We start from the raw sequence: 71,028 nt of genomic DNA, 5'->3' as shown, positions 1-71,028 counted from the left end.
TGCTATATATTTTACTTATAAAAATGATACTTCCACAGCCATAATCCAGTCGTGAAGTCATTTTGCATGCCCTTCTATATCAGCTTCTCAAAATACTCCCCCTCCCCACCAACTCTTACAATGGAGTGTTGTACGGGCAGCAAAGAGTACTAGCACTTTTTACAAAATACGTTTTTGAATGTATTTAGGATACTGTATATTAAAAGCATTCCGTCTGCTTTTTATTTTCCTTTTAATACAGTAAACTGTTTTCATCTCTTCTGGGGCTGTGCTGTATAATAGTTGTGTAACATACTTTATGATTGATAGCCATGATTTCCAAGCCAAAAATGTCCTTTCACATTTACTGCAGTGAAACCTCCTGCTTGCTGTGTACAGCTGAGTTTGCTTCAGTAAATATTGTGTCATTAAAGTCATTAATGTCCAGGGATGGTGTGTGCTGTCATGCCCAGAGACGTGAATGAAGTCTGGACTCATTCGACGTTAGCAAAAGTTGTTTTTCCTCTTTAGCAACATTTTGTCAATTAAGTCAAGCAATCACAACAATGTCCTTGCAAACTGCATTTGTGAAAATACAGAGTCAAAGTTCGGGAAAGAACGGTCATTCAATCCATGCCACTGTCTATCAGATTACATATTACCACTTCTGATATAAGACCACAAATACGTGATTAAAATATTCTCAACTGAACATTCTAATGGTGACAATCAACACTGGTAATCAAAGGCAATGGAGTTCGAACACTGAATTTTGATAGAAAAAACCTGTTCTTTAAAGGGTTAAGCATGGGGGGGGGAGGGGGTTGGGCGTCCTGCGGTGTTTATAGATGAGCATGGTGCTTATTACAAAGAGCGATGGATTTCCTGGTGTCCTGGAGAAATTCCCAGCATGTCTCTCTCAATCTGGCCATCTGTCAGTCTAACACAATATGGCTGCCGTGTAGTATCCAGGTGGACTATACGTGTTGCTGTTGGTGATCTCCTTCCCAGTAAAGCATTTTCAGATTCTCAGATGAAAATACATACTGTATATATATCTAAAAAGGAATTACAGCAAACACATGACTGTTCATTTGCACAGCTGCTGAATTTGATTTATTAATAATAATAAAAAAACACACACACGGGACCTTTATTCCTACACAGTGTATTGCCATTGAAATTCACCACGGCATTTCGCTTGTAAAGGTCTCTGTCGTGATTTGAATTGGTTTTTGCCAAGTGTCACACAAAGACAAAACGCTCCCCATAAAACAGCCTCATCTAATTCTCTGCATCCTCCTGAGAGGCTGAGAGTCTGCACAGCAGGAGGTGTCTGTGTGTGGGGTGTGTGTGTGTGTGTGTGTGTGTGGGTGGGTGTGTGTGTGTGGGGTAGGGGGATAGCTCCCACTGTGCACTGCTGTCCAGCCCTTCTATAAGAATGTCAGTCTTTAAGTCTTTGTTTTGGCTACAGCAAGGAATGGAGATAATGGGGGTGAGAGGGAGAAGCCATCTCCCCCTACCTGTGTTCAGCTCTGCCCCTCCACCCTGTCCATAACCAACTCTGATTAATATATTCCAGGGACTGTCAGATGTTGGCGGTGTGTGTTTGTGGGTCTGCAGGCATGTAGATGTGTATGTGTATGTGTATGCGTGTATGCATGTAGGCATGCAGGTGTGTGTGTGTGTGTGTGTTTGTGTGTGTTGCCATGCAAGTGTGTGTGTGTCTGTATGTATGCGTGTGGGCATGCAGGTGTGTGCAGGTATGTGTGTGTGGGCATGCAGGTGTGTGTGGGTGTGTGTGTGTGTGTTTGTGTGTGTTGACGTGCAGGTGTGTTTATGTGTGTCTGTGTGTATGCATGTGGGCATGCAAGTGTGTGCAGGTGTGTGTGGGCATGCAGGTGTGTGTGGGTGTTTGTGTGTGTGGGCGTGCTGGTGTGTGCAGGTATGTGTGTATGTGTGGGCATGCAGGTGTGTGCGGGTGTGTTTGATTAATATATTGCCGGGACTGGCAGATGCTGACTAAATTGATTGTGAATTCACTCGACCGTCAGCATTCTGTGGGCTGAATTATTTACTCTGTCTGCTGGGTAATGAATGTGCAGCCTGCTTCCTCCATCCTCCGCGCCTCCAGCCCAGTGCTGCCTCTCCTCGGCCCTCAGAGAGCCCAGGGCTGGGGCACTGGAGCAGGGTTCGGCAGGGCCCGGAATCCCCTGGACGGAGCACAAACCAGCCGGTGTGCAGAGGGGTATAAATAGCAGCTGGTGGGTGAGTGGGGCTTAGGGATGATGGCTGTATCACAGGGCGGGTGGCTGAGTGGGGCTTGCGGTTGGTGGCTGTATCACAGGGCGGGTGGATGAGTAAGGCTTGGGGATGATAGCTGTATCACAGGGTGGGTGGATGAGCAGGGCTTGCGGTTGGTGGCTGTATCACAGGGCGGGTGGCTGAGTGGGGCTTGCGGTTGGTGGCTGTATCACAGGGCGGGTGATGGGAAGGCACCTTTGCACCATCACAACACAACAGCACCATCCGCATTACCACAGTGCTCAAGCCGGCCTTACAGAGGCTGCTCTTAATTTGTATGATTAAATTAATCATAGAAGCCCCTCGGTTTTGCTGTGCATTAATATTTAAATACATGTGTCTTGTTTGTATGATGATTTTTCTCCCCATTTACTTTGTCCCCAAGAGAACTCTAAAGAGCATACACTGTATTTAAGTATAACTGACTCCATTAATTTCCTTCATAAGGAAAGGGTTCATATAATATTTCAACTGCAGTGGGACTGTAGCTTACCAAACACACACCAGATGGAAGGCAGAAAAAAAAATCTTTTCATTATTTTCTGTCCAAAGGATTGACCTTCTGCACTGATTGTTTGCTGATTGCTCAGTTCCTGGTATAATTACAGAGTCTGTTTCTCCAGCATACAGTAACTCAAAGAAAAATGCTTGCACTCTCCTATCTATATTGTTGTCTGTATTAAGAATATTAATATTCTGCATTACATTACATGTCATTTTTTATCCAAAGCAACTTACAGTTGACAATCCTCCCCTGGAGTAATGCAGGGCTAAGGGCCCAACTGCTGTGCAGATCTTATTGTGGCTACACGGGGGATTGAACCACCAACCTTGCGGTTCCCAGTCATGTACCTTATGAGAGGGGTGCGTGGGGGTTGGACCCAAAATGCACGACTCAGAAACAATAGTTAAATAAAGTCCCGTTAGGGCTTTATTCGGGACGAATCCCAGGAGCGTAGTCAACACAAGCAAAGTCCATACACGAAGATCCAGCCAAACAAATATAAAACAAACAAAAAGCACGGTGCCAAGGGAAGAGGCAATCTCGTAGTCGGTAGACGTGCAGGGAGGTCCGGTAGCAGGAGAGCAGTCAGCGGGGCAGATGAACAGGCGGACGGCAGGCAGAGGCGTAGTCGTGGGCGAAGCGGGAGTCGAAACCATGAAACAATCAGCGGGGCAAAAGTACAAAAACGGTAGGCGAGGACGTAGTCAAAAAAACAAACAGTGGTCAACAAAACAGAAATCAATGGACGATGGTCGATAACAGGCTTGGATCGTAACGTGTAAACAAACAGTAGTAATGCTCAAGAGTTGCGTAGTTAGACTAGAGGCAGACAATTTCGCAGTGAACAGTAGCGCGACTGGGCTATAAATGCGGGTGTAGACAGGTGCAGACAATTAGTTAGAGCGTAGCAAGGAAATGGAAAACAGGTGCGATGGATGACAAGTTTAACAAGGAGATTAGTAATCGTTAGTAATAAACCTATCCTGCCCTAGCATTAGTAAATTAGTAAATGACATGCACGAGAAACGTAAGGTAACATGAGCACATGCTTAGTTTGTTAGTCTCTACCCAATCCTGATCCAGCGTTAGTAGTTTTAGTAAATAGACAAATGGAAACACTTGTGAATGGGAGTGAATGACAGAAAGAGAGAGAGAGAGAGAGAGAAAAGGCGGAACGCAAGGTTTGCGGAAAAACATGTAAAAGTGTATGCATAACAACGACCAGTTAACGTAACAATAAACATGCATCAAAACATAACACAAAGCGAAACTAAGACGATAATCACTCAACATAACCAGGTAATATAATCGTACGAAAACCTAACTAGACGAAACAAGAAAATAAATCGTAACGAGACATAACTAAACATGACAAGAAAATAAATCGTAACGAAACATAACTAAACAACAAGACGAACCTAGACAACATAATACATGATAAGACACTACGTGACTAAGACAACATAAATAAACATAAATAAACATAAAACATGGCGAGACAGACCTGAAACGTGACACCTTAACCACTATGCTACACCCATATTTGGTGTGAAAGGCAGACTGGCAGTGCTCACTATGGAGGGGTGAGACACAGAGATCTGTCAGCTCAACCGTCTCTCGCCATGGATGATGGGTGGTACTGCCACAGATGATCCACCGCCCTGCAAGGCTGCCGATCACAAGCGGCACGGTCGGGATTCGATCACAGACCGTAGGGCTCATTCGTATACTGCAGTAGGAACGGTGCCTTAACTGGGTGAATCACCCAGCCCTGGTGGTCGGATGTAAACTATTATTGTAATATGCATCTTGAAAATCTTAGAATATCTTAAAATTAGAAAGAAGAATTTAAAATGAAAGATTGAACATTTTTCTTTTGAAATATGCAGTGTTTTCCCATAAGAAAGAGTAGGTTCAAACTGCATTCATTTCGGGTTTAAACTTTGGTGACATCATCTACACTCGGTGAGCACTTTTTTATTTTTTTATTTTTACTTTTTAGGTATTCTGCTGCTGTAGCCATCCACTTAGAGTTATGATGCATTGTGTGTTCACATATGCTCTTCTGCATACCACTTTTGTACTGTGTGGTTATTTGCGGTACTGTCACCCTCCTGTCAGCTTTGACCAGTCTGGCCCTTCTCCTCTGGCCTCTCTCATTAACAACGCAGACATGCTGCTCACTGGATGTTTTTTGCACCATTATCTGCAAACTCTTGAGACTGTTGTGAGATCAGCAGTTTCTGAAATACTCTAACCAGACATTTGGTCTGAAACACAGCTGAACCTTTTGACCATGCCTGCATGCTTTCATGCATTTAATTGCTGGAACATGATTGGCAATAGCAAGCAGGTACAGGTCTATCTAATAAACTGCTCACTGAGTGTACGTATATACAGACATCAGAACCTGGGGCAGAACTTGCATCCTCTCCATCAGTCCAGCACTGGACATTTGTTTAAAAAAAGCATACTTGTAAATTGCACTGTGATGTCTTCCAACAATGTCCTAAGCTCCTCTAATGCTTCGATGGTGGGTGTAATATCTATCTTAATCTCGAATGTTGAACAAAAGCAGATTTACTTTAATGGTAAAATGATACTCAGCAGCTGAATATCAAGTTTCCTCATCGTTCTGCATCACTCAAGCAGCCCTCCTATACAAATGCGTCTCAGGTGTGCTGCTCCCCTTGTTTTCCTGCTTGGACAATGTTTCACAAAGCTTCCAGAACAATGTACATTGTTTTAGGTCATCCATTTAAAAAATGTTCAGTGAGAGTATTGGCTTTGACGAATGCCTCCAGTAATTCATGACTTCATAACATTCATTCATAATTCATAAATTCATGCCAACTACCACTGCTCCTTCATTTCTCTCGTGCTCTTTGTCAGCTGTTGTCACCTTGACTGTGTCCATCTCAGGCTGCAATTACTGGCCCATTACCGGTCTAAACATAGGTTACAAGATTTCATTGGGATCCAATGTACCGGAATGATTTCTCTTCAACTGACACCGGTCCTGATGTGTGGCTGGTCGTGTTTAACTTCTTCCACTTATCTGTAACAGTGTCATATTATTTTATTGATGAAGGCCTCATAATTAGCGCCTAATTGCATAATTAGCTAAATGTCTGCACTGCTTGCCAAACGGCTGCCAAACGCGCAGTGTTGACAGGGACATCTGAAGGACACCTGCTGAAATTTAGGCAGACTGTCCAGATGTTGTTGTGCTAAGTTATTTCTACAGGCGTAACAGCACTTCACACACCATTGCCCATAAAGTGACAAAGGAGGCTGTATATTTAACCACGTGGCATACATTTTACTCTATTCAGCCTCTATGTCATTTTTTCACAGTTCCTTCACATCTAGTATTTGGTGTTATTGATCTTTATTTATTTTTAAGCACAAAATAAACTGTTGTCTGATACAATGTGTGAGCCAAATACTGAAAGCCTGAAGTAAAGTGATTACAATCCAATTTTAGGAAAGCTAGGCACAGGACACGCTTACTTATAATGAAGTGCTAGAATACTGTTATTAATATTATTCTGAAAGGCAAACTCTGAGAACTGCACAAATGTGTTTTTTTGTGGAAATCAATGTTGCTTATCTTGGCAGTTCTTTCTTGCAAAATGAATTTTAATCTCAATTAAAACCCAGTTAGATGAAGGTTAAATGGAAAGAAATATTGTGTTGGTGCTGTGCATCTGTTGTGGCAATATTTGATGTGCTCTCAACCACTCAAGTTTATTGTGTGCTTTATGAATTTGTGACTCTTGCCATGTGGTTCAATGAGATAAGCTTGTGTACTTAAATATGCCAGTTGTTCTGACTGAATAGTTCTGCTTCTTTCTTTTATCTGCTAAAGCAGATAACATTCTGTTTCCTCATCAGAGAGGAGTAATGTGCTTGTTATGAAGATGTGCTGAGATGTTCTCATTTTAAGCTCTTATACTCAAACATTTCCTAACCAGCGTTTCTCTCTCATTTCTTGTTTAATTGCCGCAGAACATAGAAATGCAATGGTGGAAATGAGACACATAAAAATGTATTTAACGCTTACGGATAGTCACGTAAGGAACATTTCCTTCTGCAGCGGAAAGATATTACAGTAAAGGAATTACAAGGAATTTGTGGCCTCTTATGTGATGTTCTTCAAACATCCTCGCTTTGCTTTGATCCCCCTTCTCCCTTGCTTTGAAATGATAAATTATTAATGATTCACAAAGCACACACAGACCTTGATTGGCAGTTTTATTAATTCAGTTGTTCAACACTAAAACAACAAGCAGATTCTTAGCCTTTACTTTTAGTTGTACCAGGTGGCTGTGAGCAAATATGAATCAGTCAGGAGGACACAAGGATGCAGTTTCCATTTCCAGAGAAAAAGAACAATGCCTAGGAAGTATTACACATCACTAGTTTCAGCTTTGATTCACCAATCTGATAATGTCTGCAGTATTCTGGCCCGCTGACTAAGAGCTATCAACAGTCACAATATCAGGACAGGTTTCCTGCTGTCAATGGCCACAGGAAGAAGGAAATCTCAACATTCCAAAACACAGTTTTCCAAAAACACAGGCTTATCTTTTTATTTAATTTTTTACTGTATGTTAGCCTTGCACATTTGGGAAAGTACTTAACTTGCAAGTATTCGAAAAATATGGGGCTAAACTATTATATTTCTAGCCTGTAAATCTCCATTTGTCTTTTCACTGTAAATCCAAATGCCAATCTTACTAAAGAAATGGAGTAATCTCAACCTTAAATCACAAACATCACTGCAGATTACTGCATCTCTTTCAGATCACTGAGAAGAGGGAGAGAGAGATAGATAGAGATAGACAGAATGAACATTAAGCAGTCATTGTTTTTTCAATATTGCTGTGGTCAGAACAAATAAATTACAAGGAACTATAAATCTTAGCTACATGTAAAACTAATCTTAATAATGTGTCATGCAACGGTAAATTCTCAAGGCTCGTGGCTATCCAATTTCCCATGGTGTTAATGCTAGCACTCTGCCTCAGTGTTACAGGGCTTTATAAATGGTCCAGACACACCATATATTGCCTGTAAAAAGCTGTAAGGGAAAGTATAGCTCTTGTTGCCATGGAAATTAGAATACTGAAAGCTTGCCTGAGGCTTTTATTTTATCAAATGTAGGAAAACATTTGGGGGAAGGGTGGTTTTGAGGGGGGAGGACAGGGGGGTGGGGGGAGTGTGAAAATTATGAAGACGCTTGTCAGTTTATTTTCTATGAAGACTAAATAATGGTTGCTAGGCATCTCTTTATAACTGGGACAAATGGCTATAGTAAAAGCTGGATAGTTTCATAGCTCTTCATATGATTTTAACACCCTTTAATGTTCTGCTCCACTGTTTGGGAGAACATATCCACTGCCGTTTTCTTGGTGAAGACATTAGAGTTAAATACCACTGTTGAATTACCCAAAACTGAAATCAATGCCTGATACAGGTGCACATTTAGTCGAGTGTCTAGTGTCTTGTTCCATTGGCATTTATTTGGGGCAGCATGTAGCCTAGTGGCTAAGGTGCATGACTGGGACCCGGAAGGTTGGAGGTCCAAGTCCTGGAGTAGCCACAATAAGATATGATATGTGCAGCTATTGGGCCCCTGAGCACAGCCCTGAATCCCACATTGCTCCTAGGGGCATTGTCCCCAGCTTAATCAACTGTAAGTCACTTTGGATAAAAGCGTCCGCTAAATTGTTACTATTTAAAATGTTGCCTCCCGACACTGTTCCTGTTTATTTTCTGCAATAGTCACATGTCCAATGACTGTTCTGCTTTACGTATCTATGACGATATCCATAGAAACGGCTCCGTTGACCCTCGTTCACCATGCAGTCTGCGCTGTAACAAGGGTTGCCAGATTTTGAATTATTTTGTTAAAACCGAACAGCAGACCTGGTTTCAAATACTATTTGTTTTGGATTCAAATACTGTTCTGTGCTTTACTGATCTTTACTGGTGCATCTGAGCCTGCGAGGAGGAGCAGATGGGCGGAGTTTACACTTTTGGGGTAATTTGTTCCAAGTGCAGTAAAATGCAGAAAAGTATTTAAAACCAAACCAAATACTATTTGAGCCTGATACAGGCCCCAGGTCTGCTTGGTTTGGAGCAGTGTGAAAGTGGCCTGGACCAATGAAAGTAAAAGCACAAAAAAAAGTTTAAAAATCACACAAAAAAAGAGAAAAGAATTTACATATCAATATGATGCAGGACAGGTTTGGACCCAGGCTAAGCCTCATCCCAGTACAGTAATGCAGCATGCTGTAATGTTAATGTGCTCTCTCAGTACAGTAATGCAGTATGCTGTAATGTTAATGTGTTCCAGTAGAGTAATGCAGCATGCTGTAATGTTAATGTGCTCTCAGTGCAGTAATGCAGCATGCTGTAATGTTAATGTGCTCCCAGTAGAGTAATGCAGCATGCTGTAATGTTAATGTGCTCCCAGTAGAGTAATGCAGCATGCTGTAATGTTAATGTGTTCCAGTGCAGTAATGCAGCATGCTGTAATGTTAATGTGCTCTCAGTGCAGTAATGCAGCATGCTGTAATGTTAATGTGCTCCCAGTAGAGTAATGCAGCATGCTGTAATGTTAATGTGCTCCCAGTAGAGTAATGCAGCATGCTGTTATGTTAATGTGTTCCAGTGCAGTAATGCAGCATGCTGTAATGTTAATGTGCTCCCAGTAGAGTAATGCAGCATGCTGTAATGTTAATGTGCTCCCAGTAGAGTAATGCAGCATGCTGTAATGTTAATGTGCTCCCAGTAGAGTAATGCAGCATGCTGTAATGTTAATGTGCTCCCAGTAGAGTAATGCAGCATGCTGTAATGTTAATGTGTTCCAGTGCAGTAATGCAGCATGCTGTAATGTTAATGTGCTCCCAGTAGAGTAATGCAGCATGCTGTAATGTTAATGTGCTCCCAGTAGAGTAATGCAGCATGCTGTAATGTTAATGTGTTCCAGCACAGTAATGCAGCATGCTGTAATGTTTATGTGCTCCTTCAGGCTGGAGTACTGTGGTTATGACTCACTCCATGCTGCTCTGAATCACGTCATTAGATCTTGAATGATAGTTGAAGGCTGTGCTCATGTCTGTATATAGCACGTTGGTTCACACTTTACTATAAGGTCATATGAATTGGCATTAACTAATGTAATTGTTAACATGAATCAATGATGTACAAATATATGAATTAAGCATGAAAGTAACATTTAGTTGAATGCATTTGTTAACAACTAACTACCTATACATGATATTTATACATTTGCAAACCATAGGATGAACTTCTAATTAGTTAACCATCAACAAATATATTAACTGATTTTTTCATTCCAATATGATTTGGCACTAACTGATGTGGTTGTTAACATGAATTAATGATGTACAAATACACGAACAGAGCTGCACAGATTAACTAACCACTACTCAGTAGTAGCTACTTAACAACAACATTAGTTAATGCCTTAGTTCATACATTAGTTATCATAAAGTGTTACCACATGTTGTTTTGCGGTGGTCTAATCCATGAAAGCAATGGCCTTGGTGTTTCCTGATTATTACTGTAGGTAATTAATCCTAAGTACAGTAAAAGGTGTAGAAACCCAGCACGAGGCAGCCCTCTGAGAGCAGAGTTTGCCATCGCCTGTTTTATTGCGCATATTATTAAAATGAACCACCAGAGAATGTTACGGCTTTGAACTGGAGTCCCGCCAACACGAGATGGTGATTCATCAAAAGCAGTAACTTTCCATTGTTTTCTTAGCGAAGGTAGGTAGGTGCCATTTTAGTTACGCCGCGAGGGATTGTATATTATGAGCCTGACAATGGGGCTTGCCAGGCTCATAATGTACTAAGGGTGCCAACAAACACAAAGACATGAATGGGACTCACAAAAACTGCGCAAACCCTTGTGGGCAAACAAATCAACTTAGACACAACATTATTTCAGTAATTCATAAAACCTTTTCATGTTCTTAATTTATGATTATTTAAACACCTCTATTAAATCTGGGCTATGCATACAATTTTGGTTAAATATTAAGTATATGGTGCATAGTTTCACATTTAGGCATTTTCTATATATAATTTTTTACTGTAATTACTGTTGACAGTGTCCTGCATTCACCAAAGCACCAAAACCTACACCTTTAGGTATTTCAGATTACAATGCAGATACACCCCTGTCACTTTTGCTGTCTTTGAACTGATGAAAGTAATTATTCATAATAATACATTCATATGTGAGAGAAGAACAATCTGCATCGTGAATGCGGTAATGATATAATGCTCATCTTTGCTTTTCATTTTCAATGTTTATCAATCATTGTTATTGAAGCTCTTTTTGCGTATAATGTCTCCAGCTCTTAATGAAACCAGCTTGCTCAAGCCTGATATGAAACTACTACAAAAGCGTGCCACACCAAACGGCACTCGCCTCTCTATTAACAAGAATGAGACACATTAATGATACTCATATAAATGATTATTGATCTTCCATTAAATTAAGTATTAGCTCCTTCATTTGATGGTCCCACACGTTGCAATTGCAAATAAAGCCATGGATTTTTGTGCTGAGATGAGAAATTTGGACAAACGGTAGTACAGAGCAATATGGAACAATACACGACTCATTTAACTTTTAAAGAGTTAAGATGCTGAACATAATCACAAAAAAATAATAAAATACACAGCTGTTCCTGTTTCAGACCAGCTCAAAACAGTTTTGGTTAGAATCCGGTCCTCAAGCACCTCTCATGTTGCTTTGAGATTCTCCAATGAAATGTGACCTTTGTTCTGCGTATGCAACAATCTCATCAGCTTACACGCCTCCATGTTGGAATTAGAGCTATCAAATCAGGATGAACCTTATGAATGAATAGACGTGGTAAGTCTGACGCGGGGGAGGAAGAGTTTGGGCCAATGTAAAGGTTGGTAATGGTGTTCTTGGCCAGAGTACAAACAGCTCTCGAGGGGAACAATGTGGTGTGTGGATTTCTGTTACTTCCACTTAAGTTAAAAAAACAACAACTCTCAAGTAATGGTGAGGAACACAAGTGACTTCTGTGCTTAGCTACAATCGTTTTAACAGTTACCGCATGCAATAATCACTGTTTCTTTTTCCTCATATAAATAAATATGTCTACTGTATTTCTCCTCCTTAAATGATGGATGATCCTTATATAACCTTTATATCAGTTTTCCTAAGGTTTGCCTTATTTTGACAGTGCCGTGGTGACCCACCCTACTGCTGTTTCCTCCCCCCCTCCCCAAATATACTTGTCTGCCAAAATTTCACACTTGTAACCTCTGGGGAGGGCGGAGACCATCTTTGTACTTTCCTTCTTATTCATAGTAACAATAGTGACCCAATTTTGCCCCGGTGTTCCTGGCAAAGATAGCCACCTCTTCATTTTCGAACACCACCCCCAGCAAAATGGACGCCCCCGCCCTAACCATCCACAACCCAACCAGCCCCCCCTCACTCTCCCCATGGCTCTGTGCCAAATGCCCTTCAACCTGCAGTTGGAGGTGTCGCAGCTGGATGCTTTGAAATAGAATAATAGCTTATCCCAACTGTCTGCTGAGAGAGATGTTATTACCCACAATGCCGCGCGGTGAAAGAGCAGAGACTCTGCAATGAGTCACAGTGGAGGCTAGCTGATTCTATAGAACTGCCCCTTTCCCACCGATATAAGGTCTCAGGCACTAACAGAGGGGTTCTGTACAGGGGTATCAGGTGTCCCAAAAGAATGAGAGGGCAAACTGTGGGTGGTGGTGGAGAGGGGAGGAGGTATGTACCCCCCCCACCCCCCCGCCCCCGTGATCCTCCTCATCGGTGATATAAACTGCATGTTAGACTTAAGGTGGTTTTGAGAGAAGGTAAAAAGCCAGAGGAAAACACTTGTTTGGAAAGTGCCACGCATTCTGTATACTAGCCAGCCTTGCAGAAGTAAACCAATGTGTGTGTGCTCGTCTGGTTAAACTAAACGCTGTCCCACATTCATTGTCAAATGTGTACTGAAACACGACACCTGTAAGGTGAACTGCCAGCCCATTTTAAGAGCGCGTCACTGCAGAGGGCGCACTTAAGGGATGGTAATTGTAACCAATCTGCACTTGAATCCTTATGGTTACTGTAGGCCTAGCCTCATTACTCATTTCTTTAAAGCCATACTAGATTACAGAATAAGTGATTGCCTGCGCCCTGTATTTGCGCAGTGTCTGAACACGCGAGACATACTGTGTATACTACCAGATGGGCCTCCTCTATAAAACAATAGCCTTAGAGGAAAAATGTGTTCTTGATACAACATTCAACAAACGAGAACAAAGAAAAAATGCAGTCGTGCCCTTGGAAGAAAAGCCCTGTTGTGTTTTCACTCTCATAACAAATGTAAATAGGTCCTGGAAGTCACTATCGTTAGCAATTTAAGAAATAATGAAAACATAAATATTTAGTATAACTTTCAGGATGACATTGTGTTCAAGGCTCTTTTTTTTAAATCATAAAATTGAGTTTTCCAATTCTAAAATATCAATATACATTTTAATATGAATGAGTACAGTGGGTTTCAAAGGGGTCATGACTTCCTGCAGAATTATTTCATCGATTTGACACCGAGGTCAAAATTGAGATTAGAAATCTGAAATAATTTGAAAACAAATGAATAGCAATTAAAACCAGGCTAATATGTATTGACTTAATACCACCAAAATCTTTAAAACATTTTTGTGAAAATCTTTCTCACTTTTCTTTCCAAATTGAGGGCTATCCTTCATTTCCTCTGCTGATTCTACACAAAAAAGGTTTTTTTGCTGAGATACTGTCAGTGAGCACTTTATTTGTAATTTCTTAGACTTATTTTTTAGACTTATAAAAGTCTGCTGCTGCTTTAGCCTATTCACTTAGAGGTTTGCTGTGTTGTGTGTTCAGAGATGCTCTTCTGCATACCACTGTTGTAATGTGTGGTTATTTGTGTTACTGTCACCTTCCTGTCAACTTTGACCAATCTGGCCATTCTCCTCAGATCTCTCTAATTAACAAGGTGTTTCTGTCTGCAGAGCTGCTGCTCGCTAGATGTTTTCACACCATTCTGCAAACTCTAGAGACTGTTGTGTATGAAAATAGCAGGATTAGCAGTTTCTGAGATACTTAAACTACTCTGCCTGGCACCAGCAATCATTCCATGGTCAACGTCACTTAGATCACATTTCTTCCCCATTCTGATGGTTGATGTGAACATTAACTGAAGCTCCTGACCCTTATCTGCATGATTTTATGCATTGCACTGCTGCCACAGGATTGGCTGATTAGATAATTGTGTGAATAATTTGGTGTACAGGTGTTCCTAAATAAGTGCTCTGTGAGTGTAAACAAACACATTTGTCCAGTACATATTTTCAGAAAGAGAGAAATTGGGGTCAGTGGAATGAACCATTTAAATCTGTATGGGCAGTGGCAGAGGGAACTCCTGTCATACAGTGAGGTCTGTAAGTATTTAGACAGTGACACAGAGCTGTAGGACTCACAGCTTTTAAAGAGCTGTAGTTCCTACACACTCTGGATGGATGAAATTAAAATGAGGGCCGTCAGCTTTAATCTGAGGGTATGTACATCCATATTGAGTGCATTGTGTAGGAATTACAGCCCTTTTGAGAATATGTCACTTCAAACACTTACAGACCTCACTGTATGTGGGTAAAAGCATTATGTGTGCGTATTAAAACAAATGTAGCTGAGCCGTATGCGCCACAGTATTCCAGAAGGGCTAATACGTGCCTTTTTGTGCCAGGATTGAGACAGTTATTGGCGGTAAAGTTTTACTGTGTAATTTTGGGATCAGTGTGTCTGCTGTCCAGGGCCGGCCCTAGCGTTAGATTTGCCCCCCAACCACCCCCTCTGATATGATAAACTGCATATGTAAGAATAATTATGGGGCCCTCTGGTGGTCATAGGGCTTATTGGGTTAGGCTCTACTGCTGTCAGATAACATCTGCACCATCACCGCTGCATAATTATTTCTGAAGTGACGCATCATATTTATGTGAATGATTATTCAGTATATCATAGTCACAGGGTAACATAAATGTTGATTTGTTTTTTTTACTCCATATGTTCTTTGAAAATCTATCATGCCTTATGGTTCAGGCTTGAATTAATCACAGAACTAATGGCTCTCTCGTTCTTTTGGAAAACCACATTTGAAAAATATTCCCAGAATGTGTCATTATGCAGTAGGTCAGAGTATGCCATTTTAATAAACAGCATCTGAATTTGAAATCTCGTTTTTGTTTTAAATTGTTACATTGTCTGGGTATGACATCTGTTTAAGTTTTAACAGGTTAAAATAATGAACTAAGAATCCAGGAGGGACCCCATGACTCTGGATACAGGACCAAAAGAAAAGCTCAGAGGCATGAACTCATATTTAAAGCTGTTAGGAATGAACATTTAACAATTAACCATTAACATTTAGCTGTGGCCTATTTCTCCATATTTCCCATATTCAGTATCGCTTCATTTTAGACTTTGAACCCTGAGGTATGGAGAGCTTTCTCCAAGAGAGATTGTAACTCTGAAGTCAAAAAGAAGGTCCCAAATGACATATGAGGTCCCCAACCTCAAGCATAAATTAGAATGCAAGAAAAGCTAAAAACATAGGGAAATACGTCCTGGGGGCTGCAGATGAATTTAATCATAAGAGCATTTCTGATGTGATGGTGATTGCATGCCGCTTCTCTTCAAGCAGGAGAGAAAACTGGATTTAGTTCCTTCCCTTAGCTATACAAAATCTTATTAAAAAACATTGCACAAATCTCCAATTAGCCATTACATGTACACAGTCTCACATTATTGCAGCTTTTATATGCGATTTATTATCTCAATTAATATATTATTTCACAGCAACTACTGCAGTTATCGAACCAGCACAGAAAAAGTGCCTCAAAGTGGTTTACACAATGCCTCTGACTGAGAATTGAACAGCACATTATCGAATTATGAACTGAAACATAATTACAACAGAGCATTATGCAAAGCTGAATTAATTGTTAATTATAAACAAGTCCTTGAGATTTCAGTTTTGGAATGTCTCTCCTCCAATATTTGATTATGCAAAATAAGTTAATATGGTTAATAAGAACTTAATATTCTCATTCTACCCAAATGAGAGGTGTAAAATTCCTTACTAAAAATTCACAAGCTCTATCCACAAGAAAGCTCATTCTTAGAATCCACATGTAAGAATGTTATCCAAGCAGAACAAAAAGAAAGTCCTATATTATAGCAGAATATATTAATTGTAAAATCTTTATCCTGGTGTACCCAATTTATAGTAAAATTTAAATACAGACGCCTGAATACATAATCAAGCACATTGTTACTTTGTTGTAAGTCGCTCTGGATAAGAGCGTCTGCCAAATGCCAATAATGTAATGTAATGTAACATGAACTGTATAACTATTTAAGACAGCCATTGATAGCTCATATTTATATAGACTGGGAATAAAATGCTGTTCAAAACCTTCTGTGAGAAATCAGATCCAGTTCGGATAAACAACTTCTTGGCCCTCAAGCAACGCATTTATGGTTTATTTATTAATAATAGTCACAGACCCAAGGGGCTGTAAGATGAAGTGATTTGTTCTAGCATATCCTATCCCTTGTAGCAATGGAATATATTATCTTAGATTCCCCCACCTCATAATTTAACCCCTATAGGTATAGTTACACATCCCAATTTAACCTCTATGTACACCAATTGAGCACTTTATTAGGTAGACCTGTACACCAGCTTGTTAATGCAAATATTTAATCAGCCAATCATGTGGCAGCAACTACATGTATAAAAGCATACAGATGTGGTTAAGAGGTTCAGCTGTTTTTCAGACCAAATAACAGAATGGGGAAGAAATGATCTAAATGACTTTGACTATGGAATGATTGTTGGTGCCAGACAGGGTGGTTTGAGTATCTAAGCACCTGCTGATCTCCTGGGATTTTCGTGCACATCGGTCTCTAGAATTTGCAAAGAATGGTGCGAAAAGCAAAAAACATCCAGTGAGAAGCAGAAACATGTTGTTAATGAGTGAGGTCAGAGGACAATGGCCAGACTGGTCAAAGCTGACAGGAAGGTGACAGCAACGCAAATAACCACACATTACAACAGTGGTATGCAGAAGAACATCTTTGAACACACAACGTATCAAATCTCTAAGTAGATAAGCTATATCAGCAGAAAACTTAATAAGCCTAAAAGATACCTAAATTTGTTAGTAAAACAAAGTTTTACCAGGAACCAGTAAGATGACCGTTGTCACAGGAAGAAGCAGATCCGATGTTCGTCATTAGAAAACAGGAAAGTTTATTACAATCAGGAAAATGTTCCAAAGAGCAATGGTGTTTGGAGTGTTTATACTGTTACATTTGCATATATTCAAATATGTCTACAAATCCAAGTGTAACCTCTGATTGGTGGTAAGGAATTGCGCCTATCCCGAGCACGTCGGATTGGGCCATTCAAATCCTTAATGGTTGTGAGGCCTTGCCCCGCTCCCCCCTGGAGTCCAGTGGAAAATCCCCAGAGGGGGGACCTGGAAACTGATAGCGGTCATTACCATATGTGAAGTCGTCCAATACACAAATCCGTCTGTCTCCCAACACCTAATAAAGAGTATGTATACAGGACTGAAAAATCTTCAGACAGTTGCCACTATCTTCCCCAAAACCATTCCCTTGTAAACCTCTGGGGGCAAACAGCGCCCCTAGGGGAAGCACAAGCATATCACAGTATCACAGTGCAACATGTTAATTGCAGATAAATCTATATTGGTTAATGAGGTGCAGCGTACTGGGCCCATAAGGCAAACGCGTGCCATTTGCCCAAACACAAAAGAGATTATAGAAGGACGGATTTGCACAGTGAAGTCATTAATCTCCCAGACAACAGAAACAGCTTGAGAAATGACACGCGGACAGTGCCTGTGAGTTTGGGCCACAGCAGCGATATGGCTGAAGACAGAGAGCTGGGGATGGGGGAATACCAATGGACTCACAGCTTGTGAGTTCCATATTAATTAATCACTCCTCGCTGCGTCCTCTAATCGCCTAATTAAGCACTGTCCCTTTTCAAAAATGAGAGTATAATGTGTTAACAGCCAGCACAGCTTTGTTCAGTACACCCCCAAGCCTGGTTGTGTTGTGGTGTAACCGCTCGATGAATCCCAGGTCTGAATCTTCGGTGAGCTGGGTATGGAGATTTTCATATACACTAGATGGATCGACGTGTCTTCATGAATGACAGGAGGCTTTCTCTCTCCTTCTACTATTTCAACAGTTTTTCTTGCAACTTTTTTGCAGTGCCTTTTCTACCTTTTTTCATTTGCGTATTTTCCCACTTTTTCCTTCAGAGAAAGAAATGAGTTGGACTTGAATCACAATGCATTTCTTTTGCTGTTGCTCTTCTCTAGGGAGTGTTTCATGGCTTATATATTATTTAGTAAAAAGTGGTTACATACAGTACATTGCTCATATACACCCCCCCCCCCCCACCCCCGCCAGCGGAGCACCAAACCTCTTGTTTATAAAAGCTCTTGTTTGGAAGGTCACTTAGCCTGAGTAATTGGTTAACAGACAGTAAAATTGTAAATAAGACTTTCATTTTTGTGGTATCATTTTGTCAGGAAGGGAAAAAAACGACAGTAAATTACAAATCTAAAAATATAATAATTGCAACGGTTGTCTCAGCGTGAAGACGGCAAATATTTGTCTTTCTTAGACTGTGCTCTGATTGTTAAAACTCTTCCCCATAAAACTGCTCCCCACACGTCTGGAGTGGGTAGGAGAGAATTCCAGTCCACCGGACTGTGTTTTTCACTGACAGCCAGAACACTGAAGCTGGAATGAAAGCAACATGGTGGATCAGCTCTCACAGAGAGACCCTTTCTTCCCGAAAGCATCAGCGCAGGTAAAAGCGCGCGGGAGCAGGCCGCAGTCTGCGTACCGCTGTTCAGTCATCTCGCTCCCCGCCTCCGCCGTGCCAGTCTGACGTGTTCGCTCCTTCTGAAGAACATTTGATCTCAGACTGAGAAAACTCAGCTCCTGCTCTTGAAAAGGCATTCCCTGGAGAACGCGCTTTGAAGAACCGCAACCTCTATGTAACCTTTGTGTGATACACAACCCTGAAATGTTGCGGTCCAATGCAGTGTTTTTTTTTTACTTTTGAGGGTGGGGGAATGGCTGAAGCTGACCAGGTGTATTATTAATCTAGGCAATAAGAAATACAGACAATGACCTGGATTCAGTATACATTCATTCTTAAAAATGTAACAGATGTTGATTCTAGATTAAAGTTATCCAAGCATAATGATGATTACTGTTGTGATATTGTTTTATTCACGATAATTTATACTGGATTCATGAGCAGCATGTAAGAGTGGCCAATTTTCCTTCTTTTGAAACTAAAGCTCAACAATAACACTTGGCCACTTAGCTGGGGTGAGTCAAATCAAAAAGTAAACAGAAGTATATATCCTATTAATCTGATGGTCACCAGGCTAAAATCACAATGAAGCTATACCGTACATACAACACTTACTTCACAGTTGTAATTCTAGTAACTCTAGTAATGCTAGGCACTAAAGCCTAATGTTTGAAAGTACACTTTTATAAACTCTTCCTTTGGCTTGAAGAGATTCTTAAGCTTGTAATTGCGCATAAAGGAACGGACAGCCTTGCAAACCCACTTAATGTCCGAACACATTAAAACCTCCCTATGACCAGCCCGCCCTATGAACCCATGGAGTTCTCTCAGAGCAGTTTGTGTTCATGCCTCCCTTCTGATTGTCCACGGAGCTAAGGGGGGTCAGATTTCACGAGCCGCGGGGCAAATTAGTATTCAACAACACTGTCAGTCTCGTCCTCTGTTTGGGAGGTGCCCTTGGGGTGCTGTCAATCCAGCTCAGTTTTTAAATTAGGAGCTAATGGAGGGAGGGGGGTGCTATTACTGCCTTGCCAAAATGCAGATGGAAAAGGTCCATGTTAAACAGACTGGGTGCAGGTTTTACAGGGCGCGTTGCTAAAAGTCAATGGGCACTTGGAGGAGTCAAGAGGGAGCGTGGAGACCCTTTGCCCGGCCTTCTGCTCTTCTGCCGGGCTGTTATTATTCATGTCCTGCTGCTGGAATCCATCACGCCGGCCTCTAGAGCACGCCCTGGCCCCTGTCAGATAACCCAAACAGTGATGGACACAAACAAATTAGCTTTGCTAAACTGTGCCCGAACTGCAGATGTGAATTAGCTCGAAGCTAACTCTGGTGCAATTGTGCACCATTGCGCACGGTCCTTGCTGAGTAAACAATGAACTAAACTAAATGAGTTTGAGTTAATCCTTTTGCGATATTTGTCAAGGCAACACAGCTATGCAGTAACGAGGGAGAGAATGCTTCTTAGAAACCCTGCTGCTAAATCCCTTGACATTACAATGACAGTGTGAATGGTTGACAAAACGCAATGGCAGGCTGTTTCTATTTTTTCCGGGGGAAAGGCTGTATTGCACATTGTACTGTATGTGTGCACACGGCAAATAGCACAAGGCCTCAGCGATTGTTTCTTTAGGATGTGGCTTTCCTCCGTGGCGCAAGGCCGAAACTCAGGCCGAGCGACCGCGAGTTTCTGCGTCGGCCGCCAAATGAAACTGAGCGCTCAACATAACCATAAACAGAGCAACAAATCAGTCATGGGTGAAGGGGCAAATATTTATATTCAATACACCATGCAGTGTGTCTCACTGAGCAAGTTTCCCTGGTTTACATTGTCAACATTACTACATAATGGTAAATGGCTGGTATTTGTACAATTGATGCTTCTCATTCACCCATTCATACACACACACACACATACCAACGGCGATTGGCTTCCATGCAAGGCACCAACCAGCTCGGCAGGAGCATTTGGGGGTTAGGTGTCTATGACTCTATAGGATTGCAATAGTATGCCAGGAACTGTAATACACAAAAATTAACCAATGTGCTAATAATTGATAATTGCAACTGTAAAACAATTATGCAGGTCTGTTGCTTGTTTACGTGCCAAACATCCCCATGGGGAAGTCGATCTGCCCTTTCGTGCGCTTTCCCAGGCAAAGAAATTGGGCTTGATTTAATTCGAAAGCATTTCGTTATTAACTGTTAAAGGTGATTCCGGTTGCGATTGAGAAGTTAATGTGCCATGAAATTATGCCCTGTGTGCCCTGCCATTAACTTCAGCTGTACTGCAACACACTGTGCAGAACTGCTATGCTGAAATTGTATTTAACAGTCAAGGGTATTCTGATAGCTAAAAACTATTGTCCATTTTAATAAAATTAGTTAATTATGAATGTTAGATTCCCTGAACATTGTCTAACATGCAAAATTATGCAAGATCGGCTGTACTTTTGATTGTTTTGGATTCCTTCAGGAGTTATGTGGATGGTACTGCCTCTCTGAGTTGATGTTGACCTGTTTTTGACCGCTCTGATGTTAGCTCCTAAGTGCACTTAAAACAGATTTCATACCCCCCTTCAGGTTTGGGCCTTAACAATTCGGCAGAATACAATTTTCACTCAGTAGTCTTGCAAGAGAATGAGTTTCAGTGAGGCACCGATGTAAATCCTGGCAGTAGAATGACATTACATGACATTACATTACTGGCATTTAGCAGACACTCTTATCCAGAGCGACATACAAAAAGGTGCTAATCAGAACCAGGGACGTTGTGCATTGAGGACCCTTGAGGAAAGTACATTTTGGAATCCTAGAGTGATCACATAGATACAACTTAACCCTTGAAGACAACATAAACTTACCAACTAGCATACCATGGTTGATAGCTAGAATGGCGTTTAATACGGAGTGCTCAGTGTGTATTACATAAAGTCAAGTGGGAAAAAAGAGGGGAACTTGTCCTGTGCATAATAGCTACTTCATATATATCAGCATTTTCCTTCATATTGGCATAATTATGCACTGAATTCAGGCTTTTACCACCAGGGTGGTAAAAGCACCTCCCTGGTTAGCCTGAAGAGTCCTGCTCATTAGTTAAGTTGCTCAGAACTTAAGAAGTTCCGCCCCACAATAGTTTCTTAGTAGTCATAGTATCATAGTATCATAGTATCTTGCTGATGTAGAGAACCTTTGATGAAATGCATTATGGTTAAAGCAATGTGTTATACTGACAATCAACACCAAAATTAGTGTAATATCCATTTTAGCTTTGCCTTTCTCCAGAAGTTTCAAGTTCCTTACTTAGGAGCAGTGGGCAAGCACACTGCAATGCAGGATTAAGGGCCTTGCTCAAGGACCCACCAGCTGTGTGAATCTTACTGTGGCTACGCTGGGGCTTGATCCGCTAACCTTCCGGGTGCCAGTCATGTACCTTAGCCACTACACTCGGCTGTCCTCTACCATGACAGGAATTAATCTGGCTTGGCAAGAGTGTCAGTCGATCTACATCAAAGGGCATATTAATGATAGTTTCGTGGGCTAAACTGCAATGGTCTAATCTCAGCTGGTACTCATAACTTTACGATAAGCTCTGTAAATGTAAACGGATAACGCAATCAAAGCCTCTACAGTAGGCTAATGATCCACAATACGCATTTACCAGCGAACACGCGATAGTCTAAACACAGCCCCCCAGAACAAACAGTGGAGTCACAGAAGGTCACACACGCCGCGAATACCAATTGTCTGATTAAGTTTTCATTTGCTGCTGTAAGTGGTCTAATCACAGCTCATTGTAATGCTTCGCCGCTCATCTCTTGTCGGCTCGTGAAAAGCCTGCGCCGATAACTGAAACCACGGAGATAATCAGTCATTGATTTCAGCCGTACGGCATCTGGGGATGAAAGACATCCGCTCACGCAGAAGGGTTTGTCCTCTTAAGCTCCTAAAAGCAAGGGCATTAGACTAACAATGAATCCTCAATACGTATAATAATGTTGCTACGCGACACCTGTGCGGGAGACCTACAACTGTGCCGTCGATCGATACAGTTGAATCGATACGGTTATGAATATGGCTGGAACCCATTTTGTTCACTTGAACTCTCATTATCACGTTTAAAAATCAAGCGGAGCCTACGCTTGATATATTCATTTTGTTCGCTGTCTCGTCTGTTTAGACTCAGGATTAGACACATTCACTTATTGCTGACAATGACTGCCATCTCCTAAAGCAGAGAACTGCTTAATTAATTAGACAATTATATAAAAATACATAACCCCTTTTCACCCTTAGATTAAAGCGGTTTCTTTCCGTCTTTAGATTAGATACTAATTACTGTAATACATTGCAATAGATTAAGGCTAGTTTCTGGATATTATTATTCCTTTGAATCCAGTGTGAGTGCACATTTATTCTCACGGATGAACCTGAGGGAATTCATTGTTTGGACTTATGCATTTTAATAGGGCCTCACAAACTTCACCAAGTGTGTTTCAGTGCATAATTACAATTCAGTTATAAGAAGACACATCTCATGGCCTATCAGTATTTTAAAATCCCTTTAGGGATAAACCCCTTTTCTGATTAAGAAAATGAATTGTTTGTTTCATAAATCTTTGGTAAGGATAACAAGAGCTGTACATTTAAACATTCTCACTGAACAAACAGGGAGCCAGCAAATAGTATATAATATTAATATAAAAATATTATTATATTATTATATTATAAGTTATAAGTTTGCCCTTTAAAGGCTACAGGTTTCAAAAGACGCCCAACCTACATTTATTGTGGAATAAACAACAGGTAACTAGCCAAATGTCATTTCATTTCAGCAATTTGTGTTCATATTTCAGTAGATTTTATTTCAAGATCAGAAAGGAACAAACAGTCAAAAACAAATTATTTTGTATTCTTACATTCATCCAAAAACAACAAGTATTCATTTAAATTCATGATGTTTTAAAATGTATAAAAGGGATTAACAAACTGAACTACAAAATACGTTCAGGTGAGTTCTGTCAGTGGAACAAGAGAAGTGTTTGAAATGAGCCATTCCACAATAATCTGCTAAGGGATATGACAACATCAGGATTTCTTTCTGCAGAAAATGATAAAACTATGGAACCGTTTGCCAAGTCAGGTAGAAGAAGCAGAACCATGGTATTCAAGCTAACAGTGGCAGTACTTTATTTAGTCATTAGGAAAATGATGGGCCTACATTGACTGAATGGCCTGATCATGGTGAATATTTTATTTTTTAAAGTTATATAGACTTGAAGATGAGCATTTTGAGAAAAGGGACAAAAGTGATTTGAACAAATTTCGGAGATTAAACATACAACTCATTCCATCATTTCACTAAATGCTACTGTATGCAGTGAAAAAACACATTAGAGTGGTCTAGGCAAGGTGAAGCTGACTCCAAACAGTCACTGCCTCTGCCTAGTGCAGGGATCAGCAAATCACGGTCATCGAGGCATTCAGTTATTTACCCAGGAGAAGAGAGAACCAGGGCCAGAGTTGATGATCGCTGGCCTAGTAGATGCTAGGAGGAAGTTCACAGAATCAAAATGGCCGTAGAACCAATGCCGATAAGTTGCCGGTTAGCCGGCCTGGAGGTAGCATCGGGCTAGTAGATGCTAAGAGGAAGTTCACAGAATCAAAATGGCCGCAGAACCAATGCCGATAAGTTGCCGGTTAGCCGGCCTGGAGGTAGCATCAGGCTAGTAGATGCCCAGCTTGTCCCAGAAGTCGCAGACGTGGTCACGGGTGCCGGCCTGCGGGTGGGGGGGCAGGGTGAAGTTCATCACCAGCCAGCCGCTGGTGTCCTCGTACCGGGGCCAGACGGGGGGGCGCTGCCCCCTGCAGAACCGCGTCTCCTCTGGCCCGGCGGTGGGGTCCGCCCCGTGGGCGAACGCGCCCCAGAGGCACAGCATCCGATTGGCCAGCAGCGTCTCGGGCGGCGTGAGGGAGAAGTTGGCCACGCTCGCCGAGTTGAACAGGAAGGGCAGCTCGGCGCCGTGGCAGACGTGTCCGTAGCAGAAGGACAGGCCCCTCCACACGCGGAGGTCCGTCGCCGCGTGGTCGAACACGTACATCCACGCGCTGCTGCCCGAGGCTGCCGCCGCCCGCGCCGCCTTACGGGCGGGGCACAGGAAGATGTAGTCCGTCACGATCTGAGGACAGGGAGGGAATGCGGAATGGGTTTTCACTGTACACCACCTCGTTTATCTGCTTACACCACTGATCTCCAGCCCTGTTGGGTCATCTGCTTTTTGTTTTCACCTTAAAATCAGCACCCTGCTGTTTAACCTGGTAACCAGGTGAGGTGAGTTAACTGTGTAATCAACTGCTCTCGTTGATTTATTATGTGCTGAGTAACAACAAAAAGCAGCACACCCTCTCCAGAAACAGGGTTGGAGACCCCTGGACAACACAGTAAAATGTATAGTGTTAATTGCCCAATGAGTCATCAGGACCATGTGTGTATGAGCTGATTTAACACAAAAAATGTTACTGTGAGGCACAACATAAATTACACATGTATACTTACAGTTAGGGGAATTTACAGTTTGGGGAACTAGTTATAACAGAAAGGCTGTAATCAATGCACCTGATACCGGTGTAATTGGAATCCAATGAAATCCAATGGAGTACACAGCCAAAATTTCAAAAATTGTCACTGTAAAAATAGTTATGGACTGTACTGCATGTCCTGCAGGTTCAGTAGAAGGATGCTCTGGGCATACACGTGTGCTCATCACATTTATTTATTCATTTATTATGAAAGAAATGCTTGCTTATACATGCCACAACCAAAAAATTGTAGTTCAGTCTTACATAAAGACATAAAATAAGACATAAATATTGCCTTAGTGAGACAGTTTCTAACCCCGTTTCAAGATTGCGTTATCTTATCAAGCAGACAGTAACTTACAACAAGCATTAACTTAAAACATTTTCTACTCGAGAGAGAAAAATCAAGTGTTAATACAAGACTAAAACACAGACTTGTTTTGCAGTGTACCTCCACAGGCTCAAGTACACAATTTGTTTTGGAATCTGATAGCGGAAACCTCGCCCTGCCAATGTGGAGCCAGCTGACCACCCCACACACACACACAGACACACATTCACACACACATACACACACTCACACAAAATCACAAACACACTCACACACACACACACATTCACACACACACATACACACACTCACACAAAATCACAAACACACACACACACTCCCTCCCTACAACATCACAGATCAGGATACACAAAGGAACATGGTGGAGAGAACAGGAAACAGGAGGGATATGCTGGAAACTGGGAAATGTGAGACCACAATAAATTCCAGTAAATATCCATGGAATGTCAGGAATCCCTACACCCAAATATTGTTGAGCTAAACTCTATTATTTGATCTACGGGGACTAGAGGTGAAATATTAGTACATCCCCATCTAATAGTCAGGATTCAAGATATTGTCTCATCATAATGGCTGCGGTAAATTGACACGTACAGTAGTACTTCAGAGGTCAGTATTAATCATTTGGAAATGGTGACTAAATATTAGTTGCTGAGTGACACTTACTTTGGTGAGCAAGTGTCTATGCTGGAACTCCTACTGCTGTCACAAGCCAAAAGTCACAGCATAAAAAAATGCTGGTTGAAATGTCATTATGCCAACATTCTCCTCCCTATGGCTCCCAGGAACATATTCTTTACATTGTATCTGAAAGCCTTCAAAATGGGGTTTCTTTGACACATTGCCTTGAGTCTGTTTACTTGAAACCATTTTCACAGCTCTGCAGACACCCTGGCACTTTGTACTGTGTGTGAGAATCCAATCTAAGACACCTGCAACAATCCTAGTAGCAATCTGCTCCTAATGAGCCGCTCACTGGAGCCAGGGTGTGCCTTAGAGAGGGAGAGAGCAGAAATCAATGCCAGCAGACATAGACTCTCACACACACACACACACACACACACACATACACACGCACCGACAGAATGCATCAAAGGGCAGTCAGATAAACTTGCTTCAGGCCCAGCCTCTGGCATCTCTGGGTTTATTTTAAAATCGAATCTTCAACAAAATGTCAGAAAGGCTCCACGGAGCATAACTGTGCCTTTGGCTCTGTGAAATGATGCGATGGCACAGCAGGTCTTCTGTTTACAGAGAGTGGTACACAGGTCTTCTGTTTACAGAGAGTGGTAAGCAGGTCTTCTGTTTACAGAGTGGTACGCAGGTCTTCTGTTTACAGAGAGTGGTACGCAGGTCTTCCGTTTACGCAGAGTGGTACGCAGGTCTTTTGTTTACAGAGAGTGGTACACAGGTCTTCTGTTTACAGAAAGTGGTACGCAGGTCTTCTGTTTACAGGGAGTGGTACGCAGGTCTTCTGTTTACAGAGTGGTACGCAACACTTCTCTCTGTGCTTTGTGTGAACCTGTGGGAGCTGTGTACCTACGAGTGTGTAGATGCTGCATACCTGTGATCTAAATCTATTTCAATATATGATATAATTCATCCATCCATTATCTTAACCCGCTTATCCTGAACAGGGTCGCAGGGGGGCTGGAGCCTATCCCAGCATACATTGGGCGAAAGGCAGGAATACACCCTGGACAGGTCGCCAGTCCATCGCAGGGCACACACACCATTCACTCACACACTCATACCCACGGGCAATTTAGACTCTCCAATCAGCCTAACAAGACTGTGGGAGGAAACCGGAGTACCCGGAGGAAACCCACGCAAACATGGGGAGAACATGCAAACTCCACACAGAGAGGCCCTGGCTGATGGGGATTTGAACCCAGGACCTCCTTGCTGTGAGGCATATGATACAATATATGCATTAAATAAATATCTGAACAACATGTATATACTGTAACATTGGGTGAATTCAGGTAATTTGGGACACTTCTTTGTAAACTCAGTTAAACTCCCACTACCAGTCTGGTGCTGAGGGCTGACTCAGAAACTGAGTGCTGAGTGTTCCAAATGACCTGAATTCACCCTTCATATATATATTTTAAATATATGTATAAAATATCTAAATATTACTATATTATTATATTTAAATATATGTAAAGGTCGTAAATATGCAAAATCAGGCAATTTTAAATATTTATGAATATTTTCACAATATATTTAATACATTAAAACTATAATACATATTTTAAAATACATGCAGTATCATTATATGGGCTTTGGATCACATTACAGTTATTTAGCTGTTGCTTTTAGCCAAAGTGAATTTCAGTTAATTAGACTAAGCAGGGGCCAATCTCCCCTGGAATGTGGGGGGTCTGAACCACCGACCTTCTGTGTCCCAGTCAAGCACCTGATCCACGAGGCTTACCTGCGCCAGCATGGTCCGGTGGTCAGGGTCTTGGTACAGGGGCAGGTACTTGTGCAGAATCCTCAGGGCGTGCTGTTTGAAGATGGCTGTGGTGTAAACCACACACTGCAGAATAGACACGGGTTCTGTGAAGACTCCATAGACGAACGCCACCCCTTCCTCGGAGGTAGTCCCTGTGGAGACCAGCACAGAGGGCTTTATTCATCAGTCCTGGGTCAAATACGTCTTCGTTCTGGATTCAAATAGTTTTCTACGCTTTAATGAGCCTGTCTGGCGTACTGGAACCCTCTGGTCTCCTCTTGGTTGGCTCAAGTGCATCAGGCAAGATAAATCAAACACAGAAAATATTTGAACCCAAAACAGTTACATATTTGACCCAGGTCTGGTGTTAATTAAAACCATTCACTCAGGGTGCTCTCGCTTATCCGAGAGAACACACCCATTGGTGCGGCCTCGTCCAATCAGGAAGCGCATTGGTTCAGAAGTTCATTTTCATTCTGTTGATCTCGTTCGTTCAGGAGGTGTGGAGAGTTGGGCCACATTAGGAACAAGCTGCTGATGGATGATCACTGTTAACACTGACAGGCCTGTTATTCACTGTCGAAGGGTTCTGCAACAGTGCTGAAAGCAAATTATCTCCCTCATTTTTCTGCTCACCGGCTGTCAGTAATATAATAATATCTGTTCATATGGAGTGATGGAGCTGTGAATTTAAAAAAAAAAAAAAAAAAAAAAAAAAAAAACAGTTCAACCCAGTGGTCTCACGCTCTTTGTTCCAGCCGCAGATTTTGGTTATATAATTTGGTCATTATTTGCTGAATTAGGGCTTTATGTTTGCACATAATGTATAAAAATTGAAATGTGTTATTTGTGTTGCATGTGGCTGAATGAGTACTTGGAATCAATTAAGGCAGAATTAATTGGTTGGAATGAAACCGGCATACACACGGCCCTCCATAGCAACAGGTTTGAGAGCACTGACTTAGAACGTTGAAAAAAAAAAAGTTCCTTAGAAACCCCTACTCTTCAAAGGATTACAGACCTCCACCTCTCTGATAGGTGGTGAGGATTCTGGCCGAAAGCCTGTTGTTCTGCTTCATCCAGTGTGTGCTCGAAATCAACAGGAGCGGAGATTTCTCTTTTTAAAGGTACAATAGGTAATTTCGGACTCCTAATGGTCAAGAGAAGAATTGCAACAACAAAGAACCTCAGACCACAACATTGTTTAATAAAAATACTGAGCTTTTCTGAGCTAAATAAACATGACATATCGACTGTCTGAGCAGACAGATATTTTCACAATAGCACAATAGCCTTAAATGTTCATTTCTGCAACTCACACATGGCGAAGGAAACATTGCCATGTTAGCTTTCCTGGCAAAGTGAGTGGCTTCTCTTGTTCTCGCTACGAGCAACTGTTATTTTAACAGGTTTATTGGATTCACAAATGACCGTAATTGTTTTCCAAACAAGCAGCTGTCAAATATTTGAAGAGAGCTCACATTAGTGAAAAAGTAGACATTGATCAAAAGCCGGACCAAGATATAAACAGACCGGACCAGGTATGATTTTATCTTTGGCTCACTAGCCAGAGAAACAAGCTAATTAAGGGAAAGTGGATCATAACAGCTAACATCCTACCACATTATGGGTTGGTTTCACAGACACAGATTTAACCCTTGACTAAAATTAGTTTTATATGGAGACTGCTTGTTAAAAATTGAATTTAGTCTAGTACTAGACAAGGATTGGACAAATGGACAAAACTCAATTTAGTCCAGGACTCGGCCTGATCTGTACCTGTGGAACCGGCCCTATATAACTTAACAAATCTGAATATATAAATCAGTAATATAGAAAATACAGGCTTATAGAGAGCGGAATGGTGAGTTGACTGACCGAGCAGAACTGGCTTGTCTTTCTGCCAGTGGCCCTTCTGGAAGGCAGTGACAGCCTGCTCCTTGATCAGCTCCCCGTCGATGTATGGCCCCCACGTCTCAAACACCTCCAGGAACCGGAACGGGTTCACTATCTTAGAGCCTGTGTGGGGAGGGTCACAGATGCTTATTTCCATGGTGACAAGACAAGAGGTAGCGGGTAGCATCACGGGATACTGGTAGGGGACCCATACTGTAATGTTTATATTTAATGCTGCTGCAAGCTTAGCTTTGCCACAATACTATAGTAGCATTATGAAATCGAAATAGTCATAAATGGGCTAAACCTGAAACCAGATGGTGACTGGTGTCTACTTGTGAATAATGCACTTTTGGAAGTTATAGCTCACTTTTGCAAGAAATGCTAGGGGAAAGTTCCAAAAGTATCACCTGTATAAAGACAAAATAAGTGTGACTTTAAATCACAATGTATAATGGCATCCACTGATGTATGATAATAATAATGTAATATGATAATAGCCCAACTAACCAGGGGTGGGGGGCTCATATATGGCACAAGAGTTGTCTGGCTTGGCCCAACACATCTCACAGATGAAACTCAGTTTTAACCAGCTTGGCACATGGGTGCAGTCTCAAAAAAGAATGTCAAAATATGGGAGGATATTGAAGGTGTGTGTGTGTGTGTGGATGTTGAAGGTGTGTGTATGTGTGTGTGTGAGGATGATGAAGGTGTGATGTGTGTGTGTGGATGTTGAAAGTGTGTGTGTGTGGATGTTGATGGTGTGGTGTGTGGATGTTGAAGGTGTGTGTGTGAGGATGTTGAAGGTGTGGTGTGTGTGAGGATGTTGAAGGTGTGGTGTGTGTGGATGTTGAAGGTGTGTGTGTGTGGATGTTGAAGGTGTGTGTGTGTGTGTGTGTGTGTGTGTGTGTGTGGATGTTGAAGGTGTGGTGTGTGTGTGTGGATGTTGAACGTGTGGTGTGTGGATGTTGAAGGTGTGGTGTGTGTGAGGATGATGAAGGTGTGGTGTGTGAAGATGATGAAGGTGTGGTGTGTGTGTGGGGTGCCCATTGTCCTGCCTGCTTTAATTTGGGCAGCGAGGACGTCCTGGGGGCTCAGGGCCTGCAGGCAGGCCAGGTCCCTGGAGGTGCAGTTGGCCAGCTCTGCGAATTCCCTCCCTAGCTTCAATGCATCATGTCTGAAACACAAGAACCAAAATGGTGTCACTGGCCTGGGAAAGACACTCCTGCAGTATCATGGATCTCTCCCAGGATCTCTTCTGAGATCATATCTGTGCCATATCTGTGACCATAAACAATATTCAGTTTTTCCAAAATTGTGGTTTGAATAACACGAGACTTTGAAAAAGATAAGAATTTGAACTAAAAACAAAATAAGTACACCTGTTTATTTATGTATATTATTATTTATGTCTCAAAATAACTAAAAAATGAATTCAGGTTTAAATGATAAAATACTGTTTTAGTCCAAAAGATTTCTGCTTCATGAATACTGCACATACTCATGAAAGTTGTGAAACTGCAGTATATTAAAAAATATGTATGTCGAAAATATTGCATAATACTGCAGGAATCCTGAATTAATCACAATCATTACAACAACAGATGACCTGCAGTTATTTTTGTAAGGGTATCACCACGATTGTAACACTAAGGAAGAGTAGGATTTTTGGAATAGAATGTTTCTAAATCAGTGTTCTAGAACACCGCTGCTTTCAGTTAGTCACTGGTGGTGATTGTTACATCAGCATTTGAATGCTCAGTTGAGAACATTCTAATCGCATATTTCGATATCACACCTTATAGGGTTGAAATGGCCGCCGTCAGAACCTTGTACAGGCAAGCCTACCTGGTCTTCAGCGGGATGGAGAATGGAAGGCTCTGGAACACGGCCTGCTTAAACAGATGCATACTGCTGCTCACCATCAGGTGGAGGCTCACAGACTGAGCCCCCGCACTCTCCCCAAATATGGTCACCTGCAGGGGCAGTGCACCTGCATTACAATACATCCTGATGCCACCTTGGATTTAATCTGCAAAATGGCAAACGCTTGGTTGTGGTGGGCAGTTTCAGTGTTCAGTGCTGTTATAGTATACGGTTTTGAAGTGTAACACACACCCCATTGTTTCATGGTTATTATTGGTTAATGGCATAGCTATAAGCTGTCCCCCTAGAATATACACTCAGTGAGCACTTTATTAGGTAGACCTGTACACCAGCTTGTTACTGCAAATGTCTAATCAGCCAATCATGTGGCAGCAACTAATGGTCAAGGCTAAACCAGCAGAAGGCCCAAAAAAGTCTAATAAATACCTGATAAAGTGCACACTGAGTATATAATGCCATTGCTGAACAAGCAATACAATAGTACAGAAAATGCATCTTTCCTGTGAATAGTGCATTTGCGTCTTTACCGTCTTTTCAAAATGAATAGTAGTTCAGAGAGAACTTGAAGTAATAACCCACAAAAAAAATCTGAGCAAACAATACATGTTAAGATTTTTAAATATATAAAACAAAATAAAAAACAGACAATGCAATTGACTGGATCTAAGCTTGTTGTTCATTGCAGGGTGTTCTCCGTTCTCCTCACGCTCACCTTGCTGGGGTCCCCGCCGAACAGAGCGATGTTCTGCTGCAGCCACAGCAGAGCGGCCTGCTGGTCCAGGATCCCGTAGTTCCCCACGGCTGAGCTTTTGGGATCATTGCCAGACACGAGGAAACCAAATGCCCCTAAAATGGTACTGCGCTTTAGTGCCTGCAAGTCACTATTCATAATAGCATAGCTGGTCGCTACTTGCTGTACTTTTTAGCAGTGTGTATTTCTGTTAATGGCAGACTAGTAGCAGTAACTGCAAAATATTAAGATGGATTCTAACTAACAGATTAATGTCTTTGGGGGTCCAAATGAATTTGCCTTAACAATAGAATACATTTCCCCTTCATAATTAGAGCTAAATTCAATATTTAATTTTCTCCTAACAATTGCAATTTGACAATTTGACAAACTTGCCATAAGAAAAAACTGCAGGTATGGCAAGTTTAGTTTGATTAGTTTGCTGATTCATCAGGATTGTATAATAATGGTCTGTGTTATTTTGTTCTTCTCTTTTGTGGCACTGAAGCATAAATATTCTCCATACCTAGACGATATTCCACGCTCACCAACACCGTGCGTGTGAAGTTGCTCATAGACCTCCCATCGTATAGCGGCTTGGAGGCAGAGCCAGCGATAAAGTCTCCCCCGTGGATCCACACCATGACCGGCAAGGGTTTGAGTAGGGGGTACGTGAAGTTGACGCTCAGCGGCACGAATATATTCAGGTACAGACAGTCTTCACTCACCTGTGGGCAGTGCAACAGAGAGCAACACGATAGACGAGAAGCATCACTCCTGGGCATTACTATGAAATGTTTAACCTCCGTTTTATTTTGTCTTGTGTCATACACCAAAAGGTGCGGCCATCGACTAACAAGACACTGTCAATCAGGTTGCACGGGAGAAAAAAAAAGCAAAAGAAGACAAAGCATCTAAAATATTGCATATACAAAAGACGTTTTGCAAAAAATTATAAGTATGATCTATTCATGTAAAGTGGAATGCATTTCTCAGAAATTGAGCATCCTGGAAAGCTTTGTTAGTGAACAGATTTTGAAGCTTACATTCATCAGTCAAAGAAAATGCTTAACCCTTAAATAATGGTGAAATTGTGGTAAAAGTACATATAATACAGCTGATTGGTACAGAGACTCGGTTTGAAACACTCATTCTGTGTTTCCGTGCGGTTGCTTTACCTTCTCCGGACACACTTGTGAGACGGGGCCACTGCAGGCCTGCATACAGGAGGCCCTGGGGGAAGTGGCGTCGTAGACTCCTGTCCAGGGAGCCACGGGAGACGGGGGTCTCCATCGCGCAGCTCCCACCGGAGGACTGGCGTAGGGGATCCCGTAGAAAATATAGGCTCTGTCCGCTGCACGCCCTTTCAGAATCCCGTCCTTCGTTTGGACCCTGGGACCCTCAGGCACAGGCTCAGTGCATGGCGTAGTTTGAGAATTATCCTCCAATACGTTCTTCCAATTAACGGAATTTTCATTTCCCGAAAGCTCAAACGCTCTTCCCTCGAACCGGAGCGCGCTCTCGATCACCGCCGGCTCGTCTCTTATCCTCAGACCGGAAGAGATGCTCCTTAAGAGTTCCTCGAAGCCGTTTTCATTTTCGGAAAAAGTTTCTCCCGCATTAGCTAGAACAAATCCAAGGGTAAAAAATGGCAGTATGAAGTCACAGGTCTTCATTTCTGTCCTCTGCTTGCAAAAACGGCAGTGTTTTAGCTGCAAATGAATAATTTACAGGCCTATTTTTTCTAGTTATGCATCTTCGGTACCATGCTTGGCGCATAACATCTGATCAATGACCGATCAGTTCACAACACCAACCGAGCCCAGGCGCTGGGGAAAACGTCAGGAGCTCCAGCGTTTTTCACCCCACTCTTGTGACACTAATTTGTCCAGATTATTTTCAGGAAGGTTGCTTCTGCCAGAAAAGGCTCTTTGTCCTGATTCTCAATTTACTTGAACTAGAAATCCTGTTACTGGTAGCAGAGGTTCTGTAAGCTACTCCTGTGATGCGACGGCAATAATGAGACACAAGTGGTCTGACATTTATCTAATAAGATAACAGTGTCGTGTGACACAAATTTGCCTTTCAGGTATCAACTAGTCTCAAAATGTGGTCCACACTTCAGATCAGTCAATAGCATCATTCTCAGTAACAGCAATAGCAACCCAGTCTTAATTTTAGGATTTTTTGTTGTTGTTGTTGTTGTTGTTGTTGTTGTTGTTACATACAGCACACTGAAAAATATTATCCCGCAGTGCAGACACCCTATAAGAATCAATTTAATTTTTCTCTGAACAATCAATCAACTAAACTTGGAAAACACAAAGCTAAAATCAACAGAAATCAGATTCATGAGCTTCTACTCATATTTGGGTGTGAATATGATGCTATATAAGTGCTCCTGTCTGCTCTGTGGGCTGACAGGAGGTTTCATGAGCCTGGGACCTAAAGCACAACTTGGAGAAGATGATGAATTTGAGTGACAATTTACAGTTCACAAGACACTTACGAATGAGCCAGCCACCTCCGTGAGCACCTTGCGCACGATGGGTCCCAGCCGCACAATTCTGCAGGACAAAGGAGTCATGAATTGCCCCAAGCCACTGAGCAGCAACATATAGCAGATCGTATTCCACATCTGATATAATGTCAACATTTATATGATACCGACAGTGATTTAGGAAGGGGAATGGATCAAGGGAAGGCACTTGAATCCATTACATTTGTATAGCCTATTGCTCCGATAATGTTCTGGAAATGTACCAGCACAATCCCCTAGAGGTGGCCAATGTGGGGTTCCATGGTGTAATGGTACTCCCTAGTTATGGGCATGCAATCTTTGTTGTACTTCATTCTGGATAAGAGCATCTGCCAAATGCTAATAATGTAATGTTATTTAATGTTGGGGAGTCCAGTGATGGCATGAATGTCCCTCCTAATTTGTACTTGTTCAGTGGTGATTTATTTTGTACCTGGATGATAGTCTGATAAGGGCTTTGATGACCAAGCACATGACTAACAGAGGACTGGAAACACTCGATCCACCCCTTATCTCCTTCTGGAAAGTTAATGTGGCCAGGAATCTGATTGTAGTCAGTGCTTGGAAATGTGGTGGGTTGGATCTGGCATCAGAGTTGCGACTCTTACAGGTTACAGATTTCCAGAAGCACAACCCAAGGTTGTTGATATTATTTTGATTTTATTTAATTAGTAAATATGAGCAATTCTTATCACACCTGATTTGATTCAGTGTGTTTAGCAGATTAGACGTCGAGTATTTTCGGACGAACAGCATGCATGCATGCTAATTTAAGCAAGCTATTTTTTGCTAACAGTAATATGGTCTAAAGTTGACAGTAACGCAAATAACCACACATTACAACAGTGTTCTGCAGAAGATGCAGCATCTCTGAATACACAACGCATCAAAACTCTAAGTGGATAGGGTAGGCTACAGCAGCAGAAGCATAACTCTAAACTCTAAAATATAAGTCAAATAAATACCTAATAAAGTGCTCACTGAGCTCACTGTATATAAAATACATTTAGATAACGTAAAACATTCAGTAGGTGGCGGTAATGCACAAATATTTTTCACAAATTATAAAACACGAGGAAGGTATTCTACATCCGGAGTGAAAGGTTATAGCAATGGCGTCCTCTCCAGAGGTGGACGGCATGAGTGCAGCTACCACCGGGAAGAAAGCGAAAAAGACTAAAAACCAAGGTTGTCCATATTGTTTTGATTTTACTAAATATGTGCAATTGTTATCACAACTGATTTGATTCAAGGTGTTTTGCAGATTAGACGTCGAGTATTTTCGAACGGACAGCATGCCTGCTAATTTAAGATAGCTAATTTTTGCTAATATCGTCGGTAGTTATTTTATAGCTTAACCTAGATAGCCTAGTTGTTTTAGCAATCTAATCCAATGGGGGGTTTGGAAGCCAGGTAAATTTATACGGTACCACTTAAATTGCTACTGGCGGGTTATTGTGCTTGGATAGTTTCTGACCTGTAACAATCTGAAGTATTGCTATGTAGATTAACTTTAGCGCGTCGCTTCGTTTGTTTTTCATGTCAACAGTTGATGAGTCTGAACTTCTGACGGTGCCCGAAGGATGGAAGGAGGCCCCCTTCACGAAAGAAGACAATCCAAGAGGATTACTGGAGGAGAGCAGTTTTGCAACTCTTTTTCCAAAATACAGAGAAGCGTATTTGAAAGAATGCTGGCCCCTCGTCCAGAAATCTCTGGGAGATGTAGTAAGCGAACCCTAGTTTGTTATAATTTTCACTCGTTGCTCGTTAAGAACACTTTGTTGTTGCTTCAAAGCCGCATTGTAAGAAATGGCTATGCATGTCTTTTTCAGGTTGTGGTTACTGTGCTATATTGAAAACAATTTGCTTGGTCTGTGTACTCCATTTGTCTAACGAAGTTTTAGTGGCCATGTGTCCGCACATTCACCAATTAGGAGCGTATTGAATCACCTATAATTTCATGCCTCTATATGTAATTGTATATAGCACAACAAGCCTAATGTGTAGTGTGTAATTAAGATAAATTAACTGCTTATTAAAATTCAAGGATTGCAATTGCTCTTGAATTCAGCGCACACACAGGCCCCCCAGGCCCGAGGTTGGGAACATGGGATCTAGGCCTGCAAATAGCTCGTCTTTCAAGACCGCTAAACTATGTTTGATCTGCCATTTTGAGTTCAAATGTTATGCGCAAAATGTTGGCTAAATGTTGCTTTCGCTCATCTTTCCAGCATGTCAATGCAACCCTGGACTTGATCGAAGGCAGCATGACTGTCAAGACCTCTAAAAGGACGTTTGACCCCTACGCAATTTTACGAGCAAGAGACCTGATTAAGTTGCTGGCGAGAAGTGTGCCGTTTGAACAGGTATGTATACTTTTTATGGGAAAAAAACTATACAGCATAGCATGGGTTTTTGGCACAATATTACATTTTAAAATGCAATTTGAAAGTTGCAATATTTATTTCAGTCATGCCTTTTATTGTTTTATGTGTGTTTAGTGCACTGTAATTTTCTGTTTGTCATGGATTGACTGGCTTTGTTCCAGGCTGTACGAGTTCTGGAGGATGACGTGGCATGTGACATCATTAAAGTTGGCACCTTAGTGAGAAACAGAGAACGGTTTGTGAAAAGAAGACAAAGGCTCATAGGCCCAAAAGGGTCCACTCTAAAGGTGAATTTCTGTTGCACATTTGAGTCATGCATTGCTGCTGTAAGGGGTGATGACTGCTGTCTGTTCTAATTTGGCCTGTAGTGTATTGGTTAAGGTATATGACTGGGACCTGCAAGGTCGGTGGTTCAATCCCCAGTGTAGCCACAATTAGATCCGCACAGCCATTGGGTTCTTGAGCAGGGCCCTTAACCCTGCATTGTCTCCTCCTTTGTCTAATCAACTGTATGTCGCTCTGGATAAGAGCGTCTGCCTAAAGCCAGTAATGTAATGTTATGTAATGTAATTTATGTCTGAATGCTGAATACTGCAGTGTAAGCCAGTTTTAAGAACTAGATTTTGGTGCATCTTTTTGATAAGTCCACTAGAGGGCACATGTATCCCAGTTCAGTCAGTTGTTAAAAATCAGCTACCGTTAAACTACAGTCATGTCAGGCTCATACCTTGGTTTAAGATGCTTTACGCCTGCCTAGTTTGACCCTTTTTACACGCTTACGGGGTGAAGTTGAAAGACATTACAATGTATGTTAGGACTGCTTAACCCTGCTATTGAGATCGATCCACCTGTAGTTTTTCACTCCATCCCTATGAAAGCTAGAGGTCTTGTCAAGCTGCTAATTGGTAGAATCAGGGTTGAAATGAAATTAGGGTTGAAATGAGAACCTACAGGATTATAGATCTCCTGGAACAGGGTTGGGCAGCTCTGATTGCCCAATGAAGAGTACCATCCTTGTTCATATCCCAGTGAGTGACACTATGCCATCTCTGGGCACACGTGCTGGGTTGGCACAGCCTGGAGCTGAGGGCAAATACGGGCTAATAGGGGCTCAAAACCAGAGTATAGAAATAATTTTGATTGGTTGGAAAATGGATAAGGTTAAGAGTGGCATATGGCACCCTTTGGACTCAAAGGGTTAGACTGTTAATTTAATTCAGTAGTTAGGGAGTGTTTAGTAACTGGCCGTGTGTGTAAAATGCTGTTCCTGCTGTGTCTGACCTGCGTTTGACCTCTGCAGGCCCTGGAGCTTCTGACGAACTGCTATGTGATGGTGCAGGGGAACACGGTCTCGGCCCTGGGCCCGCACCGCGGCCTGAAGGAAGTGAGTGCTGACGTCTGCTTCACACGTCCAGCAGATGTGAAGGCCTATGGGTGCCTATGGGTGCCTATGGGTACCTGTGGTGTCACACAGGGAGGTGTCTGGGCTTCTATTTGCTGAACTGTCAGTGACTACGTCTTATTCTGGTATTATTCCGAAAATAAAAATATTCCGGATAAGACGTGTGCCATGTAAATGGCAGTTTGATGAAATACTGCAAATAAAGTCCTTATTGTGATTATGGCATTTAAAAGTATGAAGAAAAAAAAAAAACAGGCTAACTGTAGCTGCTGTCAACAAGGTGACCATCTTGTTCTCCTTGGTAGTATGGAGTGATTCATGTCCAGTACTGTGGACAGTTATTGTAACTTTCAAACAGCGAGAATGTTTCCAGTTGAATAGATTTAATGTAGACTAACTAAACTGAAAAGTGTTGGCATATGGACACTGCCCGATGAAGAGTTACCATCCTTGTTCATATCCCAGTGAGTGACACTATGCCATTTCTGGGCACACGTGCTGGGTTGGCACAGCCTGGAGCTGAGGGCAAATATGCATGTGGGTACAGTGCCAGGGTTAGTCTAGGTCTTGGGTTGTAGTGTAGAGTTGGGGTTTGAGTGCCAGGGTAACTGCTGTTGTAACTTAAATGGCAAGTGTGTTGGCGCTGTTTCCATGAACTTCCTTCCTTTTCTGAAGCTTTCTGTTTGTTTGGATGTTAAAACGGGTTAAATCATTTAATTCGACCACCCGGCTAATAGACTCATAAGGCATGAGGGGGGAACAGGCTGTAAAAAGTTATGTTAAACTTAGGTCTGAAACATTTGGGAACCACTGTACTAGGCTGCATGTAAACGTAGTCAGTGTTTTGCACAACTGCAATTAAAAAAATGTATGTTTCTCCCGTCTTAGGTAAGGAAAGTGGTTCTGGACACAATGAAGAATATTCACCCGATTTACAACATCAAGGTATTTGAGTTTTAATACTGAATTTTATTACTATTGTTTTTCTCCTGGGTGTGTAGCCAATGAGTCGTTTGTATTCTGATTGTGTCGCCAATTAATGGTGTGTATTCTGGGTGTGTAGCCATCTGTGTAGCAATCCTAGACTAGAAAAAATATGGAATTTGGAAGTACCTGTTACGTCACCCATGGACAATCCATTGGCATGTGAAAAGAGTGTTGCAACCACGGAACCCAAGTTTACTGGTTTACTTGTAGGCTAACTCCAAATTGAAATGCATTTGGATTTAAACCAGGGCTGCCAAGCCCTATTCCTGGAGATCTACAGCCCTGTAGATTTTAATTAACCAGACCTCATTCAACAGCTAGAGATCTCATTGATCTGCTAGGTCTTCGAATCCGGTGTGCTAAATTAGAGTTGAAATGAAAACCGACAAGATTGTAGATCTCCTGGAACAGGGTTGGGCAGCTCTTATTGCCCAATGAAGAGTACCATCCTTGTTCATATCCCAGTGAGTGACACTATGCCATCTCTGGGCACACGTGCTGGGTTGGCACAGCCTGGAGCTGAGGGCAAATATGCATGTGGGTCCAGTGCCAGGGTTAGTCTACAGCTTGGGCTGTAGTGTAGTGTAGCTACAGAACTGTTGCACCTGAAGGTTTCTGTATTTGATCCTGCGCAGTGTTCCTTACTAGGGCCAAATACGTAATTGTTTTGGATTTACATACTTTTCTAAGCTTTACTGAGCTTGTCTGGTGTACTGGAACCTTTGAAATACTCTCAAAAAGTACCTGCCTTCTGGTCCTCTTGGTTGGCTCAATTGCACTTTTGAATCTGAAATAATTGCGTATCTGTCCCAGGTGTCTTGCTTACTTACAAACAGTGGAGATTGTTTTGAGGTGTGTAAAAGGTCCTGCTACATAAATGGACAGTATTTAAAAATAATCTGGGGTGACCATGATTGAGTGTGTTAGACATGCATTGGGAAAAACTAAGGCATTTTTATTTTTTTCTGGTTTTCCGATTGGCTTCGTGTCGGCCTTGTGACCTCGGAAGACGTTGATGATCAAGCAGGAGCTGGCGAAGGACCCGGAGCTGCGGACGCAGAGCTGGGAGAGGTTCCTGCCAAACTTCAAACGCAAAAACCTCAACAAGCGCAAGGAACCAAAGAAGAAGAGCGTGAAGAAGGCCTACACGCCGTTCCCTCCACAGCAGCCTGAGAGCCAGGTAAGAGTCCAAGTCCACTGTTTTGGGATCAGTGCACGGCCAAATGTAGACCTCACTGACTTTACCGTCTTCTCATGCTGACCTCAGATCAGTACAAGGGTAGAAGTTAAAATGTTCCATTTATGGTTGGTGTCACCATTAATCCCTGCTGGGAAAATGTTTGTGTCTGTATGTGGTCTACTGTTCTTACCATTTTATATTTGCATGTTTCATATATTGTAGTTCTAGTAGTGTTTACAATTATGGGGTGGGTGGGGAGAAGCAAATTGTCTGAAGCTGAAGACAGTTCCTTAATTCCTTCACTACAAACTGAAGACAGTTCCTTAATTTTTACCCAGAAATCATTTTAGATGTTGAGAAATTTAAATCTTACAGAAAGCATTCAATGTTTCAACAGGTTGACAAAGAGTTGGCAACGGGAGAGTTCTTCCTCAGAGAGAGCCAGAAGAAGAGGAAGAAGTTGGAGGAGATCAAGGTGTGTGTGTGTGTGTGTGTGTGTGTGTGTGTGTGTGTGTGTGTGTGTGTGTGTGTGTTTTGTTTTTAGAGTGCCTTAATCTCACACGTCTTTGTTTTCTGCGGCTCAAGGTGAAGCAAGCCGAAGCTTTGACAAAGAGACAGGAAGAGAGAAACAAGGCCTTTATTCCCCCTAAAGAGAAACCCATGAAGAAAACGAAAAAAGGTAAACGGAAGTTTGCTATTCCAGAACAAACGAGGACATGATTAATTCCAGCTGTTTTAGACGGGTAACAGTATACATTCCACTGACCAGCGCTTTCCAAATGGATCAGTTCCTGAAACCATTCCTGCCATAATCCTGTTGTACCCCTGTGTGCCAACTACTGGTTTAATTGGGATGTGCCCTGCTGTAAAATCCAGCTGATCAGTTTCTAATTGAAGCTTGTGTAGCTGGGAATGTGCTGGTCAACCAGAACGGCCTAGCTGGTCATAAAACTGGACTAGCTCGGTGTATAAGCTGGTTAACCAGCATGGCCAAGCTGGTCTAGCTAGATATGAGCTGGTCAGCCAGCAAGTGCTGATAGCTTGTCTGAGCTGGTAGCTACCACCTACCAGCTGTTTCATAACATAGCTTGCGCTGGTTAAACCATGTCCAGCTGGGAGCTGGTCTGAACTGGTCAACCAACTACCAACTGATTCCAAACCTAGCTTGAGCAGTATTTTTTTTTTTTTTTTTTTTTTTTTTTAGCCGGGTAAACCTGGGGTCGATCTGTTTAAAATGGATTCTAAATACCACGTCAAACTGCATTTTACATATTAAGTCAAATGTTCTTTTTTGTTTCTTTGTAGTGCCATCTGAAGGGAAAATTGATGTGGAAGCCATCAAAGAAAAAGTAAAGAAAGCTAAGAATAAGAAATTAGGAGCTCCGCCAGTTAACCCAGCATCTCAAACCCCTGTTCCTGGTGACAAGAAAAAGAACAAAAACAAGAGCAAAGGCTAAGTGGGTTCTCTCTCAATGATGGACATGAGATATGGAGTTCCTGCACTGATGTTGTTTTTATATGAAATACTGTACAATACATATATTTTTATTAAATGGAAATAGTGTTTACGGTGTGAAATGGACCGAGGTACCCGATGGAAAAACCCTGTTTTGCCATTGGCCAAATTGCAGCAATCGGTGTCGTAGATTCTACCAAATTTGACACTGGAATTGAGTGATTTGGCTTTTCCATTTGACTGGCTGAGGATCCAAGAAGTAGATTACCCTCATGTGAATGAACTGATGATACTTAACATTTTCACCAATTTGATTGCTAGTCTTGCTGGTGATAGAATGGTTTTGTTATTTTGTCAACTGTGGTCATTCGAATGCAGGTGGACAGTTGGTTTTTGGTAACCATACAATAAACCTGATTTACCTTTATTTGGAAATGATACTGTAGTTTCAGTCTTTAGAAACATCTAAATAATAAGGCATATAAGTGTAAACCACTCCTCATGTGGCATTTTATTTTTCATTCAAATACTTTTCTGTGCAGATTGGTAGGTTTAACTCTTTTGGGATCATTTAATTTGTTCCAATACCCCTGGCGTGCTTATTGAAATGCAGAGAAGTATTTGAATCCTAAATAAGTACCTTTTGAACCCATGTCCGTTGTGAACAGGTCCGTTGTGCTGCTTTACTGTTTTTGATGACTTTTTGGCACATTTGTCTGTTGCACAATTTCTGTCACTGTCAGTGCTGACAAACTGCCCTGTAACCTGCAGAGGAGGGGTTGTGAACAAAACCTCTGCAGGAAGTGGTTTCATAATGTGGCAGCTGTGGTGTTTGCTTATCTTTACAAAATGGCTGCTGAGTTCAGTGCAGCATGCAACGTTAAAATGGGTCATCACTGCCCCAACACAAAATAGTCTGTTTCCATTTCCGTTCGTGTAAGAACGCAGTATTTTAAGAACAGAGAGCATTTTATTACCTGCAGAGCAGTTCTCACATCGCTCCAGTGTCACAGCATAAAAACATTAAAGGTACAATGGGTAATTTCGGACTTCTAATGGTCAAGAGAGGGAATGCAGCAACAAACACTCTCAAACTATCCCTCCCCCTTCTCTGTGAATGAACCGCCCCGCTCCATTGGCTGTGGCAATTACAGCCAATGAGCTTGAATTATTGTACAGCTATACAATGTTTTGGTGTCAGTCCCAAAACCCGAATTTAAGGATTATAATCACAGGCAACTCGGAGGGTGAGTCAACCTATCAGTGAGCCCTTTTCAGTGATGGAACGGGATTTACAATAGTCTTGTAGCAATGTTTTAACACAAAAATCGAATGTGCCTTCAGAGAATGTCTGACTGATTTCAGCATATTTAACCACTGTTGAAATCACTTGGACGGGGCTGTATTAGATCAGTTCCGCATTTGAACCATGTTCCCATGTTTGAAATGAGGTCTTTGTACATCCATCAAAAAGGTAAAGGCATCGTCAAACCAGTAACATTTGCAATCTTGCACACTATCTTTCAGTGTGTACATTTCCTCAACCCTTTATTCCCGGGAGTCACTCGTAGGCGAACAGATTGGGGTAGAGAATCTGCAGTCCGTAGACCCCGATGAACATGAGCAGGACTGAGAGAGGCCTGGTGATCAGAACAGCCAGGTAGTACGCATCGCTCGTCCCTGCTTCTGGATCCCAGTCTGGGGCCCAGTCATAGCCTGTGTGTGAGGGGGAGAGAGCCAGTAAAGAGCTGCCGTTAAGTGTTGAAACCAGGGTAGGTTGAAGTTGCATATCACCGTTATAAGGTCCATTAACATGGTGCTACATGCCAAATTGCTCCACCCCTTGGAAGCAGACATGGGTCAAACATGCAACTGTTTTGGATTCAAATATTTTTCTAATCCTCACTGGGCTTGTCTGGTGTATTGCAACCTATGAAATGCTCTCAGAAAATGCAAACCCCGCCTTCCAGTCCTCTCTGTTGGTTTAATCGCACCAGGCAAGATGAATCGAAAAAGTATTTGAATCCAGAATTATTACATATTTTATTCCGGTCTGTTTGAAAGTGCTTGGCAAATCGCACTGCGTACAGTATATCCATGCATTATAAATGTATTTGTTTTAGGGCCAGTTTTGCAGACGCAGCTTAGGCCTAGTCCTCGACTAAATTACATTTTGAACTGAGATTCTCATGTTCAGGACTAAGCTTAATCTGTCTGTGAAACTGGGGCATAATGTATCGATTGTCTGTTGTTGGTATTTTGGTCATGGTCTTCTAGGTGAGGTCTCTGTATTTTGGTCACGGTTCAAGCAGTTGGAAGTGACTTACGTTTCAGTTTGTCTCGTTCTGCATCTCCTGCCGGAAAAAAAGAAAAGCAGACTTAAGAGTCTGGACGGTAGTGTTCTGAGGTGTGTTGTCACGGAGTATGCAGGCCACGTGTATGCAGCTCTCATTCCTACTGGTTAATGCTGTCTTAATTGATTTCAGTTATTCGGCCATATGCGGGGTGACCCTAGCTCTGGCGGTAAGTGCAGTTGGGGGGTTGCCGGTTCAATCCCCTGCCCGGGGTGTGTCGAAGTGTCTCTGAGCAAGACACCTAACCCCCAATTGCTCCTGATGAGCTGGTTGGTGCCTTGTATGGCAGCCGATTGCTGTTGGTGCGTGAATGTGTGAATGGGAACAATCAATTGTACAGAGCTTTCGATAAAGGCACTATATGAATTCCAATCATTTACCATATGCATTTAACTGCATTAAAGCACAGAATATAAGCAACAGTTATTAGGCAGCACAATTTTGGAATCGACACAAGTGTCCTGGAAAGCTTTTCCACAGTGCCACAGTGTCTAAGCTATTCCACACAGCATCTGCTCATTTCCATTCCTGTGCCCTTGTTCTGCTAAGGAAACTCAACCTGAAGAATCTCCTGTTGTTGACTTTGTTAATGTAGAGCATTGTGGAAGACTCACTGCAGAGCTTGTTCTGGCATGTTCCCCCACCACATTCACTGCAGGATTGTCCAGTTTTGAAGGGATGGAACCCTACATAATTCCCTCTGGCCAAAGAAAAGAAGAGAACAAAACTTTTAGGCTACCAAAACAGAATGGTGATATTGATAAACTATTATGAAAGTGTGTTGAGTAAAGTGAAGCTTCACAAAAATGGCACTGTAAGTATTTATATCTACACTGCAGCTATCATGGACATGCTTCTGTGGAATATGTACAGTTCCAGTCAAAAGTTTGGACACACCTTCTCATTGAATGGTTTTTTTGGTTATTTTTATTATTTTCTACATTGTAGATTAATACTGAAGACATCAAAACTATGAATGAACACCTATGCAATTATGTAGTTAACAAAAAATTGTTAAACCAGAATATGTTTTATATTTTAGATTCATCAAAGTAGCCAACTTATGCTTCGACAGCTTTGCACACTCTTGGCATTCTCTCAATCAGCTTCATGAGGTAGTCACCTGGAATGGTTTTCAATTAACAGGTCTGCCTTGTCGAGAGTTAATTTGTGGAATTTCTTGCCTACTTAATGTGTTTGAGACCATCAGTTGTGTTGTGCTGAGGTAAGGTTGGTATACAGTGAATAGCCCTATTTGACTACTATACTAATCCATATTATGGCAAGAACCACTCAACTAACTAAAGAGAAATGACAGTCCATCTTTACTTTAAGACATGAAGGTCAGTCAATCCGGAAAATTTCAAGAACTTTGAATGTATCCTCAAATGCAGTCGCGAAAACCATCAAACGCTGTGATGAAACTGGCTCTCGTGAGGAAAGGAAGACCAAGAGTTACCTCTGCTGCAGAGGATAAATTCATTACAGTTATCGGCCTCAGAAACCACCAATTAACCACCTCAGATTAGAGCCCACATAAATGCTTCACAGCGTTCAAGCAGTACATTAATTTTACATTAATGGCATTTGGCAGATGCTCTTATCCGGAGTGACATACAGTTGATTAGTCTAAGCAGGAGACAATCCTCCCCTGGAGCAATGCAGGGTTAAGGGCCTTGCTCAAGGGCCCAACGGTTGTGGCTGTGTGCGGATCTTATTGTGGCTAGACTGGGGGTCGAACCACTGACCTTGCGGGTCCCAGTCATGTACCTTAACCACTACGCTACAGGCTGCCTGTGAATCAGGCCTTCATGGTAGAATTGCAAAAAGCCACTGGGGAGGGGTCCAAGAGCTACTGAGGAAGGACAAGAAGAAGAGAATCCAAATTTTTTTTGGTTCCAACCACTGTGTCTTTGTGAGATGAAGAGAAGGTGAGCGGATGGTTTCTGCATGTGTGGTTCCCACTGTGAAGCATGGAGGAGGAGGTGTGATGGTGTGGGGGTGCTTTGCTGGTGACACTGTTGATGATTTAATTGAAATTCAAGGCACACTTAACCAGCATGGCTACCACAGCATTCTGCAGTGACATGCCATCCCATCTGGTTTGGGCTTAGTGGAAACATAATTTGTTTTTCAACAGCACAATGACCCCAAACACACCTCCAGGCTATGTAAGGGCTATCTGACCAAGAAGGACAGTTATGGAGTGCTGCATCAGATGACCTGGCCTCCACAATCACCCGACCTAAACCAAATTGAGATGATTTGGGATGAGTTGGATGAGCAGCCAACAAGTGCTCAGCACCTCTGGGAACTCTTTCAAGACTGTTGGAATTCCAGGTTACTACCTCATGAAGCTGATTGAGAGAATGCCAAGTGTGTGCAAAGCTGTTGAAGCAAAAGGTGGCTACTTTGAAGAATCTAAAATATAAAACATATTCTGGTTTAACACTTTTTTGTTTACTACATAATTGCATAGGTGTTCTTCCATAGTTTTGATATCTTCATTATTAATCTACAATGTAGAAAATAATAAAAAATAAAGAAAAACCATTGAATGAGAAGATGTGTCCAAACGTTGACTGATACTGTAAGTGACTTACGCGTCTCCATAGTTACACACAAATAGGGCACGGCGGTTGTTCACTCCATCAGGGCAAGCATGGACAGCACATCCAACTTTATAACTGGTGGCCCACACGACCTGGAATGTGGTTATGACATGAACCTTCATTAACCCACTGGTTATACAGTTGTTGAGAACATTTGGGAAATTATCATTTGGACTTGTAGAAAATGTGAGTGGAACACCCTTACGTACTGTACTGTCCATTTGTCATTTGTTGACCAAGATGAAATTATTGTAAATGTACCTGTTTGTAATGCCCACACTGCCTGTTTGTTCTGCAGTTGTTTGAGTCGTGGTTGTAGTCTGCCACTTCATCGTGCCAGAGCTTCATGGCAGCTTCGACTGTGAAAGTGGAACCCCTCCAGATGTTTTCACCCACGGAATTAAAAGTGGGATGGACCTCTCGTGGCGTTTTGAGGCGGGGGTTATGGCTGAATTGGCAATGCCGTGCCCATGCTCTTGCGGTTATGGCCAGTGCTTCATCCCATGTCTGGAAGGAAATGGGGTCCTTGATTTAGGTATTGCCATCTCAAGGGGCTTATCCTGCTAATACATCTCAATTTCAAATATTTACTGATCAAAAAGAAGCAACATGGATAAAATACACTAAATTCTGCATATTCCTATTTTATTTGTACAGGCTATTCGTCGGTCCGAATTTTATGTTCAGCTCTTTCATAGAATTTTGCCTTGAATCTATAATAATGGACAACTCAATGTTCAATCCACTGTGAGCCTGAGAGACTTCATACAGACTGAGAAAGCTCTGTAGTTTCTGGTTGTTCAGGGGTTCAGATTGCAACAACATTACAAGGGCAATGGAAACTGAGAATACTGCATATTAATGAGTGCAACTGTTTTCCATGTCTGTGTCATACAAATACAGGAACAAACAGGATTCAGATTTACTTTTATTTCTTTGTTGCTTTATCCGAAATTAACCTGGTAGTATATTAAAGTTTTTTTTAACATTTTGACCATTGGCAACTCCATTTAAAGACCGTGAATAGTGCTATAGTATTTTAGGCTTGTTAAACTCAATCTAGTAGCATACAGTGCATCCGGAAAGTATTCACAGCGCTTCACTTTTCCCACATTTTGTTATGTTACAGCCTTATTCCTAAATGGAATAAATTCATTTTTTTCCTGACAATTCTACACACAACACCCCATAATGACAACATGATAATTGACATTTCTTCACATTTATTAAAAATAAAAAACTAAGACAAATCTAAACTAAACTAATCACATGTACATAAGTATTCACAGCCTTTGCCATGAAGCTCAAAATTGAGCTCAGGTGCATCCTGTTTCCACTGATCAACCTTGAGATGTTTCTACAGCTTAATTGGAGTCCACCTGTGGTAAATTCAGTTGATTGGACATGATTTTGAAAGGCACACACCTGTCTATATAAGGTCCCACAGTTGACAGTGCATGTCGGAGCACAAATCAAGCATGAAGTCTGTTGACCGCCGAGACAGGATTGGCTCGAGGCACAAATCTGGGGAAGGGTACAGAAAAATTTCTGCTGCTTTGAAGGTCCCGATGAGCACAGTGGGCTCCATCATCCGTAAATGGAAGAAGTTCGGAACCACCAGGACTCTTCCTAGAGCTGGCCACCCGTCTAAACTAAGCAATCGGGGGAGAAGGGCCTTAGTCAGGGAGATGACCAAGAACCCAATGGTCACTCTGTCAGAGCTCCAGCGGTCCTCTGTGGAGAGAGGAGAACCTTCCAGAAGGACAACCATCTCTGCAGCAATCCACCAATCAGGCCTGTATGGTAGAGTGGCCAGACGGAAGCCACTCCTTAGTAAAAGGTACATGGCAGCCCGCCTGGAGTTTACCAAAAGGCACCTGAAGGACTCTCAGACCATGAGAAACAAAATTCTCTGGTCTGATGAGACAGATTGAACTCTTTGGCATGAATGCCAGATGTCATGTTTGGAGGAAACCAGGCACCACTCATCACCTGGCCAATACCATCCCTACAGTGAAGCATGGTGGTGGCAGCATCATGCTGTGGGGATGTTTTTCAGTGGCAGGAACTGGGAGACTAGTCAGGATTGAGGGAAAGATGAATGCAGCAATGTACAGAGACATTCTGGATGAAAACCTGCTCCAGACTGGAGCAATGGTTCATCTTTCAGCAGGACAACGACTCTAAGCACACAGCCAAGATATCAAAGGAGTGGCTTCAGGACAACTCTGTGAATGTCCTTGAGTGGCCCAGCCAGAGCCCAGACTTGAATCCTATTGAACATCTCTGGAGAGATCTGAAAATGGCTGTGCACCGATGCTCCCCATCCAACCTGATGGAGCTTGAGAGGTGCTGCAAAGAGGAATGGGTGAAATTGCCCAAAGATAGGTGTGCCAAGCTTGTGGCATCATATTCAAAAAGACTTGAGGCTGTAATTGCTGCCAAAGGTGCATCAACAAAGTATTGAGCAAAGGCTGTGAATACTTATGTACATGTGATTTCTTAGTTTTTTATTTTTAATAAATTAGCAAAAATTTCAAAAACTTCTTTCATGTTGTCATTATGGGGTGTTGTGTGTAGAATTGAGGGAAAAAATGAATTTATTCAATTTTGGAATAAGGCTGTAACATAACAAAATGTGGGAAAAGTGAAGCGCTGTGAATACTTTCTGGATGCACTGTACATAGGGAGTTTGCACTCTAATTTAGTCATGTCTTTGAGGGTGAATTTTAAAGGGGAAACCCACCCCAGTCGAGTCTCTTGACACTGCTATCGTTTAGGTCCTGGTTATGCTCCTGATTACAAGTGTGTATTTGAAGCTCACCACGTGCAACAATCAGCCCAAACGGTCAAAATGGTAAGTGTTGTTCTGACACGGCTGTTCATTCCTAGGTGTGGTTCGATTTTCTTAAGATACCCTCAAAGTAGATTATGCAGGGACAGACTCAGAATAAACACTGTGCAGGCTCTGGTTAAATCGACTTTGCCATTTTCATGAATTTGATAAAGTGGAAAAGGATGGCTGGACATTCATTACATTAATTGGTGAAATCTGGCTTTGAAGCTTTGAAGTGGCATTTCCGTTTCTCAGTTACTCGCTTTGCCTTTTCAGTTAGACAACCTCCTGGAAATATTGTGCATAACCTCTGTTAATACGGCATTGCTCATATGTTACGACAGGGATTTAGATTTTAGTATTTCGGCTGGGATTACATTGATTATTTAGAGCAGATCCCATGTAGCCACTGTGCACATTAGGTCCCGTGTTTCTACACAGGTGTGTACATGACTGCAGTACCTTTATGTACTCAGACACTCATACATATTTGTATTTGCATAATAAAAAAAATTCTTAAGAGGAAAAGACAGCCTTCCACCTTACCATGTAAAACATGTTGCTTGCAGTTGGCATCACGTTGGAGCGGTATTTATTGTGAGCATCGACGCACTGAGAAATGAACCGTTGATCTGTGATCTCCGGTAGATGAGTGTCTTCTGTTTGCTGCGTGTTGACAGTGGAGCCCACTACAGCTGCATACCACAGCAGCCAACGTAGCGACTGGCCCATGACCGTCAAAGCACACGGTCCGAAGCAGGATCTCAACCTGAGAGTGTCCTTGAAAACCGTGCGGGTCCTACCCTCTGAAGCGTCAGCAATGCTGGGCGAGTCCGTTTGAAATACACCTCACTAGACGGGAACTTGCTTCTCAGTTCAGCATTTTTAGAAAAAGGAAGGAAGTGAGTGTGAAAACTCTGAGGCTAAGGTCATATCTGACTTCTTAAATGCCCTGGTGTAAAATCCAGCGATGACCAGCTTGAAATGTCCTGCTACCAACTGTTCCAAAACATAGCTTGAGCTGGTCTGAACTAATCAACCAGCTACCAGCCGTTTCAAAACCTAGCTTGAGCTGTTTATTTCAGCAGGGTATACATGAGTGTCTTTCCAATGAGGAACATAATAGGTTCATTCACAATCCTTAGAGCTGACCACTCAGTATCTACATGTCGTAAATTGCACTTAGGGAATTTAAAGAAAGAATAAAGAAAAACAACTAATGCTATGCATTCAACCTGCACACATGAACACACCCTCATTTTCATTAGGGTTCATGATGTCTCATACAGGCAATGTTCTCATGAACATACATGAAACTTCCTTCTAGTACAGTTCAATATTACAGTTTATACTTCACAAATGCAATTTATCTTCCCAATGTTACGACCGGTAAAGCAGAGGTACAAAAGGGATAGGCAATAATCAATTATCATAATATCAGACACCCAGATCTCAATACTTTTTTAGCCATAAATCTCTTGGACATTCTGCAATTGATGATTTTTCAATTAGCACAGGCCAAGTTGATCTTACAAATGTATTTATGCTCATTCACTTTATCCTTGTGGAGGTATTTAACAAAGTTTGATTAAAAAGCTGGTCAGCTAATTTTGGAAATATATTTAATTGCATGAAACATGATTGTACAAAAGCTCAAGTTATTTCAAAATATTCACGGAAGATAGCCCGCAGGAGAACAGCCCTTTCTGGTTTCATGCTTTCTCAAAACCTCAGAAGGAAGTGGTACGGTGCACTGGTGTAGCCGACACATAACACATAACCCTTTCAGAATGACTACTGTGCTGTTTGGGGACTCAGTCTGCTAAGGCACACTTTTTGTGAGTGGACGAGTCCCGTGGTATGGTATCAACCATATCAGTTTCAAATGTGGCACGTAATTGCCTTTTCCCGGTGATGGTAGGATTTCAACTGGTTGGAATGACAGCCTCTCATCGTGCGCCCTGCTAGTTAATCGGTTGCCTGCAAGTTGTCGGTTGAGCCACCCCTGAACCGTCTACTTCTGACTCTGTAGCTGTCTTAACTTGTGAACTGTGGTGTGAAAAGAAGGGAAGGCTACCCCCCCCCCCCCTTTTTTTTGGCAGGAAAGCACATTCTGCACTCTCCTGAATTGACAACAGAGTTTGCTGACAACATGAGTGTCGCAATGTGAGCCTGATTAGGGAGAAAACGGGGGCCAAAAAGTATTATATAACCTATATATTCTCTGCAGTCCTGTAAATTACGCAGTTGTGTTATCATTTGCACTTTCATCAGTGGACCAGTAGAAGAGAAATTGGAACCAGGGTGTGTGCTATATTCATGGAGGACACACATTATTAAAGCTATAGAATATGGTATTAGAGTACATAACCACTATAAACAGCCGTTTAACGTGTATTAGCATAGATATGCTAGCCCTATGTTGCTTCTGAATTGTACATGTTTTTCTTTCCGCTTCTCTGCCACAATAATCGTGAAAGTCAAGAGATCCCTATTATTAGCGCTCAAAACCAGCAGACGCGACAACAGCGCTTTCCAGTGGCTATACAAATGTTTTCAGTTTCAACTAAGAGTTTATTATGGTGTTTTACAACAGATCTTCTAGTCATGCTTTAGCAAGCGAGAAGAAGATTGCGTCAGTAAAGCTTTGCTGAATATGTCTTATTTTCTGAAATAGCGCATCACTTGTGTAGCTACCAAGCAAGTCATGTATTTAGGAAAAGAGACATTTGGAATATATGTATATGTTCATAGTTTTGACTGTATTTATTTATTTGTATGCTTGATGTACATTCAAAACTATGAAAAGAAAAAATGATAGTAAAAAGTTTTTTGCAATAAAACGACCCGAGCAACAATTTAATGTTCGACAACGTTCGGGTAAATCCGTGAACACGCTTGCGTTTTCGGAAGCTAACTTCCTTGTCGTCGACTGAGCCAGGGATTGGTTGATACAACAGGAAGTGATAAGTGTAAACCCAGTTGACAAATTCGTATGTTTTCGATTTTTACTTTGAAGCATGCATTTACTTTAGCGGGATATAAACAACCAAGCAAGGATTTTGGCTAATATCCCCTTTAAGTGCATTTACTAGTTGCCATAATAAAATGGCTCTATCGTCTTCCCAGCAGCTCGTGGTCGCTTTCACTGCCGTGCTTTTCGTGTTCGTTGTTTTCCCCAGAATGTTCGGCAGCGGAGCTGGATCAAAGGAAACAAGAGGTTTCGATCCTCGACATAACCGGAAAGGTTGGTCGTTTCAACTTGTGTGGCTTTGCTTACTGACTTGGCGATTAGGACTGACTGGCCAGCATTCCTGAATCGAATGCTATTGCGTGGAATAGCTATACAAATCACTGTGGTTGCATACTAGTAAAACGCACACGCATTACAGGGCTAATTTAAGTTATTCGAGTTATTAAATGCATCAAATGATAAAACCCTCCGTATTAATGCATGAAATCCAACCATTGGTGTCAATTGTGTACCAATTTATAAAATAACCACATCACTACATGATGCTCTTGCATCTGCGCACATATGTTTACAACAGGCCCAGGTCTTAGTCCAGGTCCTAGGGGACATCAGTTGAACGTGAACGCGGCAGGATCGAAGGGGCAGACGATCGAAAACATGCAGCAAATGAGGAAAATTATGGAACAAGAAATGAAAGGCGAGAAATACAAAGCGAACAGCAAGGGCTACGTCTTCACTCTTATGCCACTCTATGCGATCGGAGTTGGGATCTTTGCCGTGTACAAGTTCATAAAGGTAATGCTTTAAGTAAAAACGTCCAGTGTGGCAAAGGCATTTTAATGTGTCAATATGTCAGTGTGTGCACAATTAAATATTTTAGCACGAACATTATGGTCACATGAACATACGAATTACAACCAAAGCCACATTATTGACTTTGTTAGCAGATGTATGTATGTGGATGTGCGATACTTTAAGGTCTTTAACAACTATGAAGTATCACCATACAAGCCCACACAGTGTAAACGTATCTTCAGCTAAGTGAGACACGAATATCTTAATTGCAGATTAAATCGAAAGAGGACTCCAAGACTGTCAAGGAGAAACCAGGCAAAGGTACAAAAAAGCCGGAGGAGACAGGTAATGTGGTGACTTATATATTTGCATTCATCATGTATGTAGCATTGCTTGCGTAGCACCATGGGTTTCAGTGCCAGTGATTGTTCTCCACAGAAAATCAGCTGAACGAACTGGAGCAGCGTTTAGCACAGACAGAAAAGATGCTGAACTCTATACTCACTCAGCTGGATCCACTGACAAACTGGTGAGCTGTTGGAAAAATATTTGACTGGCCTCTATTTGACTGAGGTTTATTCCAAGTTTTTCCACATGAGTTGATATGTATGCGTTTTGGGTATCTCTTATCAGAGCATGCAGCTGTGCAGGTTTTAGTTGCCTTTAAGTTCCTTTAATTTGGAGTATATTGGTCATATTAAATGCTCTCTTAAGGTACACTTTTACAGAAAATGACACTATATTAATCATGCTTTTTATTAAATAATTACCATAATTGTCATTCTGGTGTGACATGTTCATCAAGGCAGAGACAAGGGTTATGAGTTTTGAACTACAATTAGCAGATAGGAACAGATGGGCTAATGGGAAGTGAAGTCCAGAGCAAACTCACATAGTCAGCAATTATCTTGATTTCCTACTCCAGTAATGACTGCAGTTGAACAACTGCCAGTTGCAGAACAAGCAGCCACATAATTTATTTGAGAGCTGGAATTAATCATCAGTTTTAAAAGATACATTTCCCCAAAAACTTGAACAAAGAAGACTGGTGCCAAGGTGCAAAAGAGCCTGTACAGAGTGTTTTTTTGTTAAACAATTGTATGTTTTCATTTCAAGATAACTTTTTCATATGCTTTCATATTGTGACTCCCGTTGGAAAGGTCATTTTGATTAGTTGTCGGGTTTCAATTCTAACCGCCTTTTCCATGGTTACAGTTTTATACACTTTTTTTTTTGTTGCACAATTCACGTTCCAGTGTGAAGTCTGTGGCATTTGAGCAGAAGAACGAGATCATGTCCCAACTGCAGAGTATCAGACACCTGATGAAGAAGAGGGGCATGGACTGCCCTCCAATCAACCTCGAAGGTATTTCTCTTCCTCTTCTCCCCTCCAATACAGTAAGATCAGTCAGTGTGACACTTCTTTTGAAGGAACCTCTGCCGTGACCACCATTACATTACATTACATTACAGGCATTTGGCAGTTAGCGGCGTACAGTTGATTAGACTAAGCAGGAGACAATCCTCCCCTGGAGCAATGCAGGGTTAAGGCTTCGCTCAAGGGCCCAACAGCTGTGTGGATCATATTGTGGCTACACTGGGATTCAAACCACCAACTTTGCTTGTCCCAGTCATGTACCTCAACCACTGCGCTACAGACGCACCACACTCCGTAGCGGTGATGGCGGTTCCAATAACCTGCAAAAAGTAATCTCAGTGCATCATTTAATTGCAGCGAAGAAAGCTTTGATTGGACAGTTCCTGGTCTGGTATCTGTTTGGGCAGGGCAATTTACAGTTTGGGTGTATAAAGATGATGGGAATGCTCGCCACCTCTCTCGTCAAGAAAGCCATCATCTGTCGACTTTCGGGAACATTGGGGATGGTATTTCTTCTTTTTTTGTAGTCTCAATTATTATAGACATGATGAAATTAGAAGGGTCAACACCTGCCCCCTGTTTGATCAAGAGGACTTGGTATTTAGGTCATTCCCCTTATAAAGGACAAACTAGCCTTTTTACCGTTCTACATTTGTGTTGATTTTCAAGAAATCTGATCATGAACCCCAAGTTCAATTGTAGCTTATATGCATGAAAAGGAGTAGTCACTGCATCAGAATTTGAGAGGGTAACAAACCGGCAAAGTTGCATGAAAATGTGCAAAATGGCAGATTGAGCATAACAATGTCTACATTTAAGCTGATGGCTCCAGTTCAATTGAAGAACTTGTGAGATCGTGCAATATGCATGTTGTAATGAGGCTTTGGTTTATTGTGTCCATTAGGATGATGGCAGCTCCCTGGCAGACTGAGTTCTTACTGGAAAACTGTGTGTGCGGTTGTTTTAATTGCATGATCCCTTCTAGTCTCTGATTACAAATGTACTGACAATCATATCAGTAGCCTGGTGATTGAATCAAGCAGCAAGGACTGTGGTTACTTGAAGGAAGTACGATTCCATACCTTTTCCTGTGTATACTTGGGGCTCATTCCAATTGCTTATTTTTCTCCCTTTTTTTTTTTTTTTCTTTTTCTTGCCCCTGAAATGGAAATCCTTAGAGGTCTGCCATCTTTAACCCTCAAGTGACTAACTGGTCATATCTGACCCCAGACATATACTTGTATTGATACCTTAATGGTAATATATTTGATCCTTCCAAAAATCCTTCAAGCAATAAACACAATGTTTTCTGGTTTCTGCCTTAATTGTGTGATATGATGATTAGGTGATGACATATCCTTTGGGGTCATATAAAACCTCAGCCAAAAGCAACACATTCCACCAGTGCAACTAAAGGAATCTTTATAAGAATCCAGATTTCTGTGGGGAGAAGATATGAAGCGATACATACCCACATAATTTTGGCAGATAAAATTATGGTCCAGATTAAAATGATTGTATACATGTGCATAATTGATATGTCCATTTGCCAAATTCACGTTTTCTTGATTTTCCCGTCATTACTTGGGTGGAGCTAGGAGTAGAGAAAGGAGGAAGTCTAGGCAGCCTGTAGACTAGTTCTTAAGGTACATGACTGGGACCCGGAAGGTTCAGGGAGTAGTTCAAGCCCCGGTGTAGCCACGATAAGATCCACAGCTGTTGGGCCCTTGAGCAAGGCCCTTAACCCCACATTGCTCCAGGGGGGATTGGCCCCTGCTTCTGTCAGTTGATAAACGGAGGCAAGGAGTAATACTGTACATGTAATTTTGGACTTTTCAGAATCCTCGTGCGAGAAGAACCTGGATGACCTCATTGAGTCTCTGACCGCACAGGACCTTCCTGCGCCAGCGCAGAATGAGAAGGAGAACGCTGGCGATGAAGGAACGACAGACTGCGCTGAGGAATCTCCTCCTGAGGACAAATTATTACAAAACGAGGAGGAGGAGGCAGAGGAGAAGGAGGAAGAGGAAGACAAGGAACAGCAGGGAAGAGAAGGCTCTGATCTAGACACCAGCATGCCCTCCCTAGAGGACTCCTGTGAAACAAACATGGAGGATATTGGGAGACTCCCGAGCCAAATTCCCCAAACTGGCCTGAGGAGACGCAACCGACCGGAATGAAACGTGTTTTTATCTAGATATGAATTTCTGATTATTTATTTTTTCATGCTCAGTGTGGCTATGGCCTGTTAGGACACTCTTCCTCTTCACTGCGAGACACTTCTGGAATTATGGGATGCAGGAAGCTTTGTTACTGCATATTATAGTGTGCAACCGTCAGTCATGTTGTGTTATTATTAGTTAAGTGCTTCATGACTGTTTTATAACAGAACGCTGTTGTCTTAAAATGCTGTTACATCGGAATACTGGTACGTAGGATTAATATCTGAAAGTTCTCATAATATATATTTGTAATATAATTTCAGTATATACCACTGCACTGGTAAGAGTCTCTGTTGGCATGTACTGTGTCTTTGAATGCATATAGTATATATACACATACACATACTGCATGCTGTCATTGTTAGAAGTTTTAATTCCCTATCCTAATGAATGCAGTATATTTATTATATGGGATGATTGCAAGTGAAGTAAATGTATCAGGGGTACATTTCCCCTGTTCCCACTGTACATTTACAGAGCAGGCCTGAACCACACCACTCAGAACATGAATGCATAAAGATGTTGTCCTTCAGAGGAGCCTGTGCATAGCCCTGTGGCTAAATCAGTTCCATTAGGCCTCTGGCTTTCCTTATGCAGCATACAATTTCAGACCTTGGACTGGGGAAAACAATAAAAAAATGAAAACTAAATAATAAAGAAGAAAAATGTCTGATTAAGACTGAGAATTTAAGACATTACATTCTACACTATTAAACAATTCAGTTCAAAACTGATAATTCTGTCTCTAAATCACAATATACAATATTGTCTTCATTGGCCATTATCAGTTTAAAGATTCTTGTATGGACATAGGGAAAACATTGTTTGTAGATGCCTGATTCACATTTGTTTGTATTTTGTATGCTGATATGGTATGTGATGTGTTGTCTTTATTTGTCTCTTGATTTTCTCATAACGATCTGTGTATGAACATGAACACTGTGGCATTATGAAAAACAGACCATTTTGAAATGACAGTGAACACTCCATGCCTTACTGAAAATAAATGATGAGGTTCACATGTCTACAGTACTTTGACCTTTGTTTTAATTTGTAATTGTTATTTGGTGTTAAACTCTTTACTGAGGGTCTTTGCGCTTTAGTACTTAATTGTGCTTTCAGAAAGCGTTCAAAGGGAGTGAATGCTTTCTTTATACAACGCCTTTGTTACCACTTTTATCTTTCAAAATTTCACAAAAGAAAGACAAGAATAAACTGTAAGTGAATTTTTTTTTTTTAAAGTGGAACTATGTTTTATGGTAAATGGATTCTTCCGCTGAACAGTAGTTTATTGTTTGCTAAGCAACAGTATTGCTAACTTTAGCTTGTAATAATGTATCCCTACTCCACTAGTTAAGCAACGGTACTAACGTTAGCTAGTAGCAAGAATGTAAGGCCACTGCACTGAGTTAACGTCAGCTGGCTACCTAGCTAGCTTGCTAGTTCATGTTACACCTGACGACGCTGACACACAAGTAATTTGTCTTTGTTTTACACGTTTATCTGGACGCGTTGTTATTGAAATAAGATTACGTTGTTATTGAAATAACTGAAATGACTGATTTGCTTCGTCAGGGTTTGGTGGTCTTGCTGGTATTTCGATCCGAGGATGCTGCTCCAGCGACAGTTCTAACGGTGAAGATGCATGAACGCGGCTCGGTTTTGAAACAGTTGTAGCTGGTTGACCAGTTAGATCAGCTCAAGCTACGTTTTGAAACAGCTGGTAGCTGGTATTTTAAGATGTTCATAGCTGTATTTTACACCAGGGTTGGATTTAAAACATGCACAGTGAACAATACCCAGTTATGCATTATTTTGCTTCTAGTACACATCACAATCACCATGAAGATTGGATTTTGATTGCAAGCAAAGCTTTGACACATCTTCGAACAGTGTTTCTAATTATGCAAACTGGTTTGATGAAGAATTCACATTCAGCTGTACATCAAATTACATTCTTTCAGGAATGGAAAGCAATCATTAAAATAAACATGAAGATAGAAGGTTTGTATTAGTTTTTAATAAATTTTTACGCTTTTTTTTCGACCAACTGATAAAATGAAATGTGATTAGAAGTCGAGGAAAGAAACTTTATAAAACCCCAGTCGGGGCTGTTTTGAAACAGTTGTAGCTGGTTGACCAGTTAGATCAGCTCAAGCTACGTTTTGAAACAGCTGGTAGCTGGTATTTCAAGATGTTCATAGCTGTATTTTACACCAGGGTTGGATTTAAAACATGCACAGTGAACAATACCCAGTTATGCATTATTTTGCTTCTAGTACACATCACAATCACCATGAAGATTGGATTTTGATTGCAAGCAAAGCTTTGACACATCTTCGAACAGTGTTTCTAATTATGCAAACTGGTTTGATGAAGAATTCACATTCAGCTGTACATCAAATTACATTCTTTCAGGAATGGAAAGCAATCATTAAAATAAACATGAAGATAGAAGGTTTGTATTAGTTTTTAATAAATCTTTACGCTTTTTTTTCGACCAACTGATAAAATGAAATGTGATTAGAAGTCGAGGAAAGAAACTTTATAAAACCCCAGTCGGGGCCATTATGTCATTGATAGTATTGACAGTCACTTAATTTGATCAACTAATGTAACAGGCTAACTTTAAGCAGCTAGCACGCTGCCACACCTGGACACCAGGAGTGCCCAATAATGTGCCATGGAGGGCTGAGAGTATGCAGGTTTTCATTCCAACCAAACAACCAGAGAGGAGGGAACTGATTAGTGAAATCACCTGGTGCAGTGATTGGTTGGAATGAAAACCTGCATTCTCACGGCCCTCACGGCTCATGATTTGGCACCCCTGTATTCTACCATAGCCATTAAAATGTTCTGAAATAAAACAACTGGCTGTATAGGTAAAGCCTCCTTCTTATTGCTGTTTTCCATTCCCGATTCTACTGCTGCAAAGTAAACAACTACTGTTACTGGGCACCTTACGTGAATAACTTTGACGAGCAATTCACTTCGTGTGTTCCATACCATGACTACCTTGCTGGAGTTACCATAAAAAGTAACCTATTTTGTCACGTTTGTTTGTAACTGTCAGTGTATCAATGTCGGAGTGCGTTCGAGAAAAGCGTTGTTGACCAACTATGGTCGCAAGTTCCGTTGGAAGAATCTTCATTAGACAACTTAGTGGTCCTGAAAACCATAGTTCGAATGGACATTCGTCAACATCGTTGCAAAGTCTGTCTCTATATCTTCAAACAGTAACCATTTTATTTTGGGTATGTAATTTTCAAGCTTGTATCAAGAAAGGGGGTGATACTGTACTGTACTGTAGAACCCCCCAAATATAATTTAAAGTATTAAAAAAATGTCCTGTTCACAATACAAAATTACAAATCAATTTTATTATTGCCATTAAATGCCAGGTCATGGTGACCATTATTATGCCAAAATCCTGAAAAAGCGCTTTGAGTGTGAGAAAAGCACTCTATAGCAACAATGATCAATCTAGACTTATCTTTTGCAGCAACTGGGTTGAGCATTCAGGGAAAATTAGGCTGAAATTTGCCTCATTTGACCTATTTTAGGCAAATGCTTCACGGTTGGATAATTACAGAAAACCAGAGAAGACAAATAGCTTTGGCTAGGTTAAGTGGTTAAGTGGAAACTGTCATCTCATGACTCAACAGACTGAGACTGGAACCCGATATTTATATTGCTTATACTGTATAATTACATGAATTCCCAGCAATTGATGAAAATGAACGAATGTTGCAAAGTAACTTTTTAGTAACCTTTTTAGATTGGAGTACATTTGTAGACTTATACATTGGGGTTGTTTAACCTGTACTGTAATTCACCTGCAATTAAACGATCAGCCCCTGTATATATTCAATCCCTTATCAAGACTTATACACCAACAAGACCCCTCCGTTCTGCCACTTCGTGCCGTCTGGCGCCTCCTCCTCGCCACACCTGCACCTCACGTTCGCGACTGCTGTCTGTCCTGGTCCCACGGTGGTGGAATGACCTCCCAGTGGATGTCAGAACGGCAGAGTCTCTGACCTCGTTCAAGCGCAGACTGAAGACCCATCTCTTCAGGCTACACCTTTCCCTCCCCAACTCACCACCACGATTAGCCTTAGACTGTAATGGCACTTATGTATAGATTGTATAGATATTGTTACTTGTATAGGTATTGTTATTTTTGTATTCTAGCTGCAATTGTGGTATGCTAGTTTGACAGTTGATTGTACTCTTAAAGGGTTCTGATTTTCTGCATGTTTACACTAGGACTCGGAACTATACTGTCCTCTCAGGTCCTCTTTGCACTTGTTCTTGTGTTTAATTTGCACTTTGTTGTACGTCGCTCTGGATAAGAGCGTCTGCTAAATGCCATGTAATGTAATGTAATGTAATGTAATGTAATTTGTAGGTAATGTTGTACTGTATTGTATCTTGGTTAATACTTTATTAATACCCAGCAGTATTCATATTACATTTATGCTAAATTACATTCAGCAAAGAAAGTTGTATGACGAGTGAAAAGATTTTCAAACGTGTACATCTGTGTGACATATACCATGTGATTAAGCTGATCACATTGATGAACTCCCTCTAACATTGTTGAATGTCAGCATTGTCAAGGCCCAGCTCACTGCAGTTGACACTGCATTCATTCATTCATGCATGCTACATTTACTTTGGCTTTCTGTGGGAGACAACATGTCTTAATTCATTTTTCTTAGAGAAGAACTTGGATTCAATCTAAGAAATATAACTCTGCAAATAATTTAAAAATTTTCTGCTTCAAAACCGGTAGTCCAATTAATTAACACATTTGTAAATGTATTGTTTTGCATACTGAACCTTTACACGTTGTCCAAAAGAGAGTAGCAAAGTTCATTAGCTAGCTCAGTAAAACCTTTGTTTCCTTGAAATGGTCGGAATTTATACAGTAAAGCACTGTGATGCTTCTCATTCACCCATTCTCACACACACTCGCACACCAACGGCGATGGGCTGCCATGCAAGGCCGCCAACTCCGCAAGAGCAATTGGGGGTTAGGTCTCTTGCTCAGGGACACACCCAGGGTGGGACTGAACTGGCAACCCTCCAACTGCCAGACAAACGCTCTTACCGCCTGAGCTTCTTCCCTATAAGATATTGACTGCACATACATTTTGCCTATTTTTCTGCTAGTGTTGTAGAATCCTTTTTTTTGCTATAAACACACTTTGTTCTTTTTCATCCTTCTGAGAAAAGTAGCACATTATTTCTAAAGATGAAGACTGAGCAGCATCTGGTAGAACATATAATTGCAAAATTCAACTCCGATTACATTCCATGTACACAAACATAATATGATTTATTTCCTAAAGGTACAACATCGGACCAAAATCCTTCTAAAACCATACATATATATTAACACCTCCAACCTCCCAAACCCAACCCGAATCCTCTTCTCTCGACGTGAATCGTCCTCCACACAGCTGCAGTCTATGCGGTTTGGTTAGTGAAACTGAGATTACTCAGATTTGCATAGGCAGGACTGCGTCCAGTCCAGCAGCACCCAGAATAGAGCAACCCTGTTGTCAGATGTTCACCCCTCCCCAGAGGATAATATTCACCCCTCCCCAGGGGGTTAGAGTGAGCCGGGGGTGAGTTTATGTGAGTCCAATGGCAACCGCATTTACAGTCTTTTTTTGCTATAAACACACTTTGTTCTTTTTCATCCTTCTGAGAAAAGTAGCACATTATTTCTAAAGATGAAGACTGAGCAGCATCTGGTAGAACATATAATTGCAAAATTCAACTCCGATTACATTCCATGTACACAAACATAATATTATTTATTTCCTAAAGGTATACAATTTGCCTCATTTGACCTATTTTATGCAAATGCTTCATGGTTGGATAATTACAGAAAACCAGAGAAGACGAATAGCTTTGGCTAGGTTAAGTGGTTAAGTGGAAACTGCCATCTCATGACTCAACAGACTGAGACTGGAACCCAGTATTTATATTGCTTATATAATTACATGAATTCCCAGCAATTGATGAAAATGAAAGAATGTTGCAAAGTAACTTCTTCCCCTTTTTAGATTAGAGTACATTTGTAGACTTATACATTGGGGTTGTTTAACCTGTACTGTAATTCACCTGCAAATACCCAAAATCTATACCGCTGGGTATTAATAAAGTATTAACCAAGATACAGTAGAGTATTACCATTTGTACGTAATGTTGTACTGTATTGTATCTTGCTTAATATTTTATTAATACCCAGCGGTATTCATATAACATTTATGCTAAATTACATTCAGCAAAGAAAGTTGTATGACGAGTGAAAAGATTTTCAAACGTGTACCTCTGTGTGACATATACCATGTGATTAAGCTGATCACATTGATGAACTCCCTCTAACATTGTTGAATGTCAGCATTGTCAAGGCCCAGCTCACTGCAGTTGACACTGCATTCATTCATTCATGCATGCTACATTTACTTTGGCTTTCTGTGGGAGACAACATGTCTTAGTTAATTTTTCTTAGAGAAGAACTTGGATCAATCAATCAATCTAAGAAATATAACCCTGCAGATTATTTAAAAAAATGAAATTTTCTGCTTCAAAACTGTTCTGGTAGTCCAATTAATAAACACATTTGTAAATGCATTGTTTTGCATACGGAACCTTTACACGTACGCACGCACACACACACTCGCACACCAATGGCAATGGGCTGCCATGCAAGGCCGCCAGCTCCACAAGAGCAATTGGGGGTCAGGTCTCTTGCTCAGGGACACTTCGACACACCCAGGGTGGGACTGAACCGGCAACCCTCCAACTGCCAGACGAAGGCTCTTACCGCCTGAGCTTCTTCCCAATAAGGTAATACCCCAACTTAACCACCTATTTCGCCTATTTTTCTGCTAGTGTTGTAGAATCCTTTTTTTTTTGCTATAAACACACTTTGTTCTTTTTCATCCTTCTGAGAAAAGTAGCACATTATTTCTAAAGATGAAGACTGAGCAGCATCTGGGAGAACATATAATTGCAAAATTCAACTCCGATTACATTCCATGTACACAAACATAATATGATTTATTTCCTAAAGGTACAAAATCGGACCAAAATCCTTCTAAAACCATACATATATATTAACAACACCTCCAACCTCCCAAGCCCAAGTTGAACCCTCTTCTCTCGACGTGAATCGTCCTCCACACAGCTGCAGTCTATGCGGTTTGGTTAGTGAAACTGAGATTACTCAGATTTGCATAGGCAGGACTGCGTCCAGTCCAGTTGCACCCAGAATAGAGCAGCCCTGTTGTCAGATGCTCACCCCTCCCCAGAGGATAATATTCACCCCTCCCCAGGGGGTTAGAGTGGGCCGGGGGTGAGTTTATGTGAGTCCAATGGCAACCGCATTTACAGTCTTAGAGTTAAAGGCCTGATATCAGTGCTAGTTGTATGCAGACGATTTTGCATTGTGGCACTTACACTGCGAAAGCAGTCAAAGCGAGTGTTTTACCTTTTATATTTCATATCACTCACAGCACAGAAATTCAAATCAGAATTTAGATCCGTTACAGGACTGGCAGTTAGTGCAAAATCTACAAGGAATACAATCACTACTGCGAGGGTCATAATTTAGAAGACAAACAACACAAAAGAAAACTGTCTAGGACACATTGTAATGCACATTTTCTTCCCTAAGTCTCTGACTGAGTATACCTAATGCCTCCTGTCTGTATTCTGTGTTCAGCTATGTGGATGTTAGCATAAGGTTAGAAGCTACTTCTGAGCATCTGTCCCATGTCTTCTTCCTGTGGTCACGCCAACCGCACTTGGCGTTGGTCAAACTATCTGCAGTGAAAGAACACACCGCCCATTTTGTAAACAAAAACACTCAATTGCATAACTTTTGCATTGCATAAAAGGAGGCGATTTTATCATCAAAGTCACAGTGACTCACTTTGACGATCCAACCATGAATAAAGTTTGTTTTCTTGTTTTCCTGATTGCTGGCTTCCAAGTCCATGGCAATGGTAAGCAGGATCATCTGAAATTCACAGATATTTCATACAACATACCCTATGCATGCTTTTAATATAGTGAAAAGAAAAAGTGTCTTAGTTTCCCCCCTGAGGGACTATAGCTAGGTGGTTAAGGAAATTTAAACATAGAGTTTTGTGTGCAAAAATACACACAAATATTAGGGATTCATTAGACTTATTGTTTTAGTCATATTAAAGTCTTCTACTGTGGAAGCCTATCCACACAGTGGTTTGAATGGTTGTGTTCAGAGATGCTCTTCTGCACACCACTGTTGCAATGCGTGGTGATGTGCATTACTATCGCCTTTCTTCCAGCTTTGATCAGTCTGGCCATTCTCCTCTGACCTCTGTCATTAACATGGCGTTTCTGCCCGCAAAACTGCTGCTCATGTTTTTTGTTTTTTCGCATTATTCTCAGCAAAATCTAGAGACTGTTATGCATGAAAATTCCAGGAGATTGGTCTGGCAACAACAATCATTCTACAGTGAAAGTCACTTAGATCACATTTTTCCACATTCTGATGGTTGATGTGAACATTAGCTGAAGCTCCTGACTCGTATCTGCATGAATGTATGTATTGCACTGTTGCCACACAATTGACTGATTAGATAATCTCATGAATAAGTAGGTGTACAGGTGTTCCTAATAAAGTGAGTGTACTCAGTGAGTGTATGTTTTCTTTGAAATCTATTAATTGACAACGGCTTTTTTGGTTAATACAGAAGCATGGGAAAATGATTACGACGAGGCACTAAATTTTCAATGTCCCGACCAAACTACAATTTCTGAGATTACCAGGTAAGAAGTATCGTCTGTTTAGCTTACATCAATAGAATGTGTTCAAGTGATTTAAAACATGAAAAATGAATAATACCCAGTAACGATTTATTGTTTGTGCATTATTTCTAGCCAACATCACAATCGTTATGAAGATCGCCGCTGGGATTTTAGGTGCAAGAGAAGTCCTGCCTCCACTTCGTGTTTCTGGACTGTTTATGTCAATGGATTTGATAAACCAGTCCACTTCAGCTGTCCAAATAATCACATTATTTCAGGAATGTCAAGCTATCATCAAAACCAGCAAGAAGATCGAAGGTTTGTATTACAGTTTTCCAATTCTTTTTTATTTTTTATTTTTTTAGCTCACTTTTTTAAACAAAGATACTTGCATATGGTCAGGGAAGTCCTAATGTATTTGAACCCAGTGAAAAAACAAGATACTGATTTGTTTGAAGGGCAGCAGAGAAACTTTGATGGAAAAATCCCCAGTTGGGGGGCATCAACATTGATGGAGTTGACAAGAGCTTTATTTGATAATACAGTGGGAGAAATAATTATTTGATCCCTTGCTGATTTTGTAGGTTTGCCCAATACTTATTTCATGCAAAAATACGATAATAAATTCATAGAATTTATATGATGTTGTTATTGTGGATTATTTTGTGATATTCTGTCTCTCAATGCTAAAATGTACCTATGATTAAAATTCTACACAGTTTCATTCTTTGTAAGTGGGCAAACCTACAAAATCAGCAAGGGATCAAATAATTATTGCTCCCACTGTAACTATTGTAACCAACTGGCCATGATGAAACAAGATACAGCAGCAAGCAGATTACTGAATCCTGTTCAATACGTGCGACACCACAGTCATGAGAATGATCTAAAATGAACCTAATACTTACGAGACTTCTGCTCCTGTTTTTGGTCAGTTCATTACAAACAACAACACATACAGTAAAGGCAGCCTTAAGTACACCCTGCTAGCAGTTTGCATTGGTCTGAAAAGATAATTTGGTCCACATACTGAAAGCCAGTGCAATTAATTGTATGTGATGGGTGAAAACATTTTTAACAGGGTGGACCTCTTGAGGTCACAGGGCTTGCTGTATAGGTCAAGCCACGTTCTTATTGCTGTTTTCCAACCCCAGATGGAGATTCTACTGCTGCGCAGTGGACAACTACTGCAGCCACCCCTGCAGCTGGACACCCTATGTGAACAACTTTGATGAGAAATTCACTTGGGTTGTTCCGCATGGTAGCTACCTTGCTGGGGTTCGAAGTTACCATAATAATCATGCCGAGTAAGTATTTTGTCACTTTGAGGAAAGAATAAAATTAGGTTCATAATTTTTGCAAATCAAGGTGCCTTAAAATATCGGTGGGTTACAATACGATTTTTGTGATTATAGGTCTCGTATTTTCAAGTGGTATATTCTTGCTCATTCAGCACAGGCTTATTAGTTACTGTAATAACGAGGCTTAGCTCATTTTTAAGAAGAAATATGAGCAGGCAAACAGGGGATGCCGAGTTCCTAAAAAATGATTTATAAATAATTACACATGCACACATACAGTGATAGTTTGGACTATTCAAAATGTACATGCATTATAAAGTTTGATTAACCCCCCTTCTTAGTTGTTTTAAATCTCTGTGAAACCGGACTGGACTGGCCTACAAGGTTTGAAGAATTCAGAACAAAGTTAGTTAGAACAAATATTGTTCTTGGCGACCTTGGTTGAAGTACTTCTCTTTCCTCATTGTGAGAGTATAGAGCAGACTAACTGTGGCAAAATAGATCAAGATCAATCGATAGATAAATAGCAAGATAGACAGCAAGATAAACTCCTAAAAGGAAGTTTGATGATTATTTTTAATGCTGCTTTAGTATGCAGCGGAGAAGAGCAGAACAAAATGTGACAATGATGTGTGTCATACGCTTGACTGGATTTGAACCTGCATTGGAACAGGTAGCACAACCATTTGACAAATGCACCTCAGTTCTTAAGACTTGACTATGTAAGAAAATAGCAACAGTAGACCTTTTTCACAATGACTATTCGAACACCTTATCTGTTTAATTCTCCTTTCATTGTTCATAATTTGACTGTCTGTCTTGTTTGGTAACTTTGTGTCTCATGTCTGGCCCCTCTTTAAAATAATAGAACAAACTTTCTTAATGTCTCAACTCAAAATTAAGGATAAAGGCCATTTTAACTGATGAGTGGAAAAGTGAACAATATGAAATAGATTTTGGCCTTTTTGTGGAGGTGTAGAACCTCTAAAAGATGTGCAGCTGATCTGACCATACTATTGCGTGTAAATCTGAACATTGTTCTGTTCTTTTGCAGAGATCGTCGCTGGCGGTTTAAGTTCTGTGCAAGCACTTGTTGAATCCTTTTGATTAAAGGGATCGAACCAAAAGAAGAAATTACACGAATCATTGAAAAATAAATATAGTTTATTGGTACCATATATGGTCTGAATTCAAAAGTAAAGGAATAAACATAGAGTAGTATGCATTAAAATATGGTCCTGTGTCTTTTCTTAAAACAGACTTTGTGGTTTCATTAAAGCAGAATTTTGAGAAACTCAAAAATAACTGCATACAATTCCACTGAACATTTACAAAGAAGTGTCCCAAATTACCTGAATTCACCCAACTTGTTCTAAATAAATAAAACTAAATAAGTAAATTAATAAATAGAACTATAAACATCGTTTCTAAATTTTTACTAATATCCAGGAGATGGTGTTAAAAATGAAGCCCAGAAAAACTGCTTCACACACACACACAGTATTCAGAATGTCCATGTATATAATGCACATGGACAGGCTCGTACAATATAGTAAACGACCAAACAAATATATTAGAGACATTTGTGGCAAGAACCGCTTATGCCGAGTTGCTGTGTACGATAGTGCGGCCTTAAATTGCTGTCCATCCATATCCAGTAAAGTGAGGAAAAGTATTTACATCCAGAAATATGACATATTTGACCCAGGTTTGGTTGGTATTTTTCACACATTAAACATAGCTTTACCTTGCACAAAGCCTGCACAGGAAACAGCGCTGGAAGCGGAGGTAAGAAACGCAACTTTGGTCTTTGAGTTTGACGACGTGTTGCCACGGCGATATGCGCTTGGTAAGCCATCGCCCCTCAAGGAAGGGAGCGTGTTCAGCCGCGAACGGGAGCTGTGAAATTCTTCTTTTGAAATGGGAGACGGAGGAGAGAGACAACACGTCTTAATGAAGCGTGCACATCTTCTTTACCTGACAGGCCTCATGAACACACCTCAGCTCTACCTGAATGAATAAGACCTGCTCACTCTAACAAGGCCATAACAGAAATGATCCCAAAAACACACACGTAAATCACAATCGATTACATGCACAATACGCCACTGGAGACTAGGTACATATATTCAATCAAATTCTGTTTTATTTGTATAGCTCTTTTTACGGAAGACTGATACAAAAACTCACACACACCCCAGATACTCGTACATATTCGGTAACTTGGAAGACCTATTATGCTTGTTATGACCATGCTAACAGAGGAAGGACAATAACTGTTATCCAATAATAACTGTCTAATGACTCACACCCTGTAATGCTGGGCAACTGACCAGAATCTCCCTCTAAAGGCCCGGACACACCGAACCGACGGTCGACCGTCGGACGTCGGTGGCGCCCTGTCGGCCGAGTCTTTCCGGTGTGTCCCGCACTCCGACACTCCGTCGGCGTGTTTTGGAGGGCTCCGATGTTGAATCGGCGTCGGAGCCCCCGGAGCCGTCGATGAGAGAGAGCTCTCTGATTGGCTGTCCAGCTAGCGAATCAGTGCACGAGAAGAGAAACAGAAGCGACGAAAGCAAGCCATTCCAAAGTTACTATCACTACCAGACATAATTTTCGATTAGTATTACTAAATAGCGAGAGAACAAGGAAATTGCTGCAAACTGTTTGTTGTGAGCGAGACAATGGCTGCTTCTAGGTCCAACGCAATGCAAACGCATTCCCCGTTCTTCCGGTTTCCATTTTTTGAAAGACAAATACAGACTACCGCCATCTGCTGGTGTGGAGAGTTATTACCTCTCACGCAGGCGCAGAACGTACGTGCAACTCGGCCGTTGGCGGACCATCGTTGTGGTGTGTTCGGCACAGCCAACATTAACGACGCGTATCGACGCAAGGCGATCTTTGTCGGCGCTCCGCGGCCGTCCGTCGGTTTGGTGTGTCCGGGCCTTAAGGATTTAATTCTTAGTACTATATTCATAAAAGTGTAGTCCAATCAAATCAATTTTTTTTATGTCTTCCTAAATTACGGCTGTTTTATGAGCATAATACGAGTACGCAAAGCATTTCCTGTTTCTAAC

General features: G+C 41.3%; 5 protein-coding genes across 6 annotated transcripts; 3 read left to right on the top strand and 2 right to left on the bottom strand.

Annotated features, from left to right (window-relative positions):
• Window positions 1-23,837: 23,837 nt before the first annotated feature.
• Window positions 23,838-34,658, bottom strand: LOC133135777 (crystal protein). Its single transcript, XM_061253052.1, has 8 exons — window positions 33,890-34,658; window positions 33,238-33,439; window positions 32,694-32,827; window positions 31,943-32,070; window positions 31,153-31,271; window positions 30,077-30,217; window positions 28,178-28,350; window positions 23,838-24,985 (listed from the first exon to the last, which is right to left on the bottom strand). Exons 1-8 carry the CDS (start codon window positions 34,385-34,387, stop codon window positions 24,533-24,535), a joined length of 1,848 nt encoding a protein of 615 aa, XP_061109036.1. The 5' UTR covers window positions 34,388-34,658; the 3' UTR covers window positions 23,838-24,532.
• Window positions 34,659-36,304: 1,646 nt separating this feature from the next.
• Window positions 36,305-43,097, top strand: krr1 (KRR1 small subunit processome component homolog). 2 transcript variants are annotated; one of them, XM_061252284.1, is made up of 10 exons: window positions 36,305-36,438; window positions 36,800-36,975; window positions 37,482-37,616; window positions 37,799-37,924; window positions 38,938-39,021; window positions 39,928-39,984; window positions 41,036-41,206; window positions 41,604-41,681; window positions 41,792-41,885; window positions 42,512-43,097. In XM_061252284.1, the coding sequence occupies exons 1-10, from the start codon at window positions 36,363-36,365 to the stop codon at window positions 42,661-42,663; spliced, it is 1,149 nt and encodes a 382-aa protein (XP_061108268.1). In that variant the 5' UTR covers window positions 36,305-36,362; the 3' UTR covers window positions 42,664-43,097. The 2 variants fall into 2 exon arrangements, with proteins under 2 accessions (XP_061108268.1, XP_061108267.1); XM_061252283.1 differs by having other exon boundaries at window positions 36,333-36,441.
• A 515-nt stretch (window positions 43,098-43,612) lies between these two features.
• On the bottom strand, window positions 43,613-51,360 carry glipr1a (GLI pathogenesis-related 1a). The gene is made up of 6 exons (XM_061252285.1): window positions 51,011-51,360; window positions 47,890-48,135; window positions 47,620-47,720; window positions 45,631-45,716; window positions 44,990-45,016; window positions 43,613-44,378 (listed from the first exon to the last, which is right to left on the bottom strand). The coding sequence occupies exons 1-6, from the start codon at window positions 51,194-51,196 to the stop codon at window positions 44,224-44,226; spliced, it is 801 nt and encodes a 266-aa protein (XP_061108269.1). The 5' UTR covers window positions 51,197-51,360; the 3' UTR covers window positions 43,613-44,223.
• Window positions 51,361-53,397: 2,037 nt separating this feature from the next.
• ccdc107 (coiled-coil domain containing 107) lies at window positions 53,398-58,862 on the top strand. The gene is made up of 6 exons (XM_061252513.1): window positions 53,398-53,711; window positions 54,016-54,233; window positions 54,506-54,578; window positions 54,672-54,762; window positions 55,490-55,599; window positions 57,451-58,862. Exons 1-6 carry the CDS (start codon window positions 53,573-53,575, stop codon window positions 57,789-57,791), a joined length of 972 nt encoding a protein of 323 aa, XP_061108497.1. The 5' UTR covers window positions 53,398-53,572; the 3' UTR covers window positions 57,792-58,862.
• A 6,930-nt stretch (window positions 58,863-65,792) lies between these two features.
• LOC133135898 (hemagglutinin/amebocyte aggregation factor-like) lies at window positions 65,793-69,164 on the top strand. Its single transcript, XM_061253242.1, has 5 exons — window positions 65,793-65,860; window positions 66,593-66,668; window positions 66,780-66,965; window positions 67,802-67,954; window positions 69,003-69,164. Exons 1-5 carry the CDS (start codon window positions 65,803-65,805, stop codon window positions 69,043-69,045), a joined length of 516 nt encoding a protein of 171 aa, XP_061109226.1. The 5' UTR covers window positions 65,793-65,802; the 3' UTR covers window positions 69,046-69,164.
• Window positions 69,165-71,028: the final 1,864 nt, after the last annotated feature.

This window comes from Conger conger, chromosome 8 (assembly GCF_963514075.1).
Source record: "Conger conger chromosome 8, fConCon1.1, whole genome shotgun sequence".
Classification (NCBI taxonomy): Eukaryota; Metazoa; Chordata; class Actinopteri; order Anguilliformes; family Congridae; genus Conger; species Conger conger.
Note: the sequence above shows the minus strand (reverse complement) of the source record. Positions and strands in the feature narration are given on the sequence as shown.

Bases quoted from the DNA above. Each gene is read 5' to 3' on its own strand.
- glipr1a (XM_061252285.1), bottom strand. From the start codon at position 51,196: ATGGGCCAGTCGCTACGTTGGCTGCTGTGGTATGCAGCTGTAGTGGGC. The intron at 48,136-51,010 runs GTAAGGTGGAAG...ATTTCCTTCCAG, and splicing joins CAAGCAACATGTTTTACATG to ACATGGGATGAAGCACTGGC. The intron at 47,721-47,889 runs GTACATTTACAA...ACCACATTCCAG, and splicing joins AGTGTGGGCATTACAAACAG to GTCGTGTGGGCCACCAGTTA.
- krr1 (XM_061252283.1), top strand. From the start codon at position 36,363: ATGGCGTCCTCTCCAGAGGTGGACGGCATGAGTGCAGCTACCACCGGG. The intron at 36,976-37,481 runs GTAAGCGAACCC...TCATCTTTCCAG, and splicing joins AGAAATCTCTGGGAGATGTA to CATGTCAATGCAACCCTGGA. The intron at 41,207-41,603 runs GTAAGAGTCCAA...ATGTTTCAACAG, and splicing joins CACAGCAGCCTGAGAGCCAG to GTTGACAAAGAGTTGGCAAC.
- LOC133135898 (XM_061253242.1), top strand. From the start codon at position 65,803: ATGAATAAAGTTTGTTTTCTTGTTTTCCTGATTGCTGGCTTCCAAGTC. The intron at 65,861-66,592 runs GTAAGCAGGATC...TGGTTAATACAG, and splicing joins CTTCCAAGTCCATGGCAATG to AAGCATGGGAAAATGATTAC. The intron at 67,955-69,002 runs GTAAGTATTTTG...GTTCTTTTGCAG, and splicing joins TACCATAATAATCATGCCGA to AGATCGTCGCTGGCGGTTTA.
- LOC133135777 (XM_061253052.1), bottom strand. From the start codon at position 34,387: ATGAAGACCTGTGACTTCATACTGCCATTTTTTACCCTTGGATTTGTT. The intron at 33,440-33,889 runs GTAAAGCAACCG...CACTGCCCACAG, and splicing joins CACAAGTGTGTCCGGAGAAG to GTGAGTGAAGACTGTCTGTA. The intron at 32,071-32,693 runs GTGAGCGTGAGG...CTGCCCCTGCAG, and splicing joins TCGGCGGGGACCCCAGCAAG to GTGACCATATTTGGGGAGAG.
- ccdc107 (XM_061252513.1), top strand. From the start codon at position 53,573: ATGGCTCTATCGTCTTCCCAGCAGCTCGTGGTCGCTTTCACTGCCGTG. The intron at 54,763-55,489 runs GTGAGCTGTTGG...TTCACGTTCCAG, and splicing joins CTGGATCCACTGACAAACTG to TGTGAAGTCTGTGGCATTTG. The intron at 55,600-57,450 runs GTATTTCTCTTC...TGGACTTTTCAG, and splicing joins CCCTCCAATCAACCTCGAAG to AATCCTCGTGCGAGAAGAAC.